The 52,170-nt window shown below is 45.1% G+C and overlaps 1 protein-coding gene across 1 annotated transcript; it reads right to left on the bottom strand.

Moving 5' to 3' along the window:
• Window positions 1-25,623: 25,623 nt before the first annotated feature.
• Window positions 25,624-41,568, bottom strand: KCNG4 (potassium voltage-gated channel modifier subfamily G member 4). The gene is made up of 2 exons (XM_066637711.1): window positions 40,825-41,568; window positions 25,624-26,409 (listed from the first exon to the last, which is right to left on the bottom strand). Exons 1-2 carry the CDS (start codon window positions 41,566-41,568, stop codon window positions 25,624-25,626), a joined length of 1,530 nt encoding a protein of 509 aa, XP_066493808.1.
• Window positions 41,569-52,170: the final 10,602 nt, after the last annotated feature.

The raw sequence follows: 52,170 nt of genomic DNA, 5'->3' as shown, positions 1-52,170 counted from the left end.
CACACCGACCCATGGGTTGGCGTTGAATTTTGAGCCTCCGTGTTGGAACAGCGGAGGACTGCAATTATGGTGTAATTATATTTAGTTTTCAAGCCCAATCCTATGCTCAGAAGTAAGTCCCATTATAGTCAATGGGGCTTACACCCAGGTAAATGTGGATAGGATTGCACCCTTAGGCTGTCATCCTCTACATACATTCCTGGGAGTCCACCCCATTGAACACAACGGTCATACTTCTGAGTAGATGTGCCTAAGATTGTGCTTTGTTTTTTGCAATACCTGATGTGGTTCTTATTACTGAAGACATCTTTGCATTTACTTGCCGTGTGGCATTGTCCAAAGCTGGACAGTTCATTCAATGCAACTCAAAGAGGAAATTACATTCTGGTGGTCTACGCACTGCATAGATAGATTGCAATTCCATGGCATTGACTTGGATAATTACTTTAAAATCTACTAAACGCTGTTGACTCACAATCTGTCTATGCTTCGTGTAGTTGATGTTGCGCATCATTTAGCAAATAAATGTGGGCATGATAATAGTGGAGTTTATATACTGCTGTTTATTACTCCAGCATTAAAATAAGATCTAGTGTTTCCAGAGCTTTTGGCTTGCTTTAGTATGAGCATCTGCTGTGAAACAAATTCTTGTGGCAATGCATTAGATATAAACCTCTCTAGGGTGCTGCATGGGTACCGCCAGGAGGTTCAGACCTAGAGATTCAAGGCAATTGTTTGCTAGGGCATTCTGTTGTTAGTAGCCCCTAACTTTAGACTGATTATTCATGGCTCAAAGTGGAAGTTCTATTCCTTTTCTCATAGGCTTACAGCCTATTTGATTTTTGAAAGCCATAACTTTGAGAGGTGAGAGGCATCAGACTGCTTTCCTACCCTCCACATGACTGACAGGATTGACCACAGGACTAGCTTGTGCTCTGTGTGTGCACAGAGTTCCTTTTGTCAGCATGGGCTGTGCTGGGGCAGGGAAATAACAGCCTTTTTCATTGGGAAGTTCATCAGATGAAGTGAGTCCAGTCCTAGGAGCAATTTGCAGTCTACAACCTGAAAGGAGGTGTTCCAACATGTAGCTTTCGTAGTTCACTAAAAATAGGCCTCACAATAGCTCTTGGGTACAGCTGCTGGCAAAGTAGTACATTTTGAGCACAGTAGGGGATGAGGACATGAGACTGGAACTTCCACCCTGGCAAGAAGCTGTGTGCCACCTTAAAATGGCACGGCAGCTGGTTGAAGGGGCAGGTAGTAAAGAAGTAAAAACAAGAGATTCAAAACCATAGACAGCTCCTGGGTGCCAGAATTGTTGCTCCAATAAAACCTACAATCAAAGGAGCCCTGAGAGAGTTGGATGACTATGAACATATGAAGTCACCTTAGACTGAGTCAGACCGGTCTTGTGCCTCTCAAGCTTGCGATCTCAAACTTTGTCTCGTACAACTCAAATGGACACCTCAAACAGTTTTGGGCTACTGGTGAACTGATTCTGATCCTTCACCCAGACATCTGAACCGCCAGTCGTGGATTAAAGGGCAGGTGACTGATCTTCCTCATTTCTGACACAAGGGATCTTTCCTAGTTTTGCTGTGCTTAAAAAATCTGCAACAGATCTAGGTATCTGAAGGTGCACAAAATATGGGCGATTTTGAAGCTGCTGGGTGAATATTATTGGATATTTAAATGCAAATAGTCCCTCTGACATGGTTTGCAGATAATGTCATCGGGCCCCTTGGAAGCATTTAAAATTGTCCTTCCTGCCTTTTTGTTCTGCCTTGGCTACTTAAAATGAAGAAATTTAACACTTAGCAGAAGCACGAAAATGAATTTTTAATACATCAATTACTACATGGGTAGCCAAGGGTGGAAAATGTATTAAGAAAGCAAGCAAAACAGCCATCCATAAGCCTGAAGAGGGCAGGCGGTGAGGGTGGGATGTTCCTTGAGGCTTCTCAAATATAAATGAAAGTTGTTGGGGCAACATTAACCAAAAGGTTGTAATTAGAAACCAACAGGCAGGGAGAGGAATGGAAAACAGCAATCTGAACCCAGTGGTTTCATGAATCACATTGTGTCAAAATCAGAGGCTCAGGGGCAGAAGATTAGACACCACACAGAAGCCCAAATAATGAATTGGTGATGTGTTAAGAGAATAAGAAATACTCTTGTTCCTTCCAGAGGTTATGTTCTCAGAAGCCAATGAATTTCTGTCCATGTGCCTGCTGAGCGTGATAATGTTAACGAACGATGAAATTATACTGGCTACATTATAGCTGCTTTCTGAGGCCCACATGTCATGATGAATGTGAAGGTTACGATCTGTCAGTAAAACTGATTGGGCTGATGAGATACTCCGGCATGTCTAATGGCATTAAACCAGACACCAGGCATGAGCAGAGACTAATTCTCTGGAAGGGTAAGTTTTTCTCCAGGTGAGAAGATTAACAGCCCAGTTCTTGTGAGATACTCTCCTGACACGACTCTCAGAGATGGGTAGTTGTGTTAGCCTGTGGCATCAAAACCAGCGAAAAGTCTGGTGATGGCTTAATGACAACCAAGGTCATGACAGATTATGCAGGAGCTGGTTTGGGAACTAACTGCAGCTTATACCAGTTTCCTGAAAATGGCTCCTTATCACCTCCTTTCACATGTGAAAGGATGCTGGCTCTCATGGGAACAAATGATTCACAAATGCAAGCTTGTGAATCTACACTGGGCCAATCTTGTGCCCATCCTGCTGGATTTTTTCATTCTTGCTCTAACAAGGATCAGAAACAGTTACAGCCCTTGAAACATCCTTAGATGCATTAATTATGGTCCTCTTAGATCAATTCATGGAGGACAAGTCTATCAGCGGCTACTATCTCCAGGGCACAATTCTAAGCAGGTCTACTCATAAATAAGTCCTATTGTGTTCAGTGGGACTTACTCCCAGGAAAGTGAGGTTAGGATTGCAGCCCCAAAGTGATAGTTTGTCTTTGAATACCAGTGGCTGGGAAATCACAGCAGGAGAGGAGATCTTGCCTACATGCCTTACCAGAGGCTGGTCACTCTGGGAAACAGAATGCTGGACTAGGTGAGTTTGGGGGCTGATCCAGTCCCAAAGAAGATCTTATGTTCTTATGCATCTGGTTACTCTGCAGCTAATTTTCCCAAGCTTAGAGGTGATATGTGTTTTGCTTTGCTTTTAAAGCAAGGGGGGAAATGCCAGCTATGTTGAAAGCCGGTTTTATCTTAACAAGTCGATGCAGATGGATGGTCACAGATTTATATGGCAAGCATCGCACTTTTAAAATGCTGGATCTGAATGGTTTTCTGCCTCAAAACCCCTGGGATATACAATAACGCAACTTTGCCTTGAACACGTCAACCAGTTTCAAAGCCTGAACACATTGTTCTCTTTTTTTTCCAGCAATTACCTCTTGTAAAATCTCCCACATGTGCTCAGAATTTGTAAGGGAATTTAATTCTCACTTTTCTGCTGTGAGTCTTGCCACAGGTTTCCTCTCGGTCTCTCTGTAGATGCTCAAGGTCAAAAGAATCTGTGATTACTGACTGGGCTAGAAAACCTCCTCTCCAACATTACCACTCAATTTGTAGAGTACAAAGTTGAGGGGATGTAGGGGTCATTTTAGGCATTGGGGGGACAGCAGTGCAAACAGGGAGTAAGTCAGGAGTGATAATGTGGCACTGTCATCAAGCCAAACCAGAATTAGGGTAATGCTTGTCCTCCTTCCTGAACCTTGTGGATAAGATGGCACCCACCACCAGCATCTACTCTTGGGAGCACAATCACTGCCATTGCCCAGTCTACAAATATAGACAGAGGTGCTGAGTGGAGTCATTTCTGTGAATATGCACATGACTTAAGGCTGCCCTTGAAGACAGTTCAGAAACGCCTGTCCAAAGCATAACTACGATGGTTTTGTTGGGGATGTGAATGTTGTATCAGCTCATGGCTGGCCATGTACCGTCCAGTGGCTACCAACTGTGTCCTTAATTCAAGGTAAAAGTATCCTTCAGGGGCATTAGTTCTCTCTAGAGAGAGAGTGTGTGTGTGTGATATTTTATTTGCCTTTGCTCAGTTGCTGTAAAAAGAACTTTGTTTTCTCCATTAACATTTTGCTTATTGACTCTAGAACTGGGCCTTAGAACCTTAATCTCTGTTCAGCACATACTGAAAGGGAAACCAAAGAAAGTCAAAAAGTGCCATTTGAGGCAACCAAGAAAGAGGGAAGGATAAGTTACTAGGAGAGCTTAACTAGCATCTCACTCCTGACTCCTAGAGGTTGCAGTGGAAAGTACAAACAGTTGATTTGTAAAGACAACAAATCAGAACTTCTACCACTGAGAACTTCCACCACTGATGTCTGTTAACTTGGCACATTGCCCAGTCTGGGGTTTCCCTTAGCAGGTGGAACTGGGAGCATATGTTCATCCCATGGGATTTTTGGTACTGGTGGAGAAAATCGGTTTCAGAGAAACTCATCCACCCTTACTGCTTTTCCTGTCCCAGCTTAGGGCAAGGACCTATGAACAGTGATAAGGAAAAGTCTGGCCCACTGGAGCTACAGGACCAGAGAGCACCTTGATCCAATGGAGTCCGAGCTCCAGCTGAGTCCTGCTGTGCCTCCTGACTGGCCCCAAATGCCAGTTTCCACCCCTCTGCTACAGAGTGGGGATCCTTAAAAGGGCAACTTCTGGATTCTGCTGCCTATCAGCCCCTGAACATTCCCTGCATCTTTCCATCACCCATTTTTTCATTGGAGTTTCTGCGGGACCCACCAGAAATTGAATCATGACCCACCAAGTGGATCCCACTTGGTTCTCAAACCCAGTTTGAGAAATGCTGATCTAGGCTGTTGTCAACACAGAAATAATAGCAGAATAATTACCATTAGAGGGTCATGTATCTGCAAATTAGTCCAAAGGGGGAACTCTGAGGCCAAGGAGAAGGTTTCGCTGTTCCCTCCTTTGCTATTCAGGCCTGAGGCAGCATTTTCAAGCACCATCTGTGTGGTGCTCTGTGCAGGGTTGAGAGGCATTGATCAAATGCTCAAGCAGAGTCGGGGATAAAGCTCACTTGGTCGCCTTCCACTGACTTGGAGCAGTAATTGCTTCTCAAACTTCATTAAAAGAAAGAGCACATTACTGAAAGGTCACTGGCAAACTTTAGGGAAATATTTTGGGTCTTGTGATTTGGTCTTTCTTTGACAGAAGCCCAAAATTGCAACGGAGTGCAGAGGTGGTGGGGAAGGGAAAGAACAAGGAGGGGAAGAAGCCAGCCAACATTCAAAGGGCCCTCCTGGATCTTATCAAAATAGTCCAGAAAATAGCCCACAATCCTGATTCCAACAGTGGACAGTCAGATGCTTCTGAGATGCTTAAAATGACTTGAAGGTAACAACGCTTTCTTGCTCCCCAGCCACTGGCTGCGGTTCAGACCTGGGAGGAGGGTGGGGATGGCAGAGCAGGCTTCTGCTGCATCTGAACCCTTACAACATGCATCATGTTATAAGTCAGGCAGCCCAATTCTGGACCTGCCAGTATTACATGGGGCTACTCGGCTATCTGCAAATAGCAGATCCAAATAGAGAGCCAGGGTGGTGTAGTGATATGGGAGATAGACCTGGAAGATCTAGGTTAAAATCCCCCCTCAGCCATGAGGCTTCCTGGATAACCTTGGGCCAGTCACTTTCTCTGAGACTGGCCTTCCTCACAGGGTTGTTGTGAGGACAAAAGTTGGGGAGCGGCTGTGTACACCGCTCTGAGCTCTTTCGAGGAAGGGCAGTATAAAAATGTGAAAAATAAATACATAAATAATAGCCCTGTTGAGCAGGCTGGGGCACTGCAAATATTCCCCAACCCCAAGGAGACCTCCCACCTGCTCAAATTCAGTGCTGGATGCAGGGTGGACCTGCGCCAGCTGTAGAGAGGGTGGATAAAGAGATGTGTAGCTTCTCTCTCATGATACTGGAACCAGCGGATATTACACAAAATTTGCTTTAGTGGCCCCCAGAGGTGGTCAGATGCTAGCCCAGTTCAGGGCTCTTTTTGAGTCACTGCCTGAAAATTAGTCTTCAGACACTAATACTAACCTTCTGGGAAAACTTTATTTTGGTTACAGTAATATAATTTACTATGTTCAGGTACTGATTTAGCCTTATGATGCTTCATTAATTGGTTCCTATCAAAGCAGACAGCCGCAGGAGGCTAATTCCAATGTAGCGCAGTCTTTGAGACCAGAGTTCTGATGGGGGCATGTTACCTCTGTCTTATTCCAAAGGATCCGCTGTACTGCTCTGTGATGTTCCTTTTGAACCTTCTCCTCCGGCCACTTGCTCTTCTAGAACTTCCTCCCATCTGCCACTGCCAATTCAGTGTTGCTTATTATTCCCTCCTCCCAACCGGATGGAGCTAGTCCATCAGTACATGGCATGAAGTGCTTGTTCTGCCATCTCCCAACACACACTTTTGTTTTTCTGCTATCTCTTGGCACGCCCTGTTCTTCTGGGCCGTGGTCATTTGATCACAGCTGGAGGTCAGCTCACAGTCTCTGGAGACTGCCCGGCCTTCACTTGGAGAGGTCCGCTGTCTTCAGCCACATCAGAACACTAGCCTGTCTTCAGACACTGTCACTTGCTATCTCCCACACATACATCCAAGCACCCTACTGCGATGGTTCTCAAACCTTTTAGCACCAGAAACTACTTTTTAAAGTGACACCCACCTAACTTTACAAGACCACCAAAAAAAAGGTGATCTAGGAAGAAATAATACTTTTTATTGACTTACAAGTAATTATTTTTTGCAAGAAATTTGATCCATTTCTCATAATGAGGCAGCCCAAATGAATAACTTCTCAGCTTGAGGGGCTTAGTGGATGTGACCCAACCTTCATCTGCCCCCACTACCCATTACTGAGGGATATGGGAAAAAAAATACAACAGAAAAAAAGACATTCAAACATTTATCTCCCTATACTTACAAGAGTTCATCTGCTGGGCAGTTTAGCAGCTATCTGATTTTTGAATCTCCTCATGGCTTGAGGCAATTCATTATCTCATTTTTCTGTCACCCTTGTTTTCTTTGGAGGCTCCGTGGGACCCACCAAGTAGGTCTGGACCCATAATTTGAGAAATGCTGCCCTACTGCATCCATTTAACATCTGTTCAAAAATTAAAATCTACAACCAAGTGTGGCAGGGCCATCCCATAAAACCGATTGGCAAGAGAGTTAGTTTGGCAAAAGCAGGTCTTTCTTCAACCCATGCACAGTTAGTCCTTGGAAGTTATTGCCACAAGATGTGATGATGGCCACCAGTTTAAATGGCTTTAAAATAGGATTGGACACATTCATGGAGAAGCACTGGGCCTCAGTGATTATGTACTAGCTCCGGTCCAGTGGCAGGCTGCCTCTGAATAACAGGTGTAGAGGAGTTTGCCTTTCCAGTCTGTTTCTGGGCTTCCCCAGAGCCAGCTAGTGAGCTACTGAAGGAGACCAGGTGCTGGACTGCAAAAAGCTTTACAGGGTAGCAACAAAGAGGTACACCTCTTACTCAAGGCGTTTACAATCTAAAATTACCACTGCTCGCGTTGTGGTGTGCCTTTAGTACTATTTTCCCTCTGTCATTATTACATTAACTTAAATCATTTGAGTAATTGAGATCCTGCAGTGTAATCCTATGCATGTTGAGTCATAATTTAGTCCCATTGAGTTGAATGGGATGTTCTTCCAGGTAAATGTGTATAGTATTATAGCCATAGATACAATGGCATAGCTAGCCGGGTGCAAAATGCTAAGTGGTTCACGTTGTTTTCACCACCCCGACTGGCTCTGGTGGCAAGGGGGAGAGGCCACGTACACGGCATGGGCAGGCACAGTGAACCACTTCACTTTTTGTACTCTTAGCTGCCACTACATAGATACATCTGCAGCTTCAAAGGGTTAGAGGAGGGAAATAATGGGACGGACTTTCTACCACAGTAGAATGTCTTTTGAAAGGGAAAAGGCTTCCCCCTGCTTAATTATTTCCTTTCCAGAGGGGATCTCATTGAAATTCCTGGAAAAGAACCCAATTGCATGCAAGGAGCAATTTGGCAGCTTTAATTAAAAGTGGCCGCTCTGTCTTTCTCTTCAGCAGGAGTAATGAGTGGAAATTTTTACTGGAGTAGAGACTTCCTGTGACTGAAAAGCATTCCTGGGAAAAGCGTGAGCTTGGCATTTCAGTGTGAGTCGGACAGAGTTCAGGATCTGCAGGGCATCAGTAGGTGAAAATGTGGATAGTAACTGTCACTCCAAAGTCAAAGGAGTATCATCCTTGTGAGCCTCAGGAGAATACCTTCATTGCACACCCTGCTTAACCTTCATGGCAAGGAATGTCAGCTTAAAGTCAGGGGCCTGATTTCAGAGTGGGTCAGGGAGAGGCAGGACACTCAGTATATTAGACCGTGCTCCACACTTCCTTGTTCCCTTCTTCAGATTCATCATGTGATCCAAATTATTGGTCTTGGCTTCCACCACTTGTAGCTCACCAAGGTGAACACAGCCCACCACTAACCATGAGCAGCTTGCCAAGTATTAGGTTAGGTATCCTACTGCTCTTCTGTTGCTGCAGGCCCAGACAGGCAGCAAAAGCAGTTTCATCAAAGCACTGACAGATAACTAGGAGGTGCATTGAACAGTATTAGGCACAGTGAATGAACTGTGCATTTCCCCCTTAAGTCCAGCCCAGTCCCCAGATTCCCTCTCCAGCTCTTCTCTTCAGCTAGGATGCAGGCATCAGACACATTTTCTATAGCTGCCAAAAAGCTTTCCTGGTGCTTGCTGAGGACCAGAAGTGATGTCATTAAGCAGATGATGGCCAGGAAAAAACCCTTTGTTCTCATGTAGAAACTCATCAGCTGCAAGTGACAGAAGCAAATCTTGATCATATTTTCAGGGTAGGAGAGAGCATGGCCACCATTTCAGCAGGGCCACTTCTGCTGAGACATCACTTCAAGCTCAGCAGCTGAGAGGTGCTCTGAAAAATAACGCCTCAGCAGAAGCGGCCCTGCTGAATGGGGTCTGCATGATAATTGGGTTCTCCCAGCACCTTGATAGCATCTCCTTCTCACACTCCTTTCTGTCTTTCCCTTCCCCCAATGCCTTCTGGGGCCTCCCTTCCATCTCTCCCATCCCAGAGCCTCTACAGCAGTGGTTCTCACACATTTAGCACAGGGACCCACTTTTTAGAATGAAAATCTGTTGAGACCCACTGGAAGTGATGTCATGACCAGAAGTACATCAACAAGCAGGACAATTTTTAATCCTAGGCTGCAATCCTACCCACACTTACCCAGGAGTAAGTCCCATTTACTAATATTGTTAAAGTAATATACATAGTAACTTGTTAAAAGTGCAGGTCTGTTAACATTTCCCCAAATGCAGTCACTTACAATGGTAACATCAAGTCTAATATATTAAAAATAAAATATTGAAATGAATGGGGACACAACTGAAATTGGCTCGCGACCCACCTAGTGGGTCCCGACCCACAGTTTGAGAAACACTGCTCTACAGAACCAATGTTGCTGGAAGGGTGGCTCTGGGAGAGCCAATTCTAATGGAGGCCAGATCCAGCCCTCAGGCTTTATGTTTTACACCCCTAAACTAGGAAAAGATTTCTCTCTGTCCTTTCCAGAGAAGCTGTTGGTCTGATCTTGGAAACTAAGCAGCATCAGGCCTGGTTAGTACTTGGATGGGAGACCGCCTGGGAATACCGCGTGCTGTAGGCTTATACCATAGTCTTTCGAGACTGAAGGTTGCCAACCAGACCTGTGTTAGAAGCCCGGCTAAGGAGCTGCATCTAACCCAGTTAGCAGGGCAGCTGAGTTACCAGTGCTCTTGCAGCTCCTGCACAAGTTGCTGAGATTCAACAAGACAGGTCGCTGGAGGGCCTCTGCCCATTGACAGCAGACAGCATTGGTAAAGCCGAACCAAATTGTCCGATTCAGCATAAGGTGGTTTCCCTGCATTCATACTGAAAGCTGGTTTAAGATTAACCACATTCCTGCGTCCTTCTTTTGTTTTGACATTGACAAAAGTGCTGTTGACTGCGTGCAATACTTGAGAATGGCTATGAATACAATTTGTGAGAAGTGGAGCATTCAAGTTTGCCTTCCAGTTTAATTAGATGATTAAACGGATGATAAACAGGTTTACACAGGCGAAAGGAGTCACAAAGGGAGCAGAGGAGGGGGTTGGGGTACAGGGATGGGTGGATGCAGGATCCTTGGCTGTTTAATAGGAATTATTATCATCATAAAGTTATCACTTACTTTATTTTTCCTGCAGTGTTTGCATTTTGAGTTTAATCAGTTGTAGCAGGAGGAAAGCTGAATTTCCCCAAAGAGGATGATGTGATGGAATCATGTGGCGCTTTCACCCATGGACAGATAAGTCCAAGTCTTCTTGGCTTTATCTCATTAATTAGTTCAGCTGCCGTAGTCCCAAAGATTCGAGTGTGCAAGGGGTCTCGATCCTGCAATGTTGTTGAATGCCCTTGGTTACTGGGAGGAATTGGCTTGGCTCAGTATCCTTGCAAACTGATTGGAAGCGATCTCTACCTGCTTTTAAAGATTATATATTGTAAATATGGGGGTGCAAGTAAAGCTATTGAATATTCTGCTCACTTCTGAGGAACTGGTGTGTGTGCATGCAAGTTTTGTACTCTGCCGCATGCTAATTAGGCCTAGGAATTGCCAGTCTTCAATTCAGCTGCAAAGTGACCAAGATGGTTAGATGAGATTCTGCTACAAAATGAGAAGACGAATCTCATTCTGAAGCCCACATGCTGTAAAGTTCAGGGGGATTCAAGGTGAAGATTCTCACTTCTGTTTCGCTCCCACCACCTGGAATGGCTCTGAAGGGGAGGGGGGAAGGCTGCTGTGAAGCTCCCTGCAAAACTTGGTGCTTTGCACCCTCTTTAGCTATGCCACTGCTCACATCAACTGTGAATGCTTTCATGTGAGTCCAGTCTAGTTCATGTGAGTCCATTTCTATACAATGGCTCCTGCTGTTGACCCCTCCTACCAATAGTCAGGAGTCCCTTCTTCTTTCTTTGCTTACTCACTTTTTACAGAGCATCTGTTGAGACCTGAACTAGGGATGTCCTGACTCACAGCTTAGTTTCCTAACGATGTTGTATCAACTCTCACTGTTGGCCCTCCTGTATTTTATTTTGTGTTTCCAGATTTGCGAAGATCGATGTATCTGGTAAGCAAAGGCAGTTTTAGCGCCAACCTGCCTAGAGTAAGCAGGCCCTGCTGAGATGTTTAAAGTCTTTTTTGAAGGTACCTTGACCATTCTTTTTGTTTTTGCTGCAACAGACACACACGGTGGCTACTCCGGAAGTTAAGGTGTCCTGTCCCTTGAATCAAACACTTTCTGTTTGTGCATTCAGATGGGCTGAATGGGTGCTGCAAGTAGGTCAGTGCACCCACTGGCTCCACATCTGAGAGGAAAAACCTCCATCACCATATAGCTTTTAAAATCTCAGAATGTTTAAGCTAACTTAATGCTTTTGGAAGAGCCGGGCTAAAGCTGAAGAATTAGGGTTTTGTAATCTGCCCTGAAGGAGGCAGTATGGTGCAGTGGTTGGAGTGTTGGATTTTGTTTGGGGAGATAGGAGTTCATTAGTTTAATTTTTATTCTGCACTCCCTCCAAGGAACTCGGGATTCCTCATCCTCCACCCTTTTCTCACAATAGCCTATAAGGTAGGTTAGCTTAAGAGAGTGATTTGCCCTAAAGCATTCAGTGGGTATCATGACTGTGTGGGGATTTGAACCATTTTAGCTGATTATGAAGTTGACCGTGTGATGTTTGGCCAGTCAATCCCATCAGCTGAACCCTCTTCGCAGGGTTGTGGTGAGGATAAATTGGGTCGGCCCACATTCTTGTGTGCCATCCTTATCTGATTGGAAGTGGAGTGGGACACAAACGTCTGGCTTCTCCTGTTATTAATGTCACGATCGTTCTGCCAGAAAATGTTTTTCAATAATGGAAAAAAGACAAAGTCCCAAGCCCATCTTGCTCATTTGTTAATTGCAGGAGCCTCCTGGAAGAATCTGGGATGCATGTTTCATCTGCTATTCTTGTTAAAATATATGAGCACATGAATCATTCCAGTAGTTTAAATTCATGGGAACAGAATAAATTTTCCTTGAAGAGCTCTAACAGGATTTGCTGGCATTTTCATTCCTCCTGACAGACAAAGCGAGATGCATTTAATCATCGGAAATAATTTTGCCTTAGGCATGGAGGTGAATAGCTAATTGTTTTCAGCCTCTGCTCTGCAGGACAAATCCTTTCGTGGAAGGCTACACTGAATGCACTGGCAATCAAAAAGGGAACTGAATGTTATGGACATAGATTCCATCCCTCCCTACCCTGACCATGGCTATAAACATCTCAAACACCTTTTCCCCAGTTGAAACCATGTATGGTTAGAAGAAACTGTTTCTGTGCATTTGTTAGCTTGGAAAGGGTGATCTGTAAAAGAAGAAATCATATGAACAGCAGCATATGGGGGCCTCCTGGCTCCCAGGGCTGACAAATACGTTGACATGGAAATGTCACCTCCTATGTATTTGTGTTGTCCCCGCCCTGCGCCAGACATGTTTCCTACTTCTGGAATGGCTCTATTTTGGGTTCAAGGCCAATTCAAGGTGCTTGCCTCTTCTGGTGATGAGTGCTGCCCCCCCCAAGCCCAAAAAACACCCAGTGCGCCCTGGAGGGGAAGCAGGTTGCCCTGGTCCACCCATGCACACCACTGTCCCTGGACACCATCCTGAGGCCTGGTACCTAGGGCCTGCTCCCTCTAGCCACCAGCTTTATCTGCTACTTCACAAGAATATAAGGGTTCAGACCAAGGCGTATCGAGTCCAGCATCCTCTTTCCTACAGTGGTCCATTGGGTGCCTGTTGGAAGCCCACAAGGAGTGGATATGCTGTGGGCTCCCAGTACACCACCTAGATTGCAGCACCAGTCTGCTTGAGGACTATCAGCTGACCTCCAGGACCGATCCCTGTGCACCTGCTCCTATAAACCTCAGCCTCAGGGCCGCCTCATCACTCTGACCAATTCAATTCTATTCTCACTCTGACCAATTCAGTGTCCAATTCAATGTAAGGACACTGTCTAAGCTCCTGCTTTGTATCCTTGCTTGCAACCATAGATCTGGGTACTTCCTTGGTTTTTACTATGCAACTGTCTCTGCTCTGGAGCTTGACCTCTGCCTCTTTCAGACCATACTACTAGCCTATTTGGACAACCACTTCTCCCCTCCCCTCCCCAAATTGCAAAACCACAACTGTGCAGAACCCACCCACCGCCTTAGAAATTCTACTTGTCTTGCATTAACGTCTTTGACTACCTTGGAAAATTCACAGATGTTTCTCCTTGGGAAGAACCCTGAAATTTGCCTTGGATTTCCCTTTTTTGAAATTCCTGTGCCAATCTTATGCAGAACTCAACTTACTGGAACCTGGTCTCTTCTGCATCTTGATGGAATTCCTTTTGGGACTGAAAGTTGCTGCTTGTAAGAGAAAATTTCTTGGCCTATGAAGGTGACATTTTCCTGTCCATCCTAAAGAAAGACTCTTACATTTCTCTAAGGCCACCATTTTCATTGTATTATTATTTTATTTTTCTCATTTTGGTACTGCCCTTCCTCCAAGGAGCTCAGGACGCAAGAAGCTCCATGGCTTACCGGGGATTTGAACCTGGATCTTCCAGGTCTAAATCCAACTTCCAAATCACTACACCATCCTGGCTCCTGTACTGCTTGCATCCAGTGTCTCATTGAGATGCAGTCACCACTTCTTCCCAACCTACTGGCGCCTGCCTCTTTCAGACCATACTTTGGCAGAGCCAAAGTAGTCATATCCATCAAGAACCTCACAAAAAGAATAATTGTTGTCAGATCACATTGCCAATTGGAAGCAAATCCTAATGCCTTGGAAAAACACCAACGCAAACTGTCTTTCTACTTTCCTTCCACAACAAACAACACTATTTACAATTGCCAGAGGTGTCGTTATATGGTTAACTAGCACTGAAGAATCCTTAGCAAGTGTTAGAATATTCTAACAGCTGTCAGAACATCTGGAAGCCAGCTGGAAGTCATGCAGGTTTTGAATCTTAAATCTCTGACCTATGCTCAAAAAAATCATGAAGGAAGAAAATGACTCAAAGGGGTATATAGGTGCATGCAGGGGTCCCAGTTCTGACAAGAAAAGTAAACTGCCTTTTGATTCTGTTTTGGGAATTTAAGTGCAGGGTTATGTCCTGTCTGGAGGAGGCTTACCTGGTTTACAGTGTTTCCATTTTGATCTCATGCAGGTTTACTCAAAAGAAAGTCCTAATAAAAGTGAATTGAATTTCAGATTACAATTGCAGTCTGTGCAACAGTGTATTGCAGGGGTGACCAACCTTTCAACGTTAGGGCTCCTGAACCTTTAACAATTGTAGAGGAAGGAATTTCAGCAGGTGCAACTTGTCTAGACTTCCTGATTTATGGTCTTGCTTTTGAATAAAATGCATAAACCAGTCTGTATGAGCCTATGCATGTCTACTCTGAAGTAAGTCCCATTATAGTCAATAGAGCTTACTCCCAGGTAAGTGTGGATAGGATTGCAGCCTGTGTCACTAAAATACTATGTAGCAGAAGGTGTTCCCAATTAGATCAAAGTGACAGTTTCTCTGTTTGCCCACAAAAGGCAAGTATAGTAAGATACCAAATGGTTTTTTCTTCTTCTTCTAAAAGAAGCGGCCTCATTCTGATCATATGGCCTACTGCATGCCCAGTATAGGGAACATGGTGACCATAAGAACATAAGAACAGCCCCACTGGATCAGGCCATAGGCCCATCTAGTCCAACTTCTTGTATCTCACACCAAATGCCCCAGGGAGCACACCAGATAACAAGAGACCTCATCCTGGTGCCCTCCCTTGCATCTGGCATTCTGACATAGTCCATTTCTAAAATCAGGAGGTTGCACATACACATCATGGCTCGTAACCCGTAATGGAGTTTTCCTCCAGAAACATGTCCGATTCCCTTTTAAAGGCGTCCAGGCCAGATGCCATCACCACATCCTGTGGCAAGGAGTTCCACAGACCGACCACACGCTGAGTAAAGAAATATTTTCTTTTGTCTGTCCTAACTCTCCCAACACTCAATTTTAGTGGATGTCCCCTGGTTCTGGTGTTATGTGAGAGTGTAAAGAGCATCTCTCTATCCACTTTATCCTTCCCATGCATAATTTTATATGTCTCAATCATATCCCCCCTCAGGCGTCTCTTATCTAGCCTAAAGAGGCCCAAATGCCGTAGCCTTTCCTCATAAGGAAGGTGCCCCAGCCCAGCAATCATCTTAGTCGCTCTCTTTTGCACCTTTTCCATTTCCACTATATCCTTTTTGAGATGCGGCGACCAGAACTGGACACAATACTCCAGGTGTGACCTTACCATCGATTTGTACAACGGCATTATAATATTAACCGTTTTGTTCTCAACACCTTTTCTAATGATCCCAAGCATAGAATTGGCCTTCTTTACTGCTGCCACACATTGGGTTGACACTTTCATCGACCTGTCCACCACCACCCCAAGATCTCTCTCCTGATCTGTCACAGACAGCTCAGAACCCATTAGCCTATATGTGAAGTTTTGATTTTTTGCCCCAGTGTGCATGACTTTACACTTACTTACATTGAAACGCATCTGCCATTTTGCTGCCCATTCTGCCAGTTTGGAGAGATCCTTCTGGAGCTCCTCACAATCACTTCTGGTCTTCACCACTTGGAAAAATTTGATGTCGTCTGCAAACTTAGCCACCTCACTGCTCAACCTTGTCTCCAGGTCATTTATGAAGAGGTTGAAGAGTACCGGTCCCAGGACAGATCCTTGGGGCACACTGCTTTTCACCTCTCTCCATTGTGAAAATTGCCCATTGACACCCACTCTCTGTTTCCTGGTCTTCAACCAGTTCTCAATCCTGGAGAGGACCTGCCCTCTAATTCCCTGACTGTGGAGTTTTTTCAGTAGCCTTTGGTGAGGGACTGTGTCGAACATCTTCTGAAAGTCCAGATATATAATGTCCGCGGGTTCTCCCACATCCACATGCCTGTTGACCTTTTCAAAGAATTCTAAAAGGTTTGTGAGGCAAGACTTACCCTTACAGAAGCCATGCTGAAAATGAAATTTTGCCATCCTGTCAAGAAGCAAAGGGTTGTGTCCTACTTTTTTTCTGCAGATTATGGTGACTTGAAGCTTCCAGTCTCTGTGGAACTCATAGTGATCACTCAGCCACTAAAGCAATTTCAGATTATACAGAGGATGGCAAAGCCAATATCAAACTTCCTGCTGTTTCTTCTCCACTCCATTTGTGGGCAGTCAGCCTTTTGATCTGAACTCACCTACTCAAACATATAAGTAGTGTTATTAAGGCATTCTTAGAAGTCATAATCTGCATCATCTTCTTTAAGTTTACATTTGTATCCTATCCTTCCTGCGACTGGTGGTGAAAAACCATATCAGACAGATGAAGAGCACACAGGAAGGAGGCAGAAGGCACAGCCCTGATCCAGACCAGCTTCCTGCTTTTCTTTACATAAGAAAAAGCAAGCATACCCCAGGCAGGGATGCATTAGCATCCCAGCGTTCATCTTGAAACCGAGCAGACTTTCTAAGTACCCCTTCACAAAGAGCTTAAACCAGGGGTGTCTAACATAAGGCCCGGGGGCTGGATGCGGCCCGCAGAAGCTTTTTATCAGGCCCTCAGGCTCTCAGCTGCTTAGCAATGCTGAGGTGGCACTGCTGAAAGGGCAGCCCACATGAAAATTAGGCTCTCCAATGTCTTGAAATATGATCAAGATTTGTGTGTTTTCTCCTCTCTCATTTGCAGCTAATGAGTTCCTAAGTGAGAAAAACTGCTTATTTTTGGTTATGACCTGTTTAATGACATCACTTCCTTCCTAATGACATCACTTTCGGCCCTCTGCAGGCATCATGAATGCTATTCGGCCCTCAGTATGAAACAAGTTTGACACCCCTGGCTTAAACTATCACAAGTCATCTTTTTTGATCCATCCAAAAGGCTCAACATGTGCCCACAAAAGGTCCAACTTTGCAAGCATCAACTGCTTCCAAAACTTCAAACCAAATTAGGTGTCATCAAGCAACCAATTCACTCACAATGGTGTCAACCTATGCAGGTGCAATTTGCCTGTGGTTTGTCTAACTTCTGCTTGAAATAACTGAGTGAGGGAGTCAAGTTTCTTTACTCCCCATGACAGGTTGCTTGCAATATTTCTAAACCAGGGTTAATGCTGTGACTGTTCACCACTGCTGTACCAGGGGGTGGCGGTGGGAGTCAGTGGGTGCAAGTGCTCCCAGGCAGCACGACTGGGGGACACCATCCACTGACCCCAAGCTGTGTTGCCCAGGAAACCTGTCAGCAGAACCTGCCCCCCATACTCTCCAGACATGACCCCTCCAGTTACATCCGGAGGTATTCTGAGGGCTAGAGAGGCCACATGTGGTCTCTTTGGCCCTTGGAAGGCCTTTTAAGGTTTCCAGAAGGACTTAGAAAAGGGCTTCTGGTTTCTTGAAAACCAAAAGTACCTTTCTAAGGCTTTTCAGAGGCCCTCAGAGCACCTCCAGTCACGTCTGGAGGTCGGGTGGGGACCTGCTGGGCTGTGTGGAATTTATAATGGCCCCGGAGAGCAGACACCCCAGGACCACCACTGCAGTTAGCCTTTAGTGTTCATCTGCATGCATTAATTTATAGGGCCATTTGCAAAGGGATTTATCCATCCCCCCACGAGCCATCTAACTTTTCTAGAGGGAAGGAGGAAAGTTCACAAGGATGAGTAGCAACAACCAGGAAGATGAAGCATAACAGTGCTAGAGAGGGTTGTGTAAGTGTATTCTTTGACATGGTTTTCCCATTTGGGGGGGGGGGAGAGTAAGAGAGTTTTCATGGTCAAACTATTGCACAACAAAAAGGCTTCATTTGTTGGGTGAAATAAGGAGCAGAGGTTCCTCAACTGGATCATTTCATCCGTCAGATTCTGCCTGGTGATGCCTAGTGAATTCAGAACAAAGGCAAATGATTTCCCTTCTGGGAAATAAAATACCGAGGATAAAAGTCAAAGCCCAATTGCTTTCATCATCTAGGATGTCAGGCCGAGTTTAAACTCAGGAATTTGAGGGATTAATTTTTGACCTTGCCCTTTCCTTCTCTTGGGGTAGACATGGTGAGAGTGAGTTTGAACTTTCTGCTTAATCCCCTGCTCAAGGCGTTTTGCAAGAGATTGTCCTAGTTTCAAGCAAGAGATGTGTGATTTATTTCAGCGAAAGAACCATAGACCTAGAGTGCACAATGTACATTCACACTGGTGGTTCTGCTGTTTATGGATCTATATATATATTTTTTTAAATTAGCACCTAATTTTGGACAATTCAGGTCCAAAATATAGGAAGACAACATTTTGAGGGCAATGATTTTCCAATTATGTTGCCTGGATTCTCCAAATGAATGAGGACCCAATCCTATCCAACTTTCCAGCATCGATACAGCTGCAACCAGCCCCAAGGTAAGAGAACAAAAGTTGCCTTATCTCGAAGAGGCCTCTGTACTGACCCCCCATGCAGGATGCAGTGCATGCCCTGTTGGCACAGCTGCATCAGCACTGAAAAGTTGATTAGGATAGGGCCCTGAGCGAATCAAGAATGATAACTGTAGAGATAAAGAGCTAGTGAGAAGAAGCACATAGATGGAGGTCCATCCCTAGCTGTTAGTCAAGATGGGTATGAACCTCCTTGTTCAGTCTCCGGAGTACCAGTTGCTACAGGAAGGTGGGCAACAGCAGGAGAGGGCCATTGCCTTCATTCCCTGATTAAGGGCTTCTCAGGGCATCTGGTTGGCCACTGTGGACGACCGGATGCTGGACTTGATGGGTCTTGATGAACCCTTGATCTGATCCAGGAGAATTTAACCATGCTGCTGTCATGTACAGCAGGCACCAAATTTTTCCTGCAAAATGGCAATGATTCAAAGCAAGTGCACTTAATAGCAAACCCTGTTTGATGCATCTTGTTCCACTGGGAGACAACTGAAAACCAATTTACCTTTTTGCTCTTCCTTCCCTGGCCTCAGATGAGGTTGCTGGAACGGATGCATTATGCCTGTGACTTTTACAACTTGGCAGCATTGGGGTGCTCTCTGTTCGAGCTGTCTTTCGGCCACATTAGTCACAGGCTAACAATCCCATTCAGATCCAGAAACTCAAGAGAAGTCTCTTTTCCGTCACCAAGGTCATTTTGCTCTCATTCCCTCCTGGTCGAAATTGGTCTTAGGCTGCTGTTTCTTCTTGGGCTTATCTTGTCCCACTGTGAAATGGACCCTCACTCTTTTGTGCCCATGAAGGAGTGGTAATAATTATCCATATGGACACCTCAACATTGTGTTCAGCTGGTTGTAGATCTACCCTTCAAGAATCTTGAAGGAGAGTCTGGAAGAATGTAGCCCTTTGCAAGTATGTTATAGCAGTGTTTCTCAATGTGTGTCTTCCGCCGTACCACTTCACATGGTCCACTTATTCAAAGTACCACCTGATGTAACTGGCGATGGCATCATCAACAGTTACTTCTGGGTTGGGAGACCAGATGTGACATGACCAACACCAGTACGAGGCTCATGATGGAGGACTTTCGAGCATAGAAAAAGCATGCTTTAGAGCTTCCTGCCCCTGTTTGTTGTGTCGCCTTCCTGGTCTCACTACCGGGTGGCAGGTGTCTAGGGGTCCCATGAGTACCACCAGAGACCACCTCAAGTGGTACATGTACTACTGGTTGAGAAACACTGTGTTATAGGCTATTTGTGGAGGGGTGTGTGTGCATGTGCATTCCTCTGTTTCCATACCTCCACATGCCCAGTGTCCACACAGTAATTATAGTATCCACATAGGACCTATATGCGTAGATCCTAATGCTTGGAGGCACAAATCATATAGCCCACATGCTGTCATTTTTTTGCAGTGCACAGATTCGAAATCCCACCCTGCATGCAGCTGTGTTATTGTCAAGACTATTATTTTTGCCAAGTGGTTGAAGGTTTTTAGTTGAGAAAAAAAAGAGACAACTAGCAGCAAAATCCTCTGCATGTCTACTCAGAGGTAAATTCTATTGTGTTTCATAATGCTTACTCCCCAGGAAGTATGTATAAATTGCAACCTAAGACCCATGGAATTTAATCAGGCTTACTTCTGAGTAGACTTGCATAAGATTGTGCTGTGGGAGGGACACAGTAAAGGTTTATAAAATGCTGCATGGTGTAAGAGCAAGGTTGGCCAACCTTTTAACTATGACTCCTGGACCTTTAACAAATGAGCAGAGGGGGGAATTTTAGCAGATGACAAGCTGCACCTGCTGAAATTCCATCCTCTACTCAACTGTTAAAGGCCCAGGAGTCCTAAAGCTGAAAGGTTGGCCACCCCAGTTAAGTGGACCTTTGGCCTGATCTGGTAGGGCTCTTAGGTTTTTATTCCTGCACTGGATTATTTTGGGTCGTGACAAACCACAGGGAACAAGGTAGACTTTGCAGGATGCAAGATAAGATCCATGATGTTCAGGGACACACAAGTCCAAATCTCTTCCCACCTTATAATTTTAGATATGGCAGAGATTTTTAGAGGCTCTCCAGTGGCACTAAAAAATCCCATTGTGGAAAAGCATTCCTGAGAAGTTGATGCAACAAGCAGGCCTTGAAGCGAAGTGCGGCGATTTGCCAAGCACCTAAACTGCTCTTTTAATTAAGCCTGGTTATGAAATGATGTGAGCAATGGTAGTTGGCCAATACAATCTCTGCCGATTATAACTGTCTGTACCGAGCAGAATCACGTTACACAAGAACTAAATGTTCCTTTCGACATATTGCGCCTTTTGGGAGGGGGGAAACAGCATGAAAGATGGAATCTAAGAAAAGAAGCTTCATAGCACAGTCTGAACTCACCAGATGAAGGCTGTTAAGATTATTAACTTTGCAAGGCCTCTTCAACTGCTTTATTTCTGCTGGGATGTGGTTCCCCCCCCCCTTTTCTGCCACTATTATTCCCTGCCTTCCATGAGCCCATAGGCAGACATTGTAAAAGTTCAAGGCAAAATGACCTGGGAGTTCCGTTCAGGGACACCAAGCTGGGGTTTGGGGAAGCCACACACTGTATATTTCACGTACTATCATTTTCCAGAAGCATGTCTATAGCAGGTAATGATGGGTTATCAGTGTCTGACATGACCTCATCCTTGAGCCAAGCCAGCCATGTCAGAAGGACCAGAGGCTTGATCTGCAGAAGTGCTAGACCCAGACTCTTTCACTGACTTAGAGCCTAAGAGCCCAATCCTATGGGCTCTGAGCACCGGTGCTGAACTCCAGCGCTGCTGCTGGGTGTCTCAAACATGCCACAAGGCATGTCCTTGGCACCCAGAGAGGAGGGGCTGCCAGTGTGGGGCCAGCTCCAGTTGGTGCTGAGCCTCAGCGCTGCATGGAATGCTGGCTGAAGCACCAGCCAATGGTGAGTATTTTGGGGGTGAAGAGAGGTGGGGAGTGGATGGAACAGGACAGGAGGAGGGTTGGGGCAGGGTGGGGCAGGCGGAAGAGGAACCAGCCTGGGAGGAGGTGGGACCAGCAGACCAGCTCTGCTTCGCTGTATCCTATCCTGTGTCAGGCTACAAAGCCTGACATGGAGGCTCTCAAGTCAGTGCAAACAGCCGGTGCAGACTTGTGGGGCCTGGGGCTTCCCCCAAGGAGACCTCTGGCAGCCTTGGAGGTGCCGCTGGATGCAACAGTAGCCATTTCTGCGCTGCTGCACCCTGCAGAGCCACTAGGGAGAGAACTGGACTGTAAGCCTTTCACCTGGGATCTCGTCTGAGCCAGTGACTCCTGGACAGAGCCCCTCACCCTGAACTAGATTCCCTCAAGGACTGACTCTCCCTCTAGGATTTGCTGGGTTGGCAGCCTCCAAAAGTGTGAGAATTCTAAGGCCTGATGATGTCACAAGGTGAGCCTCATTATGTCCTGACTACCAACTCTTGAAAAAATGCAGAGGAAAACCAGGTACTGGGGTGGAGCCCAGGAGTCCAAAAATGGCCTGATGTTAATCTGAAGGAACAGGGTCATTTTAGGCAAACTGGCAACCCCACTTTTTACACCAGGGACCCTATGTTCTCCAGTATGCATTCACCAGTGCAGGCAATGCATTGGGTGGGAACTGACAGAGGTCAGAAGGCAATGCCTTTAAGACTTGCCCCTCTTTGGGAAAGGGGAGGGAACTTGGAGGGGCAATAAAAGTAAAGAGAGAAAAAACCTAAAGAATGGAAACCCTACTAACTCAGAGTCAAACTAGATGAGACACTGAGGAAATTCAGTTAAGAATCTCCCCTCTTTAAACTGTATTAAACAAGCATTCAGACTGGGACAATGGCATTGGGGAAGGGGTTTTTCACATGCAGCATTATTCTGGTTGCAAATCACCCCCTCCCCAAAGTATATGATGAGAAAGGAAACAAAATCCATACCAACCCTCAAACTCAAATATTTCCATCTTTTAGACAATCATGGGAAAGCTTCTAAGTTCTTTTACCATCCAAGTTGCCATTACAAGCCCAAATAAATACAACCTTAATTTTTTTCTTCACCTTTTTTTAATTCTTTCTTCATTATCTAATAAATGTAAGAAAATTTGTTAGCTAATGTGAAAAGTTTGCAAAGGCCAGACTGCATTTCCAAGCATGCTCCAGTCTCTGACACTTTATTCCCCCCCACCCCCACCCCCAAAAAGTGCTAGTCAAGTCATTGATGGTGCAATCCTTGTACAGCTACGGATTAGACGGCTGGTTTAGAAGCTTCTGCGGATGGTGCATTGTGCCTTTGGCTAGAGAGCTGCAGATCCGCACTGGGAGCTCTTTGATATGCATTTCATAAATGGCCAAGATAGCGAAGACTGGCATGAACCCATCCCAAGGCTTTGATGTCGCTGAGGGCATTAGAGGCTCAAAGGCAACCACCAAGAACACAGGTCTGGAGTGAGAGAATGTTGCTGCGCCTTCCTCATTCGCCAAAACAGAGACTATGTTGGAGTTTGTCACCGGTTTAATCAGCATGGTGTGAGAGCTGGCAAAGCACTTCAGGTGCAATCAGCCAAATGCTGCTGTCACCATATGACCTTCATCGGTGTTGGGCAGGACTCCTGTGTAATCAACAATGGGATTGGACTCAAGATGCCAGCTGCCAGCTAGTGTAGAAGAGTCAAGACCTGAGACGCACTAAAGCTTGTCCAACTTTCTCCTCTCCACTAGGACATCTGACGCATTGAGGAAAGTGCTGTGACTGAGTGGTGGAGGATGTATCTTGCATGCAGGAGATTCTAGGCTATGTCCTTACTTCTAGTGGTTTCACGGCTAGAAGACATCTCTGCCTGAGACCATTGGCGGTCTTCTGTCAGTTAGAGGAGACGATACTGGGCTAGACGGATCAATAGTGGAAGGCAACTTACACATTTCTATGACTCGCGGTGACCAATCTAGCTTTCACATTGGGTTGAAAAGCTGTAAAGCCATCAGTCAGAGCAGCCCCTGTTTTGTCTGTAAGGCAGTGGTTCCCAAACTTACCTTGGTCATAATGCCCCCTCAACCTCTTCCACCCAACTTAGCCGGGTACTGCACTACCACATTGGATCCTGGGAGAGCCAAGATAGCAGCACCCAAATCTCACAAGATTTTGTGAGATCCAAGATGGTAGTGTCCATATCCCATGAGATGGCGATGCCTGAGGGAACAGGTAGGAGAGTCCAATGGGAAAATTCCATGGTCCCCCTGTGAGTGTGCTGCGATGCCCTAAAGTATCATGTTGCACACTTTGGGAACCTCTGCTGTAAGATTTATCAAAACATGGTTAGGGAGAGATTTTCTCCCTCTCGCACAGAGTTGGCTCAAGACCTCCCAATGCCTGAGGCAGTGCATCAGTATTGCTCTCTTTCATGATGATGGCACCACCACCTCTGTCGTGCCATCTTCTCCCACACCATGGATTTGAAAAATAAGAAGGAATGGAGAGGAGAGGGGAGGAGAGGAGATTAGTGGATTAGAACATCAAAGACACTCTAGTTCATGATTCTCTTCTTTTAGTTCATTTCCCTCTCCTTTTTATTATTTATTTATTTATTTATTTTTCAGATCCAGGGAGTAGGACGAGAAGGAGCAGTGGAGGCAAACGGTCAGAGACAGATGCCTTTTGCCAGTTCGCCTCTTGAGGTCCATGGAGTAATGTGTGGACTGGCCTGCTCTCCCATAATACCAAGGGGATTCCTGTGTTGTTGCCCTCTACTTAGGTAGTCAGTATTCAGAAGCATATACAGTAGCCCTTTCTTATCCACAGGTGCTGACCCTGTGTCTGAAGGGCCTCAAGGACCTTCCAAATGCAACCGGAAGCACCTTCCAGTCATATTCTGGAACTGTTCTGAAGCCTGAGTAGGCCTCCTGGAGGCATCAGAAAGGTACTTCCAGTCATATCCAGAAGGTCCTTTGAGGGGTTTTCAGCAGATTTAATTACCATGGTAATCTGTACCTGTGGAAGGTCTGGGAATGGATCTTCCGTGGATACCAAGGACCCACTGTACTGCATCTGAATCTGGAGGTTCCACATAGCGATTGTGGCTAATAGCCATTGGTAGGCCTTAGACTAGATAGACCCCTGATCTGATCTTGCAGATGTCTTCATGTTCTCATGTGACCTGCTGTCAGTCTGCCTGGCTTACCCTCCTCTTTCTAACCATCCCTGTTCAGTTAATACAGTGATTTTCCTTTGTACTGTGCATGCAGGTCACCAATCTAGGCACCTGTATACCAAGGCTGTACTGGAGTTTCCTGGTCTCCCTTTATTACCATAGCTCAGTGGAAAGATTTCAGCATTACAGGCAGAAGGTCCACATTCATCCCTGGGCCAGGTCTGGAAAAACCCCTTCCAGGGGTTTTTATTTCCAGTAAGTGTGATTAATATTGCACTTGATGGCCCAAGGGTCTGACTCAATATGAGACAACTTCACATGTTCACAAGCTCACTCTACCTTACTTCCTCCACCTCATTTTCCTGTCCTCCTTTGCCATGCCTTTGACTTAGAACAACTTTCTGGGTATCAGATGAATTCTACCCTTCATGGCTTGGGCTGATAGTCTCCAAGCAGAAAGGACGAATCACTTTCATCTGACTAACTGTGACCCATCGCTTGTTGGGTTTTTGCCTGTAAGCCCAGCTCCTGTTTGGGACTTCCCAGTTACACCACTTGCCAGATTCCACCTTGGGTATCCTGAATCCTCCTTCGTATTGCCAACATTGCTTGAGCATCCATTCTCTCTTAGCAATGTGCTTTAAGCTGTTGATTTGCCCAGGCAGACGTTTGCAGAAGCAGTGGCATTGCAGGTTGTGAACTGAAGGCTTGGAGTACCCCTCTGCTCTGTGCATTGTAACACACAGGTCTTGAGGATAAGATCACCTGTTGCCACAGAATTGCTGTTATCCTTTGTAAGGGTACTTGATGGGTGACCCAGTTCCATCTGAAGTGAAACTTTCACTCTCGTTCAAAGTGTCACTTTCATTGGATGTATTAGCATTTTTTATCCGAGATATACGGGATTGCAGTCTCTCGTGCTCCCTCCGCAGCTCTGAGTAAGAGTGGGAGAACGTGTGGAATATTGAGGTGGCTGGGAAGGCCATGATCAGTATCCCACTTAGGATGCTACTGAGGGCCACCATCTGCCCTGGGACACTCCTTGGTACCATGTCCCCATATCCCACAGTTGTCATGGAGATGATAGCCCACCAATATGAGGCAGGGATGCTGGTAAATTCCAGCACCTTCCCAGATTCATTTTCCGCCAGGTAGACTAAGGGGGAAAACAGGGTGACCGCTACGCATAAGAAAAGCAGAAGCAGGCCAAATTCGCGGGTGCACTTCCGAACAGTGAGGCCCAAAGTCTGGAGGCCCAAGGAATGCCTGGCGAGCCTCATGACGTACAGTATTCTTAAGGCACGCAAGACTCGTAGCACCAAACCCACCTTCTCTATGTAAGAGTTCCCACCCGACTTGTTGCCGTCCTCCGCGGGTTCGTCGTCGTCCACGACAATGAGGGATGCATAATAAGGGGAGATGGCCAAGAAGTCGATGATGTTCAGGGGGCTCTTGAAAAACTGACACTTGCTCTTTGACTGGATGAATCGGAGGCAGAGCTCCAGTGAGAACCAAGCCACGCAGATGGTCTCAATGATGAAGATGTAATAGCACTTTTGGGAACATTCACCCTGGGTGTAAAAAACCAGAGAGAGAAACCACATGAATGAGCTTGGTTAAATCCTTGGTTAAATCGCAGAAAATATGCTGAAATGGAAGCTGAAATGGACATCTTTGCTCAATATCCTCAAACAGATCTGAAAAAGTACCACGCGAGGAGGACAATTCTACAGTGGCCTTTTGGAAATCATTAATTGGCACTCTCATTACCATGGAATAATTAACATTCGCATACGCATAGCTGAAAGGCTTCCATCAATTAGGACAAAACATGTGGTAATTGCACAATCCTTAATGAACCTCAGGCCTCAGAGCATTATTTAAAAAACAAACACTGCACTTGTTCTCTGGGCCCAAATGCATACTTTGGCTCTGTGTATTTTTTAAGTGGCAGCTGGATGAGGCCATCAGGGTTGGGACTGTGGTCTGTGAGAAGTAGTATTCCGCTCTCTCCAACTGTGCTATGGTCCTTCCTAGCAAAAAAACATGCCCCCAAATGCTTCTATTAACCCTAGGAGAGAAGCTTCCATGCCCATTACATGCAACAATTCTAAAGGGTAATGTGTAGTTCACTGTGTAAAATATACGCTATTAAAAAAAACAACTCAATGTTGACTAGAACCTGAGGAGAAGGTCTATACTACAAACTTATACTGGTTTTATACTTGATCTTCAAAAAGGGAATTGGGCAGACTTACAGAGGAGAAGTCCCTCATAGGTTACAAGCCATGATGGGTATATGCAACTCCTTGTTCTAGAAGTAGTCTACCTCTGAATGCCAGATGCAAGAAAGTGGCAACAGGACACAGGTATCTTGTTGTCTTGTGTGTGTCCTGATGCAACTGGTAGGCCACTGTGAGACAAAGGAAGCTGGACTAGATGAGCCTTTTGCCTAATCCAAAGGGGCTCTTCTTATGTTCTCATGTACTGTCATGAACTGAGAATTTTGGAACTTGAAAAGAGTTTGGCTGGATCCACCCAATGGTTCACATAGCCCAGGGTTCTGTTTCCAATGTTGGTGAACCAGATGCTTCTGGAAAGTCCACAAGCCTGAAGGTAACAGACTGGTGAGGAAGCTGGAAATTCATAAGAACATAAGAACATAAGAACAGCCCCACTGGATCAGGCCATAGGCCCATCTAGTCCAGCTTCCTGTATCTCACAGCGGCCCACCAAATGCCCCAGGGAGCACACCAGATAACAAGAGACCTCATCCTGGTGCCCTCCCCTACATCTGGCATTCTGACTTAACCCATTCCTATAATCAGGAGGTTGCGCATACACATCATGGCTTGTACCCCATAATGGATTTTTCCTCCAGAAACTCGTCCAATCCCCTTTTAAAGGCGTCTAGGCTAGACGCCAGCACCACATCCTGTGGCAAGGAGTTCCACAGACCGACCACGCGCTGAGTAAAGAAATATTTTCTTTTGTCTGTCCTAACCCGCCCAACACTCAATTTTAGTGGATGTCCCCTGGTTCTGGTATTATGTGAGAGTGTAAAGAGCATCTCCCTATCCACTCTGTCCATCCCCTGCATAATTTTGTATGTCTCAATCATGTCCCCCCTCAAGCGTCTCCTTTCTAGGCTGAAGAGGCCCAAACGCCGTAGCCTTTCCTCATAAGGAAGGTGCCCCAGCCCCGTAATCATCTTAGTCGCTCTCTTTTGCACCTTTTCCATTTCCACTATGTCTTTTTTGAGATGCGGCGACCAGAACTGGACACAATACTCCAGGTGTGGCCTTACCATCGATTTGTACAACGGCATTATAATACTAACCGTTTTGTTCTCAATACCCTTCCTAATTATCCCAAGCATAGAATTGGCCTTCTTCACTGCCACCGCACATTGGGTCGACACTTTCATCGACCTGTCCACCACCACCCCAAGATCTCTCTCCTGATCTGTCACAGACAGCTCAGAACCCATCAGCCTATATCTAAAGTTTTGATTTTTTGCCCCAATGTGCATGACTTTACACTTACTGACATTGAAGCGCATCTGCCATTTTGCTGCCCATTCTGCCAGTCTGGAGAGATCCTTCTGGAGCTCCTCACAATCACTTCTGGTCTTTACCACTCGGAAAAGTTTGGTGTCGTCTGCAAACTTAGCCACTTCACTGCTCAACCCTGTCTCCAGGTCATTTATGAAGAGGTTGAAAAGCACCGGTCCCAGGACAGATCCTTGGGGCACACCGCTTTTCACCTCTCTCCATTGTGAAAATTGCCCATTGACACCCACTCTCTGCTTCCTGGCCTCCAACCAGTTCTCAATCCACCAGAGGACCTGTCCTCTAATTCCCTGACTGTGGAGTTTTTTCAGCAGCCTTTGGTGAGGGACCGTGTCAAACGCCTTCTGAAAGTCCAGATATATAATGTCCACGGGTTCTCCCGCATCCACATGCCTGTTGACCTTTTCAAAGAATTCTATAAGGTTCGTGAGGCAAGACTTACCCTTACAGAAGCCATGCTGACTCTCCCTCAGCAAGGCCTGTTCGTCTATGTGTTTTGAGATCCTATCTTTGATGAGGCATTCCACCATCTTACCCGGTATAGATGTTAGGCTGACCGGCCTATAGTTTCCCGGGTCCCCCCTCTTTCCCTTTTTAAAAATAGAATTTAAAAATTCCTGTTAGACATCCCTAGTCCTCCTCCTCACGGAACTATAGTTCCCAGGGTTCCCTGGGAACCAATCCACAGCTCAGCATGGTGAATAAACATTTCTGTATCTCATGATTCACCCTCCTACCATCCATCTGTCACATTCAGAACTCCACAGAGTTTTCCTTCTGGGAAAGTGCCTGCATGTAAAAAGAATATAGAAAGTACCCCTTCTGGAGTAGTTCATTAGTTCAACAACTGTTGCTGTGTGCACTGCAGAGCTGTGACACCTGTCACTTCTAAAGCAAAGATACATCTTGCCCCCCCAGCCCTAGATTCACAATGCAAAAAAGGAGCAGTAAAGGACATCTATTGCAATAATCATGAGAAGACCTACACATTCTTTCGCTGTAGCTGTTTACTAGAGATGTGTAGGGGTTTGTGGCTCAGAAATCATGAGCACTGAGAGCTGTGGAAGTGAATGAGTCTTCATTTGCCCTTCCACGAGGGTTTTTAGATGTTATTTTCTACTGTGTTCTACAGCAGCCATGCTCAATGGCAGCCATATGGCCCCCTGGAGCACCCTGGCACATTTGAAGGGGGGCACAGACTGAAAACCAAAAATAATAAATGATTTTCTGTTTATCTGTTTGGGTTGTATCCTTATTTGTTAGGAGGGGGCTGGAATCTGAGAAGAGCTCCTAAGGGGAGCCCCAAAAAGGTTGACAATGGCTGTTCTAAAGAATCTTGGGCTGTTTTGGAAACTTATCAGGGGGTTCTTTAATGAGACACTTAGAAATGCTGGACTGTCAGGACCACCTGCCTGTGTCCTGGTCCCAAAAATCTCTTCCAAAGAAAAGGAGAATGAGCCTTCAATGGCTGAGATCCCACATCCTAAGAAGCAACTTGCTCTTGCTGCTTATGCCCTGCCCATACCACTTGGAGTTAGCAAAACAGCCAACTTTCAAGCTTCACCAAAAGACAGGGAATCTGTGAACTGGGAGGGAGTTCTCAGCAAAGGGGAAAGGGTGGGGTCACCTGGGAGGATTCAACAGGGTGATGCAATGCAAGACAGAGAACAATTATAATACTTCTAAAATGCTTACTTCTCCTTTGAGGAGACCATGAGTGAGTCCCCAACTCTAGTTTCAGGGCCTAAGCCTCCCCATTAGTCCCTAGTGGCTTTAAAAATGGACGTTCTATTCCTATACTTTGCCTTGTTTTAATCGTCTATGTTTTAATAAATGCCAAAGCAAACAGCCTAACCGAGTTAGCTTCATCAGATCCTAAATGCTACACCACCTTCTCATCTTGTAATCTGAGATTCATCTGAGATCTGTAATCTGTAAACAGAACCCAAATCCGTCTAAACTATGTGAATTTGAAGGTCACGTCATCGTCTTCAGTAGCTTAGCTAGAGGGGGGACAAAAAGGCAAGTACTGCAGGCACTGCAATGTGCCATGTAAGTGGCCCCTTCCATTCACCATCAGAACCATTATGGGCTGTGATAGCAATGCACAGGCATTCACTGAACCAAACAGTGTCTCCTGTCTGTTGCTGTCTGAAATGGCTCTGAAGAGTGGGCGAGGGCGTGGCAAACGGGAGGGGCTGCTTCCATTATGGCACATTGTGGCACCTGCAGTACTTACTATTTTGCTCCCCTCCCCCAGCTAAGCTACTGCATGTCATGTTTGGGGGACAGACTGGGATTGTGTCCCTCAAATGGGAACAGTTGAAAAGAAGGGGGAAGTCCTGTACATAATGCTGCGGTGGTACTAGACTAGAAATTTGTGCCCAAAGTGAACAGGAGGAAAGAAAAGAAAAGAAAAGAAAAGGTGAAACAGACATAATATGAACAGATGTGTCTTTTAAAAATGCATCATTTTAGTATTTGCATTCTTCCTGGGTCATGTTACAATCAATCAAACCGGGGCAACTGGTCAGTCGATTAAAATATTTCTGATCAATTAACCTGTTTGATGAATTGACTAAAGGTTGCAGCCCTAGTTCTGACTCCTGGCAAGTCTTGGCCCTTACAGGTGGGTCTCTGCTTAGAAATATGCCCAGCTGGGCAACCCGCAACTGCAGTCTCTCTCTCTCTCTCTCTCTCTCTCTCACATGCTGGTGGTGTCAAAATCCATCACTGCATTTCTGCCGCAGGGATTGCTGAGTCACTTTTTCTGCATTGCTGCTCTGATGCGAATATATAAATGAGTCTCTTGTTAAATCTTAGCACACTAGATAAGAACTTGGGGGGGGGGGAGAGAGATTGTCCCCAAGAGGTAATGTTGGCACTTTAATTTACAGTGATACAGCAATGCAATTTAATCACAGAGGTTTATGTCATTAATTCTGCTTGCTTCCCTTGTTTGAATAATGAATCGGGGCATGCTCAATGACAGAGTACGCATTTCCTTATGGATCATTGAGAAGGTTTAAGTTCAAGCCATAAAGAAATGTCACTTAACAGGGAAGGTTTTACAGGGTGCTCTCCTGAGAAATGCATGGCCCTGATTTTATGAGGTCCTGGATGTTATAAGAATATAAGACACATTTTGCACACTTAAAGAAAATGCTGTTTGGAACTTACTGAAGTTTCAGAAAAAACAAAATTAGTAGAACTTGATAGTTGCATTAGCCAAAAGTGACCATGGCAGATGAGATTCAGGGTCAAATTATGAAATTCACTGGATGACCTTGGGCTAGCTGCTATCCCTCCCAACTGAGCCTACCTCACAGGAATGTGATGTGTTTAAAAGCAGAGGCTCACGCTTTTTCAAATGGAAAGACAGGACTGAAATCTCTTACATAAGACAACAAACAAAACCTGATTGCTCTTTCTCTGGAATTTTTCATCACTTACTGCAGTGGTTTTCAAACTCTTCAGGAGAATTTGAGCCACTGTAAGTTCTTGTGGGGCGGGGGGGAGGCAGTGGGGGTGGGTGGAAGGCAGCGGCGCGATCCCCAGGATCGTGCCGCTGAGGGGGCTGTGAATGTAAAAGTGGAGCGATTGCGCCCCACCTCCACTAAAGCGGAAATGGAGCGCGATCGCTCCACTTTCACTGCTGCGGGGAGCCCTAACAAAGGTTCGCACCGGGCTCCCCGCACCCCAGGCAGGCTGCAGGAGGCTTGGGTAAGTGCTCCCAAGCCCCTGCAGCCCCCTGAGCGGCGCGTTCCTGGGGAGCGCGCCGCTGCCTCCTCCCTGCCTCCAGGTTGCCCCCGCCCCTTAAGGGGGCAGAGGCCAAGGCCCACAGGCTGGGGCGTTGCGATGTCCCAGTTTGAAAAGTCCTGACTTACTGTATGAATGTGAGAGCCTCAAAACAAAAGCAAAGGCACCACTTCTGTCTCTCATCAAACTATTAATGTTTCCATGGGTTCCACTGATCTCAGTGTGGATCTGTTCTTGATTTCAATAGCTACTCTCAGGCCACCAGATTAACATTATCTTAAATTATGCATTCCGATTCATTTTAAAAATAATGAATGCCTTTGTTCCCTAGACCGTTTTGGAAGACTATCCCCACATTTCACAGGTTGTGTTATAGAAGCGTGTTCAGATCTGAAATTTTGGCTCATTTTGATCTGCGATGGCCCCAGCCAATATGTCGCTTATGCTGATTACAAAAGATGGATCAGATTTTATGGTTTCGCTGTCTGTAACCAGAGATGGTGCAATACCTCCTGTTCTCTTAGTTATGGTTACTAAGCAGTGGTGTAGCTAATGAAAGTGTAGTCCAGTGCCAAGTGCAAAATGATGCCCCAGAAGTGACATCACTTCTTTTTAAAAAGTGAAAAATGAGGCAGTGGCATAGCTAAGGGTCAAATAAGTTTTTGTAGCCCCCGCCCCCCACATTTATTTATTTTTATTTATTTTTCACATTTTTATACCGCCCTTCCTCCAAAGAGCTCAGGGCAGTTTACACAGCTGCTCCTCCCTTCTTTCTTGCCCTCACAACAACCCTGTGAGGTAGGTGAGGCTGAGAGAAAGTGACTGGCCCAAGGTCACCCAGGAAGCTTTGTGGCTGAGGGGGGATTTGAACCTGGATCATCCAGGTTTAAGTCCAGCTCCCAAACCACTACACCACCCTGGCACTCATGATGAAATCAAATTTAATTCATTAAGTAAATAAATAAAATATTTTCTGGTTAATTGGTCATAAATTTGATAGAATATAAATATTCTGATGTGGTTTCTTTCATTGCATTCAGCATTAAATTACCTTTCCAATGATATATAATAAGATGGTATTATTTGTACATATCAAGGTTTTCACAATTTTGGCCACAAATGTCAAGTTCAGCTAGTTGCCCCCCCCTTGTTGCCCAGTGCAATTGCTACCCACTGCACTCCCTTAACTATGCTACTGTGAATATGAATGCAAAATAAGCAGTATAGAACTGTAGAGTTGGAAGGATACTTCGAGGTGATCTAGTCCAACCCTCTTTGAAAGAGAAAAATCCTATAGCATATCCAGAAGGCGCCTGTCAAGCCTCTATTTCCAGACCCACAGAAAAGGAGAACTCATAACTTTCCTCAGTAATTGTTTCCTTTGTCAAACTGCTCTTACTGTTGATTTTTGAACTGATGCTTAACTGAAAATGTTCCAGATACTAAACCGAAACCTCCCCGCTTGCTGGGTAAGCCCATTAGGTCTAGTCCTGTTCTCTGGGGTACCAAATCCTTGCCTACTTCCATGTGACATCCCTTCAGGTAATTGAAGAGAGCTATCATGCTCTCCCAGCCTTCTCTTCTCTAAGTCCAAACATAACAGTATCCTAATCCTTTCCTCATGGAACTTGTTTTCCAGATCCATATCAACTTCACTGCCCTTCTCTAACTCTGCTCCAGTCTGCTTCATCCTTCTTAAAGAGTGTGGCACCCAGAACTGGATACAGTTCAGTGGTTCCCAAACTATGGATTGGGACCGAATGGTGGGTCGCAACTCGATTTTTGGTGGGTCCCTTAGCAGCTGAGCAGAGCCTCCAATGAAAACACAGGTGATGGAAGGACCAGATAACTAATTGCTTCAAGTTGTGAAACTTTTTAAAAATCAAATAGCTGATAACCACCCTGGAAAGAGCTCTTGCAGTTTGCAAGGATGTAAACATAGGGAGATAAAAGCTGGTGTATCTTTTTTTTTTTGTTTTGTTATTATTATATGTAAATAAATTATTATTTCTTTCTAAATTTTTTTTAAAGTCTTGTAAACCTAGGTGGGTCCCGATAGAGTGTCATTTTAAAAAGTTTCTAGATAAAGTCTAGATGAAGTGTCTAGATGAAGTTTAACCAGTGTGGAGTGAATTGCAACCATGACTTTTTGTAACTTGGAAATTATAGTTCTACGAATGCAAACTAACATTTCATGAGATTTCTTTGCAGCCATTTCACACTGCAGGCTTGGGTTCAGCTTGTGACCCACTGAGTCACCATGATCCCTTTCATGCCCAGTACTGCAAAACCAGATATTATTCGTTCTATGCCTGTACCTTTGATTTTTTTTTTTTTTTGCATGGCATTTTCCTCTGTTAGTTTGAGCTTGATGTTCCATGTTATGAGAACTATTGGCTGCTGATTTCTGCAGATCAGGTCCTTCTTAAAGGCATTGTTAGATATAATAATATAATGATATTCAGATTCAGATACTCCTTCAAATGATATTATTTTGCTTTATTATGTTTTTTTTTAGTTCCTGGTTTGTTTTTTAAAAAATGTCCTTATAGATTGAGTATACCAGTTCACAAATACATGAGAGTGCGTGGCAAAGCCTGGAGAGAGGCAAACTGCAGTTTGAAAGTTCCCAGATTAAAAGAAAAGCCAAGCAGCTCAACATATTAATGCACGTCACCTTGGGTTGCTGGTTGGGTTGCTGGTTGCACTTTTTCTATTCTGGAAGGCCACAGTTATACACTGCCATAGAAGGGACAATGTTAAAAAGACTGAGAATGGATGGTCTGCTTGGGTACACCCCCCCCCCCCGCAAATATTGCAAACTCCTTTATTGTAAAAATCAGACCTAAGACATTCATGTTTGTATCGCACAGATGTTTCCTGCAAGACCAGTATGATTTTTTTTCACAAAGAAAAGCACCAGTTTGGTAGGTGAGCAAGAATTGTATCTTTACTAGCAGCTCACAAGACAACGTCTTGCCTTGATATACAAGACACTCACAGTCAGGTCTTTTTGAGTGACAAACTGACTGGGGCAAATTCTGGCTCATAGTAAACACTGATGTTGGTTCTTCTTGTTAGGGTGGAATTGTAAGTTGGGATCAGTTTGTAGGATCTGATAGATTCTCTTTCATACTCATCATATGGTATCATATGTCCATAGGATCTCTGTAGAACAGGAGCAAAGGCGCAAGTGTGCTCTGGGGAACTGTGGGAGGCACCTCCAGGTGAAGAAAAAAAAACAGTCAGGCTCAATTCAGTGGGCTGAAATAGGGTTTCTAAACATGTTAGCCTCTATCCGACAGACTGCCATGTGCTAGCTCTTGCTCTCCAAAGCTCTAGCTCAGCTCTCCTCCCTGACACATTTTCTCTTCCTTTCTGTCCCCCCCCCCTCTTCCTTTTCTAATCCAGGGAATGAGAGGAGGAGAAGTAAAGCAAGGAGTGGACATAGATGGGCACCCCCACCAATCTGCCACCTGCTTCAGTTGGCCTCATGGATGGGCTGGCCTTGAAGCACAGCATTAAAAACAACTTACAAAATAAGCCATTTTTCTATCACTAAAATTGCTTTCTAAAGAATAGAGATGGGCCCCAAAGTCCATCTAGGCTAGCATCTTTTTTCTAACAGAGGCAGGTCCAAGATACTTTTGGGAAGCATGCCAGGACAGTATGAAGCCAATAACCACCACCACAACCCCTCAAATACACTTGCTTCCAGCATCTGGTATTCAAGGGTAAACTCCCTCTGATCATGGAGATTTCATTCAGTTAACAGCTGTTGACAGATCTCTCCTCCTCCTCCTCCTCCTCCTTGAACTTGTCTAATCTCATTTGAAAGTCCTCTAAACTGTGACCATCATTATTACATCTTGTGGTGTAAGTTCCATATGCTGATATTGTGTTGCACGAAGAACCCTTCTGGACTCACCTGGAGCAATTTGTTTTCCAGTGACAGCCCTGCTTTTTGCTTTTGCACCTCTGTGAGCGGATTATACCACTAGATAGGTGGAGATAAGGAGAAGGGGTCTGGATAAGATAACTGTGTGGAATTGAGCACCAACTTCTATTCCTTGCATGAAGCATATTTTAACTATTTTCCCCATTAAAATGCAATGGATTCTAGTAGACTTTTTTAGATTTCTGGAGATAATTCACCAAGGATTTGATTTTTTTACTGAAATGCAGCAAGAATCCAGGCAGACTGTACAGAATAAGAAATGCTTGCATTGAAACCCAGCCTTTCCCTGCTATTCCTTACTTTCACTGTATCATACCTAATTCCACAGCCAAACTTCTATCACTGAATTTGCCTTTGCATTCAGAATTTCTTTGAGTTATCAGGTCGTCAAACAGACACAGCTTTTTCTGTTTCACGCCTCCCACGGAGTGCTAAAATGTTGAAACGGTTGTACTGGGTGATGTAATTTAATCACGCAGACAATGAAAAGATGTTTTATTTTTTACTTCATTTCTGCTTACCTGATAATTTTTTCCAGGTATGTGAATATTGTCGAGCCCATGAATGATTATTCAGAAGTAAGTCTCACCAAGTTTAGTAAGAGTTGCCTCCCAAGTAAAGGCACCTCACAGTCAGCTTCTATGCGGCACAATGACTAGGTAGCAGCATGAATGAAACTGACGCACCTATATGTCATTTGACCTCAAGGTGTCCCAGGTAGGAGAAACGCATAGTAAATCTGGCTGATATACTAGGAAATTGCTTTTATAAAGGTTTCTTTCTATGTCTCTTTTTTGTTACACTTTTCCTCTGCTCCTTTTGATACTTTTGATAATGCAATTTGCAACTTGATCTTACACATTTTAATAGGGCTTACTTCCAAGTGACTGTGCATAGCTATTGCAGCCCTAAACTGGCGTAATTACTCCTTCTCAGCATGATGTGACCACATTTTGGTGCACACAGCCAGAATGACTGCAAAAGGGACAGATTACCGGTTTTCCAGCATGTTTTTGCAGTCAGATTGCCAACTTCCGACCCAGCTGCTGAAACTATGCCTTGACTAGCTTTTTAATCTACAAGGAGGATCAATATACTATACAATACGTTTCCCACCATACTAAAGTCTCAGACCTGCATTTCAAGCTATTAAAGGCACTGACTTCTTTTTGTTTCTGAGGTCAGTTGGCAATGCTAATGTGAAGCAGATTCTAACGAGTGCTACAGTACAATCCTACTTGCATGTCTACTCACAGGCAAGTCCCATTCAATTCAATGAGATTTACTTCCATGTAAGTGTGTACAGGATTGAAGCCTTGGTTGTTCTAAACAGAGAACTATGGAAGAGTCATTATTCTGCATTAATTCATGTCCAGGGCAAGGGCATGGAGTACATATGTGGCACTTCATATATATATATTTTTTACTTTTTTCAGATTGCTGTATTTGACACAAGGAATGTTTGTTACACTTTATTGTGATAAAGTGTGAGAAGTGTCTATCTTTATGAGCTTGAAATGCATATGTAGCATCAAAGCAATTACACATTGTTCGAGTCAATGTGGTGCAAAGATATTTAAACATCCCTAATGTCAACATTGCTAACAAGGGTATCACCTTGGATTTTAAGATGATCAAGCAAGGCTGTTTACATAACCTCAATTCTTAAGTCTCACTGAAACCATACAAGTAATAATAAAAAAAAAAGGTGTCGTATTTAGGGCAAAGGATGCTGAAGTTATTGGTCTATTGCTGTTCTATGAACTTCCCCCCAAAAATAAACATTATTTGGGAAACAGGACAATTGTGAAAGTGTCCCCCCAATAAAATATGAATTGTACCAAGGAAGTGTGTTCCCCAAATCTAACAGATGATAGATCTTGAAGGTATTTTCTCTCAGAAAGTCTCTTCAGGATCTAAAGCTGCAATCCCAAGGACACTTACTGGGGAATAACAGCCCAAGCCTGAGCTTCCCAGTACCCACTGGAGCAGCAGTGCCAGAATGGCTACTGCTGTAACTAGTGGGGGTCGGGAAGCCGCCAGGAATCTCCTGAGGGGAAGTGGACTTTCCCAAGCCCTTCTGGTCCAACACAGAGTTAATGATATGGTGAAGAAGGGCTCCACCAGTTCCACCCCCTACCCCAGTTCCTCCCCCTGACCTGCCCTCATTCCGACCTCCCCGCACCCCCCAGAAGCTGCACTGTAGGCAGTTTCACTTATTCTGGGCAGCGGTGCATCCTTCTCCTGCCAGCGCTGGGCCCAGTGCCTGACTGCTCCCTACTCATCAGGTGCCATAAACAAGCTTTACGGCACCCAGCACCAGTGCCAGGGCTGATTGCCAGCACTGGGTGAGTTTAGGACTGGGCCTTGCAGTTGCAATATAATGCATGCTTACCTGGAAGTTCCCGTAACCCTGATTGAATTCCGCCTGGCATACTTCATGAGACTGTCTCAGTGAGTTTCCTAGGAAGTGGTGTCTTTTGATCAGGCTGATAAACAACCATTTAAAAAACATCTCATGGCACTTCAAAAATACTGAAGATGAGAAATGTTGTTCTTGCAGCTTTCATAAGTACTAGTCTACCTTATTTGGTACAACTTAAAAAAAATACTTTGTGGAAGCTATTAGTGAGCACTGATGGATGAATGCTACATGAAAACAACTGCAAGCAAAGATGGAATGGCCACTTTTGATGCTGATGAATAAAAATGATTTTTAAATTGTATTATTTCTTTAAGGCTGCAATCCTAACCAACTTACACTGACATAAGGGCAATGCAACTCCAAGGTAAGAGAACAAACATTGCCTTACCTTGAGGAGGCCTCCATGACTGCCTTCCAACTGCAGGATGCAGCACATGTCCCACTGGCACAGCTATGCCAGTACTGGAAAGTTGGTTAGGATTGCGCCCTCAGAAGCTTACTTGCCTTATATTCTTAGAAGAATATAAGGCTAGAAAATAGCAGATCTCTTTTCCCCCTGCTGCCCAGGAAACAAACAGGATCATTGCTTTTAATTTGCAAAGAAAGTGGGGAGATGGGGTGCAAGCTGGTTTGGCAGCTGTGAGCCCTATCTAGAAAGTCTTCCCCCTCACATTCTCAGATGTTTGAGGAATCACTGCAGTGCTTGGAGAGTGAAGTACTAAACCGTAGCCTACAGAGTCCAGTTAGCTCAATATTGTTGACACTGACTGACTGGCAGCAGCTCTCCTGAGATTCAGAGAGGAACTTTCCTCTGCCTGACCTGGAGATGCCACAAAGGACTGAACCTGGGACCCTGCAAAGCAGAACCTCTGCCACTAAGCTGTGCCTTCTGCCCAACAAACATCACCCTCAATACAAACTCTTTTTCCTCAAGTAGCCCCAAACTCTGTGTGCCTGCAAAGAGTTGCCATATGCAGTACCAGGAACCTGGACAAACACAAACTACTAATGATTTTTATTATTTTTTATTATTAAGAATATTTATTTTTTTTCAGCAAACAAATTCTCAAAGTGGTCTACCGACAAGTATGTCTAGAAACACTGTCAACTTCATATAGATACATTCAGTCTAGAGAACCAGTTTATGGAGTTGGTAGATTCTGTTCTACATTCCTGTACTTGTAAAATAGTCCTGGGAGGTGGACTAACTCAGTGGTTCCCAAACTTTTTGGAGGCCCTAGAGGCTGTTGCCTGATTTATAAATGCAAGGGGTGTGAATATAATGATGATTGAGCAGCAGTGCCCCCCTCCCAAGTAGCACCTTATTTTACCCTTGATGTACACAGTCTAATTTGCCCTGTCAGTTTCGTGGACCACAAAAACTTGGGTCACGACCCACTGGTGGGTCCCAGACCCACAGTTTCTGAACCTCTGGGCTAGCTGATTGCTGGAGGATTTGCTTCCTTAGCTGTCTAAGTGCAAAAAGCATTCCAAACTTTCCAACTATCTCATTCCTCCATTTCTGAGCTTGCACTGAACTGCAGCCTCAAGCAACCCTCATCTCGAATTGAGCCCAGCTTCTAATCCAGGAAAGTTTAATTACTCACTCTTTCTCTCAATGAACTATGACTTCAAAAGGGGGGGGGAACCCTTGGTTTTCTTTTTTTTTCTCCTTGCTTATCTCGTGTTTTGGCCTTGAGTTACCCAACCTTTCTCTGACCTTTTTGTGCAGCACTCTTGACAGGCTGACATGACAATCCCTCCCATTACAGTGAACACCAGTGTCATACTGGTATGACTAGTAGCAAACATGTAAAGCGTGTTCATAAATACACATTCACCCGCCACTAGTACCCCTGATTGGATCAGGTGTCTGAAAAGCCTGGTGTTGGAAACTACTGGTTCATACACACAGGTGTATAACATGCAGGTGTGAACGAACTGTCACAAATATTTGAGCAGACAGAACGTGTGCATTGACCAGAGCACAATACTTTTCAGTGGGGCCAATTTGCATTTCAGCTACAATTTATGTAGATGAATTAAGCAATGTGCAAACTCAGCCATGGATGTGTGAGTGTGATGTCTGTGTAGGAAATATCAGCGTTACGTTGAGCTGCCAAAATTAAGAACAGGAGAGGTATTTTGGATCTAATCAAACGTCCCTCTAGTCCAGAATCCTGTTTCCTACAGTGGCCACTCAGATGCCTCCAATTAACAAATAATAATTAATAATATTAATAATAAAATTATGGAAAAGGGACTTACTTACCCGATATTCTTCAGCTCTTAAGTCTGGCATTGTGCTGACGCAAAGGCTTATTGCTGTGGTGGCCACAAAAAGGATTGAGAGGCAGGCAAAGACTTTTCCTGGGAGACCGGATTGGGGGTTTTCCACCATGTCTCTCAGCTTGTTCATAAACTGTCCAAACTTGGTCCCATCTTCCAGGATACAGGCCTTCACCTTGTTCCTCTGCAGTTCCTCCTCCTTGCGCACCTCCGCTAGTTCCTCCACCTTCTGGAAGAGCTTTCGGAAACAGCAGTTCTCCAGGCTGGACTCCTCAATACCCCAGTACTTTAACTCCTCTTGGAAGGACAAGGCACACGTGTCACGGAGGAGCACCAGTTTCCCTGCAGCGAGAAAGCTGACGATCACCCTGAAAGCACTGGGGTTCCGGTCAAAGAAAAATTCTTGGGTGTCTTCGTCGTAGTCATCGCACAACTGAATGATTTCCTCGTAGCTGCTGCAGAACTTTAATTTGCTCAACCGGGAGGACGGAAACTCATCCAAAGTGCTCCAAGGCAGCAAGTACTTGAGACCACCAACATTGATCATGATCTCCCTCTTCAGATCAACTGTACAGAGCTGGTCCGGGTGGCAAATCCTCTGGACCCTTTGGTAGTGGACACCTTTGACGGAGGGAGTCTCAACCACCGAGATGGGGAAGAGATGGGTCAAGGAGCTACAAGAAGCGAAGCTGTAGTCATGGTCGCTGCCTCCGGAGAGAATAGGCATCGCTGAGGGTTGTCACTGGGCTCCTCGAAGGGGCATCAGAGCAAAGCTATCTAGGAAGGTGGCACAGGAGGAAAAACAACCAACATAGAGAACTGAGAACATTGCAAGAGGAGAAACAAAGGCAGTGGTCTCTCCAAGCCAATGGTTCACCAATAACTCTTTGTTTACGTTGTGCCTCAGCTGTTTCTGCAGACACGCAATGAAAAATAAGTAGCCACTAGAGCCTAGACATGATGCAAAGCCCCAGGAAGGCTTGCTTTACAGCCTGCAGGTTTGCTTATAGAGTGGAGTCACTGCCCTGTGACTCCTGTGGGGAAGCTGCTGCTCCAATGTGGATAGAGGCACTGCAACAAAAACTGTCTCACTGGATCAGGTCAAAGGTTTGTGATCTGGTTCAGCTCTCTGTTCTTCCAGCAGAAAGGTGTCTCCAGAAACTTACAAGCAAGGCATAAAGGAGTCAGCTTCCCCCATTGTTTCTCCTCTTCCTCTAGATTCAGAGATATACTCTCTCTGTATATGGAGGTTCCATTTTGCTGTAATAGCTAATAGCCATCCTCGCTAGAACTATCTTCTATGAATTTGTCTTTAAAAATCAGGGGGCGGGGGAGCTATCTAGACTTATAGTCACCACCAGCACAACCTGCTGTAATGAATTCCAGAAACTCATTATGTGATAAGTGCAGGATTTACTTTTGTCTGTTTTGCATACACTGCAGATCGGTTTCATCAAATGACAACCTGTCTGTGATAAAAGCTTTCCTAGATCGCAAGTACCCGGTGGTAAACTTATGGGGATTAATTTGCACCATGGTAGTTTGTCACCGGCTTTCAAGCATTTTGTTGTTTTTGACTGAAGACTCTCATGTTATTTTATTATTATTATTAACAGCAGTACCTTACAAGTCAACAATCATTTGGGACAACCCAGTTCATGGAACTGACACAAGGATGCTGAAAGCTTTAGCACAAGTGTTCACAAACTGATTCCATTTTTCACTCCTTCCTCCTTTCACCCATGGGTGCAAAAGCAGTTTTAAGGATCTTTCAGAGTTATGGACCCACTGTGAATTTTTTGAGGAGCACCAGAGGTAACACTGAAGGAAGCAGAAAGCCGGTAACATGTTCCCTCCAAAGCTGCCCCCCACCAATAAGCTATTCTCTTTTTTTGCTTTTTGGTAACAGTAATTATGCCTCCTAGGTTTATGTAGCTTCACATGCATGATCTCATAACCCTTACAACAACCTTATAAGGTAGGTCTGCATTTTTAATTAATTTTTCAAATGTTGGCATTTACAAAAAAGTACACAGAGAACAGACCCCCTCATGCATATACGAACAGACATACACTATAGCAAGGTGAAACACATGCTCTGTTATAAATGAAGGATGAAGCATGAACAAAGTCAAGATTAAAATTAATTGCACTGCCTGTCTGCCTGTCTGTGTATGTGCATGCTCAGGCGGGGAAAAAGGGATCTGCGTCCCCTTCTTTTCAGAGTTGCAAATTTGGGGGTGCCGGCCAGGGAACAAAACTATGAGACACAGAAAGACCCCTTGCATTTCTCTCTCCCTTTAGCTAGTCAGTGTCCTGCATGCAGATGACAACCAGAATGAACTTTTGCAAAGTTACTTACTGCGCTAAATGCAGGCTGCTGTGTCCAGATGACTCTCTCCCGTGCCTTTAGAGAATGCATGCTGGAAAAGCATCAGTGTTCCTATGTGGTGAAGAAGCATATAACAGTCATATTTTAGTTTTGATTCCATGGAAATAATAGGTGCCCCTTGAAGTCTCTGCCTCTGGTCTCCTGCTCAGTCAGGGAGATGAGTTTTTGAGGGCTCAAGCCCACCCTCTCTGAGCCCTGGGAGGCATCCCTGAGGCTTCCTAAAGAGCTGGAAAGAGTCAATTCTGCCTTTTCCCTTTCTCAGCTGTGCTTCCCTAGAGGGCTGTCAGTGTGGTCCTGACAGAAGAGGGGGATGGAAGTGGGACGGGCTTAGAAATAATCTCTCTGTGTGTTTCTCTCCAGCATCCTTCAGCCTTCATCCTTAGAGCAGACTGCAGGGAGTACCAGCAATTCAATAGCAGCCAGGAGTGAAAGGCGAGACCCCCACCCCTTTTGCCGCACGCTTTCAATAATGAATTGATGCTGGTGAACTCAGTTCATGAAATACTACCCTGTGCCTTCCTCCCCCCCCCCCCCCACCGCCTCCCCAAATGTTGCTCCCGGTGTCTTGACTTTGGAGGGGCAAAGTGGAGCTTTTCAGAAGCTGTCAAATGCTGAGTTCTGGAAGTGCCAAACAAAAAGGGACATAAGTGTTTTGCAGAAAGATTGATAGTGCATAGCAAGTATTAAGTTTTTAGTGTTTGGGGGAAGCAGGGGCTTGGCTGCTGGGAGGATGGATGATGGCACCCACCAAGCGTCCAGGAGAAGAGGTCTTCCCTTTATGTCTCAGTGCTACCATATGGTTTCTGAAAAAATACTCAACAGACTGCAATGCTGGGAGCAATGCACACTTTACAGGGGGGAAGGAAGGGGACCTTGAGTAAATTCATAAGCCCCACTTCCTGATCCCCCCGCATGTTAGCAAAAGCATGCCCCTCCATGAGCCTTTGAAAAACAGTATCTTGTGTAATTCAGTGCATGCAATAGAGCTTTATGTGGTTGCAGTTACTGCTACTGCTTTTATAAGGAAGCCAAATGATGCTTCGCTGAGGTCTTCATAAAAATAGTACCTAAGGAGACCAGTACAGAGGGAGTGTGGTCTCTCTGGCCTCCCACCACCCCATAATTTGAGCACCAGTTGGAAGAAGCTCTTGAGTGTAATGGAGCTGTGTGTGTTTGAATCACAGCTCCTGATACCGAGTTTATGGGGAAACCTAACTACATATTCCCCCTTCTCAAAACAGTAGCTAAGAAAGTTAACACAAAGGGTAACAGGTTACAAGGAGGAAGAAACAGGGTACAAGGAGGGAGAGGTATCTCTCCATGCAACACTTATTGACATGCATTTGACAGGGAATTCCTTCCACATGTGCACAGCAGAGCTTTTGTGCACACAAAGGACCTATGGATGGTGACTTGTGAACACTGAAAGCATGCTCACACAATCACATGTGCAGATGCATACATCTGTTGCTGGCTCTCTACCCTACTCTTGTCACACTTGAGCATGACCAAGACACAAAGCAGAACCTGTAAGGAATGACACAGATAGGAACTGACTTGGTTTTCCCTGGGATATCAGTCATCTCCTTCCTCACCCAATACCATCATTCAAAACTCAGTTTCTGAATTGGGAAGAGGGAAACTTCCTTGTCTTTTCAAGACCTGCAACTCATAAGAACATCAGAAGAGCCTGACTGGATCATGCCAAAGGGCCATCCAGTCCAGCTTCCTGCATCTCACAGTGGCCCAGCAGATGCCTTGGAGAGCACATAAGACAAAGATACCTGCAGCCTGATGCCACTCCCTTGCATGTTCAGTAGGAGACAGCAAGGAAGGGGAGAGGGACAATGAAAAGCGCACCTAATCCCACAATGTTCTTCCTTCCAAGGCAGTGACCTCAGTGAGGGATGGAAGGTTGGGCAGTTGAGTTGGAAGGAAGACTACATCTTAGCATAGACTGTTTGGCTAAGATTACACAAGAGTAATCTTTGCATGAGCAGCGTTACTGTCAGAGTGACTAGTAGCCCAATCCTATGCATGTCTACTAAGAGGTAAGTCCCATGACAGTTAATAGAGCTTACTCCCAGGTAAGTGTGAACAGGATTGCAGCCTAACTCATGCAAGTTAATGAGCACAAATTTGTATCATATCCTTCTAACTTGTACCATCTATTGCTGGTGCCTACTAGCTACTAGGCAGACACACACACACACACACCCCTGATTGCGTTGTGGTTAAAGTGTTACAGCTTCCTGGGTACGAATGCAGCCAGCAAAGGAGACAGACATTTGAGTACTCCAGCTGGTTGGCAAGTCCCAGCCCCCAACTCTAACCACTGCTCAGCATTTCACTGCAAAATAACTTAGTTGAATTGCCTATTTGTCCCTATTTGCCACTCAGATCTTGTTATACTGTTCAATATAAACATGATTTCTTTGAAAAAGGGGGACCCTCATGGAATAGCAGTTGCGCATTCTTGAACATTTAATTCTTTCGGGGCTTGCATTTATTCTGCAATGATAGGCACAGGGTTTCATTAAAAGCATTATTGCAAGACTGAGCACACTTTCATTAAAAGTGTTCTTGTCAAACTCCTCCCGGCCCCACCAGCTACATTTGTAAATACTTTAACAGTAATATGCATGCACTTGTTTTCCCTAATATCTGATACAGGTAGGAGCATTTTGAGCAAGCATTGTGTGTATGAAATTAATGTTGGGATAGTGACCATCACAGCCATTTCAGACAAGGAGAAGTCACAACAAGCCTTGATTTAAACCATCAACCCTCTCTTCATTCCCACTCTAGCATCCTTGAGTCCCTGAGTCCCAAGTCCATGAGGCAGTTCATGGCTGAACACAGTCACATTCTGGCAACTCTTGTGACGCTGCTGGAACCAACCTTATTGGCTTCTGCCTTTCCATTGGACCATTCCAGCGATGTGGAGAGGGGGGATTTGCTGCATGGGTCTATCCTCCATATCTACTTTACCCAGGCTTCACGCACTGGAGAGACTAATCTGTTCCAGAACCACCATTCAGAGCACGATACCATAGTCTTTCAAGACTGAAGGATGCCAGCAACCCTAGCATCCTTGGGATCATGGACTTTTAACTATACTTCCTGCAGTGTTCCCAATGAATGTATATTGGGGGGACGGGGACAATCCAGCAGCAATTTACCCCAGAAAAAAGCTTCCATTGATGTCCATGATTAAACAGTCAGTGATATCACATCACAGTTAGGCAGTGGATTTCTCCAGTATGATTTTTCTCAGGATTCCTTCATCAGATCTTTTTTGAAGCTCCTCTCCTTTTAAGTTGAAACCCCGGGAGAAGCTGTTCACAAGCAGTCAATACAATCCAGAGCAAATAAAAAGTTGTGGATGCTTTTTCAAAGTATTATTTCCACCAGCACATCCCAATTTTCAGTTACTCTCTACAGCGCCAGTATAGACTTCAATATCAATATTTACCTTCCAATGCAGTAAGTGTTGTGCTTTCATATGTCTGCCAAAACAGAAGGAGAACCTTTCAACTTATCAAAACCCCAGTGTAGGAGAAAAAAAAACAAAACCCTGAAAATTATAGAAACCCTTTGGTACATTGTATATGTCACCCCACTTCTTTCCAAACTAGGTGTAAAGCACAGGAGAGGAGAAAGATACCCAGTACTGTGCCTTGCTTCTCACTATCTTTGACTTGCAGCTGCATTGGAGGAAAGCAAATGACTTCGCCTCCCTGCCATCCTAATCAGGGAAAACAGAATGTCCTGCTCAGGATTTAGGAGGTCGTAGCAATGGGCCCTGGTTTAGCAGGATTTTTTTTACAGGTTAGGCAAATTTGGGGAGCTTATAAATCTATAAAGGGCTATTAATTAGCCACAATGTGTAAGAATGCTGCCTCTGTGATCAGAAGCTGTTCACTGGCTACTTGGAAGACAGGGAGCTGGAAGGGGGGGGGGGTAGCTTTAAGAACTGAATCTTCTGCCTGTAAGACATGAGCTCTATCATTTTGCTACTGACCTGTCTTTTTTTCCCCCTGCAAGAATGCATGATCAGAGTCAAAGTCACTCTCTAAACTAAAGACTAGGAGAAACACACCTGTGCAGTTGTACTCATGAGAACTTGAAAACTTCCTTGTTAAATAATAAGTGCTAAGGCTTTTAGCAGCCTCCTTTCAGAAAGTTAAACAAGGAAGTTTTCAAGTTCTCATGAGTACAACTGCACAGGTGTGTTTCCCTTAGCCTCTGGATAAGACTAGGCCATCTAGTTAAGGTCCATAGCAAAATGGTAGAGCTCATGTCTTACAGGCAGAAGGTCCCAGATTCAATTCATCTTCTGAAAGGACAGTGAAGAACTCCTGGCCTGACTTGGTTCAACACAAGTCCATCAGTCCTTACAATAACACCAAATGGTTACTATCACACAGACCTACACATATTTTGCTGTCATAAAAGTTAAACCTACTCTTGGGTATATTTGGGGTGCTGAATAAAAAAAAATGGCATCAGTTTTGCATGATTTGCTTTACTTTTGGGGGTACAGCATAACCACCTTAGGTGCTGATTCAAGTGGCTTCTCCGTGAGGAAGCTGGTGCCATGACTTCAATCACACTCCAGCATGGGTGCAAAATGGGGGGTGGAACGGGGGCATGGGTGGGCAGACTGGGTTTGGGAAGTGGGCAAGGAGGGCAGCAGAGGCTGCCACCAGATCCTTCCCCCCTCCCAAGCCTGATTCACTGACATGGGGCTGCATGTTCCTGTACCAGCAATTTTGAGGACCGAGTAGCCTCATAGCAGCTGCTGGGGCTTACCCCAGGGTAAGGGGACCTCCAGCAGCCTTGTTGCCTGTACTGGATACAGTGCCAGCTGTTTTGGCACCACTGCATTATGGCACGGGCAGTTAAGTTGGGACTGGGCTGCTAGAAGGAGGGAAAACATGAAGGAATATGTCAGCACATTCAGTATCAGATGCGACTTTCTTGTACAGGGAAGTTACTGCGGATATCACTCATTAGACATCTAATGGCTCTCTTGAGGTCTTGAGACTTGTGCCTGGCATTTATGTACAAAGGAGAGGAGAGAGAGAGAGAAAAAATCAGCATTAACCATACTGCTGAGCCACCGCATTAAAATACAAATCCTCCCAATGGCTCTGAAGGGGATTCCTAAATGGAATGTGGGGGGAGGAGGCTGTCATCTCTCCCCTCCCCAAATAAGGATTTATTCCTGATATCGTGAAAGCGATTGACAGAAGCCCTGCAAAGTACATTTCTTGACTTGTTCCCAGGGGAAAACTGATGGCTTTTGTCTTTGCGATGCCTAATACTGTACTATTAAATTGAATTACTATTCCCATCCAGCTCTGCACATTTATGATGCATTAAATGTCAGGCAAAAAGAGTTATTCTAATTCGGAGGGATCAGGGGATGTTTTCCAAAGCCACACACATTAAAAGGGCTTGTTAGCCACACAATGACTTGGAAAGATGTCAGCGCATGCTTTGTTACCTAGGGCTGCATTCAGCCCCTTCTGTGGCACCTGGTTTGCAAAGCATTGACTCCAGAGGGTTGGGCCACTAGACTCATGCCAGTAACACACAGAGATGAAGCAGAATAAGACCCATGCCCTTTTCATCTTCCTAATCATCTGTATCTCAATCTCCTATAGAGGAGACATCAGAGAGACATGGGAGCCCAAGTCTTCTGTAACTCTCTTGTCTTCATTTTGGACATTAACCTCTGCAGCTGGTGGTTTATCTTTGACAAATGGATCTGTCAACTCTTAAGTGCCCTGACATTCAGCTCCAAAGGTTTCTGCTTGATATCAAGAGTGGGGGGAGATCTTTAGGTCCATAAATCCAGGACTCTTGTGCCTCAGGCCTTTGTACATCAAGAACCATTGTCGATGGCCAGTTCCTAATTTTCTTCTCTTGACTATGAATGACACAGTGTCATTGGGTTCCTTTGGGAAAAGACAGGTTTATGTTGCAATCACATGACTGAAGTTGTCTGCGTAGTCTGGTGTTTTGAGGGACATTTCACCCAGAAGGAATGATCCAGCAGGGCTCGATCCAGCGAATCATGAGGTGAAGGAGGTGGGCAGGAGCTGAGATTTGCTGGTACTTTTACCCTCTGCTCTGTTTCCTACCTTTAAGAAAAAAAATTCCTACACAAGCTCTGTTATTGGTGTTTTGCCAACATTTGGGGTGTGTCTGTCATTAAGGAATGTTTAGGATATGGGGTGCATTGATTCCTCCCCATTTCATTCATGTCTCTCCCACATCTCCATCTGGGTTTGTGTAATCTGCAGCACTTTTTATGTTCTTAAAGAAGATAGTATACTATAGGTTGTCTAACACTGCTTAGTTCTTCCATAAGAGCTAACAGGTCCTCAGTGTGCATCCTTGGTTTTTACATTTTCGATGCTCCAATGGACTATGGAGATTCTAAAAGAACAGAAAGGAAACCAGGCTGAAATCACTCACTTAAGATGAGCTCTGCTAGATCAGGCCAAAGGCCCATTTAGTCCAGCTTTCTGTATCTCACAGTGGCTCACCAGAAGCTTCTGGGGACACACAAGACAAGATACCTTCATCTTGCTGCCACTCCCTTGCATCTGGCATTCTGGGGTAGCTTACTTCCAAAACCAGGTGGTGGCATATACCCATCATAGCTTGAAATCTGTGAATGGACTTCTCCTCCATCAATCTGTCCAATTCCCTTTTAAAGGCATCTAAACCAGGTGCCATCACCGCATCATGTGGCAAGGAGTTCCACAGATTATGTTATGATATTAACTCACAGTGACCGACCATCCACTCCTCCTTTCCATCCTTCCTCTCCCTGGAATCGAAAAGAAAGAGACAGAAGAGACAGAAGGGGTGGGACAGAAGAGAAAGCGGTGGAAGAAAGGAGAGTGGTGGACTAGAGCATCAGAGCCCATTCTTCTGCCCTGTCCTTTTTCCAATCCAGAGTGTGGAAGAGGAGAGACTGGTATGTTACCAGGTAAGAAAGGGGCAGCATTTGGCACACTGCCTTAGACACCAGAAAGTCTTGGGCTTACCCTGGTATTTTGTTCCGTACTTAATGGGAAGCAAGAGCACTGTTAACATCCACAAAGTAGAGCCCTACATGACCAGTGCAAAGTCCATTATCTTGTAGCCCTCAGTAGCTCACCATAAGCTTCTGGTAAGCTCTGGTGTGGGACATGTATGCAATAAGTCCTCCTTTGCCTCCCAGCGACTCCAGTGCAAATGGCAGCCCAGCCAGGCATCACATGGTGTTCCCATCCACTTCTCCCGTTGCAATGCGTGCTCCAAACCGCAGGCCTTTCTAGCTCTCCAATATAGCGCCAAACACCAGTTTGCATTGCAACTGACCCAGAAAACAACTTGATCTCAAGACAGCCTCACTTCAGAGGGCCTCCTTTCTTATTCATCTAAGTCAATCATGCCTCCTCAGTTGAAAAGGATGTCTTTTTACTTTTTCCATACCCCCTTCGAAGGTCCGTCCTTTGAGGAGGTCATTGTAAGATGCACAGGGCTCATCAGGAGGACCAGTCAAACAGAAAATCCTTAGAAGTCTTTCATCAAAGAACTCCTCTCCCCCAGAATATCATGTTTGTTTTGAAATTGACCCGCTTAGATTGTCTGCCTGGCAGGCAGGCAGAAGCTCTGCCTTCTTGTTATAACTTTCCTGCCTCTCTTTGTTTGAGCCCAGGATAGTAATTACCCCGGAAGCTGAGCCTTCTGACTTTGGGACATGGCAAGCCGGAGTCGCTACACGGTTAATTTGGGCCATCTTCTTTTTTTTTGTTACCCATCCCTAGGAGATTGTAACAGTCTGTGGTTCTGGCTGTAAGGTGACATTCGGAAACAGCTGGAGGAAGATTTTTGGCAGAGACAAGAGGCCACATTTCCTAAGGCCTGAAGAACCAAACAACACACTCAGCAAGAGAGCAACAGAAAAGACCGTTTTGGTTTTATATGAAAGTACTGCACTGTCCAATTCTGCTCGTAGCTAATAATATCTTCTTTGGATATTTTTTCCTAATACAGTATGCCTAAGTTTCTGTTCCTGTTCACAATCGGCAGCCAAGCTGCTATCTCCTGGAGTTGGAAACGGAGAGCTGCATTGTGATTAGGGATTTCAATGTACTTTTATTAGGTTCAGAAGGTTAAAAGTCTGGCTGCAGGCCAAGATCAGGGCTGGTGCTTGAGATAATCTTTGTCAGGTTCCCCCCCCACCCCACCCAATATCAATCTGGCATTCTGTGAAAGCTGATTTTCCTTCCTGCTCCTCATTGGTCCGGAATAGCATGTCATGGCAGGAAAATACACATAACACAAACCATCAGATCTCAGAACTGTAGGGTTTAGGAAGAATTTCCCATGCGTACTATCTGTTGAAATGATTACTCATACAGGCTCCTCTGTGTAGGTAATGTAGCGAGTTATTAAACAGGGTCAGCCGTCATCATTCACAGGTTTGCAATCAGTGGGTTTGACTCAACGCAAATTGCAAGCCCAAAAAGGAGGCTGGGAGGTTTTCTGAGGCACAGTGACAGTGGTAGTCCTGGGAGGGGAGCCACACCTGTGGGCCCTGAGGGGGCAGCACCACCGCTCCTGCTGTGCCGTCGCTGCTGCCTCTGCTTGCCCTCAGAAGCCGTTCTGCAGGCAAGTGAAGCCCCGTGCCGCGTCCTCGGGCACTCTGAAAGCTTTCTGCGGCACATGGGGTGCCCTTAAACAGTACTTCTGGTTTTTGTTAGAAAACCAAAGTACTGTTTAATGGCACTCTGGAGGTCTCAGAAGGCTTTGGGAGCACTTGGGAATGTTGCATGAGGCTCTGTACAGCTGAATAATTATGCTGTGGGGTAGGTGCTGAAGGGGGTGGCGTGTTGCAGTCCTGTGCCCCAGGGTGGTACAGGGGCCAGG

This window comes from Tiliqua scincoides, chromosome 9 (assembly GCF_035046505.1).
Source record: "Tiliqua scincoides isolate rTilSci1 chromosome 9, rTilSci1.hap2, whole genome shotgun sequence".
NCBI lineage: Eukaryota > Metazoa > Chordata > Lepidosauria > Squamata > Scincidae > Tiliqua > Tiliqua scincoides.
This window is presented reverse-complemented; position numbering and strand designations above follow the sequence as displayed.

Coding starts and splice junctions, on each gene's coding strand:
- KCNG4 (XM_066637711.1), bottom strand. CDS start 41,568: ATGCCTATTCTCTCCGGAGGCAGCGACCATGACTACAGCTTCGCTTCT. Junction 26,410..40,824: donor TAAGAGCTGAAGAATATCGG/GTAAGTAAGTCC, acceptor TTTTACACCCAG/GGTGAATGTTCCCAAAAGTG.